This window comes from Serinus canaria, chromosome 5 (assembly GCF_022539315.1).
Source record: "Serinus canaria isolate serCan28SL12 chromosome 5, serCan2020, whole genome shotgun sequence".
NCBI lineage: Eukaryota > Metazoa > Chordata > Aves > Passeriformes > Fringillidae > Serinus > Serinus canaria.
The window spans coordinates 36,744,180-36,796,820 of NC_066319.1; the positions used below are offsets into that span (position 1 = coordinate 36,744,180).

The window sequence follows — 52,641 nt, forward strand, 5'->3', positions numbered from 1 at the left end:
AGAAGATTGCTCATGTGCTTTATGATGAAAGAGTTCTGAAAAGAAAGTAAGACTACCATGTACTTCTTATGCAAATATTAAAGCAGAAAGGAAAAAAAAAAAAAAAAAAAAAAGCAAGTGATGTTGCTAGAGTTCTCATGTTCCCAGTATCTGGTATCTGCAGGTAAAACATAGTCTTGTCATTGCATAGGATACATCACAGCTACATGGGGTCCCACAGTCAAATAAACACAGTTTAATATCAAGTGCATCACGTAAACTTATATATGCAATCTAAATTACCTAATATCGTTAAAGAATCAGCTGTTGAATAAGTATAGACCTTGGAAAATATATCAGACAAGCAAGTTATATAACTTGCAGCAGAAATCATAACAATGCTTTCCTAGACCTGGTCAAGGGTGAGAGATCAGATGATGGTAACCCTCCCTTCTGATGGTAAAACCCCACTGAAAAAGTGACCTTGCTGAAACTAATGAGAAGTCTGCTCTATATATGCACAGTCTGTAGAGTTAAATCTTGGACAAATTAGGAACAACAAAAAGTGAACCAAAAATGTAAACAAAACCAGCAGAAAAATCATTTGTCATGACTGTAAGGTTCTGCCTATGATTTTTGTATGGCATACTTTTGAGCAAATAGTGAAGATTTGTAAAGGATCAAAAGTACCTTTTCATTATGATGTTTTCTCTGTGTTACCCTGCAGCACTTGAGTTGTACTTACAGGAATCCACAGTGCACTTTAGAGAAAGCATCCATGAGAGAAGAGGGTGGGAACTGACGTTTGAGATAGGAGATATCCTTTAACTTCATCATTAAGCATCTGCAGACATTTGCCTTCTCTGTTTCTTTGCATCACAGCTCAAACATCCCCGTACACCAAAAGGGATCTGGCTCCCCATGAAAAGCAGGGACTCACACCAGCCAGACAGCTTAGCACTGATTGGCAGAGTCTGGGCAACACAGGACATGGAGCTCCACCACAGTCCTGCCTCGCATACAGCATTCCTGGCTGGCACTGTCAGGGATACACTGACTTGCATGGGTGTGAGCACAGCACAAAATTTCTAAATACACTTGGGGCCATTAAAGTTAAAATCAAGTTGCTTAAAATATGAAAATTCGTACTACCAGAAATCTTACCCTGAAAATTTTCCCAAACTTCATAAATATTAACTTCAACGTTGGCTTAGTACCAAGTTTAAAAAGAAGGATACAAAGCTCAAAAACTCTTTCCTTACTTCAAAGACATGGTGCCGAGGTGTGAATTGCCTCAAACATGCACCACTTTGGCTACGTGATGCTGCAATGAGATACAGGACTTTGTCACTTACTCATGCATTTATTTCCATCACTTAAATTCATGTTCCAATGCAGACAAGAGTTTTTTTGAAACTGAATTATACTACTACAATGTTCTAGACCTTTGCTTTGACCATGAGCACAAACCTCCCTTTCTTACAAAGACTGCAGAGGGAAAGATATCTCTCTGTAGTCAACACCTCACCCTAAAAAGTGGGAAACCTAAAGTGCCTTCTTTGAGGAGGCTGAAAATATCTTCTCCCCATCAATTTTGGTCAGGTCCGGAGGATGATAAAACATTCAAGAGAGTGATAAATAAATGAATCTGACAAAACAATTACTTGTAATTCCCTAAAAGTGTGTTGTGATACTGCTCAGTAGCACTGCTGAGTAACGATGCTGCTGCTGTTAGCAGTTTTATTAGCATCAGTAGTAATGTGGAGTACTGTAGTAAAAGTTTCACTTTTGCTATCCCCCAGTAGTGATGGTAGAGGTACAAGGCTAAGTTCAAATTACTTGCTAGATTTCCCATGCTTATGAAAGAGCACTCAGCTGGGAACGTTTGCTTCAACTTCCTTGACCCTCTCTGCTTGCTTCTACCCATTTTGGTCACTGATAGACTCATTTTTTCATTTGTGCACAAGATTCCACACTGTCAGAAGTTAGCAAAGTAGGCAATTTGGAGTCTTTAGGTTAGAATATTATTTGTCAGTTGACCTTGTAATACTATCATTTGATAACTGCATGTGACACCAACATTTAATACTCTGTCTGGGCTGACAGATAAAATTCAAGGCACAAATCAGTAACTGTCCAAGGGCCTGATCACCACATAGATGGCTTGCCTTTTCATGCCATGCCCAAAGAAATCTGCATAAGCTATCAGGAGGAGCTCATCATGGTGGGTCACTGTTTCTCAAAATTAGTTACTTTACAATTTACCACAGTGGGAACTTGGCCTTGTAAGGAGCAAGAAAGAAGCTTTTCTTTAGTTGTCTCAAACAGCTGATAAATGATGTGATGTTGTATGTCAGAAATACCATTTTCATTGATGATGTGGGTGGGTCTGGGAGCCTCAGCTCCATACTGTGAGAATATGTCCCAGACCAGGGCTCAAAAAGTGTTTGAGTGCTGATCACTAACTCAAAACAGTACCACAGCATTAAAAATAATGATAATAATGATGAGTGGTAGCACAGTCTTATTCATAATTGTTCATTACAACTGAAATCTGATTATATCCTCCAACACATCCCATCCATACACCTGACAGCCCTCTGCTGAGCTGTAAAGGTGAGGGGCACGTGCTCAGTGAAGCTGACCCATACAGTGAAATGGTTTATGAGGAATGACGATATATGATGAGAATACAAAACTTGATAATGGCTTTATTTATTGATTGCAAATAAAATTCATGAACTGTGAAGCTGGAAACTGCACCAGAGGGAATTGGTCCAAGAGGACATTATGGGGGGAATGGGAGAGGGAGAAAGAGAATGTGTTACATGTAAAATAAGTTACAGGTTGCCTAAAGGCTTCTGATTCCGCAAGCAGAGCCTCTGAGGATAGGATCTGAAAGCCTTTAATGCTACTAAGGCTTTGTCAGTAAGATATTTGCATATTTTGCCTACAACCCCAAAATGCTGTATTAATTCATTTTTATTTACCTTTCTGCCACTTCTAAAAGAAACCTTGCAGGAAGCTATTAATGACACAGCTTCATAAGAGATAATTTTCAGAGAGGCTTTGCAGGTAGTGACTGAAGGGGGGAAAAATGTGTGTCAAATTTAGGTTATTAACAATATAATCCTTAAACAGACAGTATCTCAAAGACTAATTCATCTTCAAATTTGTCTGTAAAAGCCTCATGATCCTTCACTCTGTGTGCATGCAAACTTACATTGCATGTCTTTTTTTTTCATTATGTTTACTAGAAAGGGAAGAAGGAGAGCTTTGCAGCACTGGGCTGGAGGCTGGAAAACACAATTTTGCTGTGGTACCTTCCTGCTACAGCACCCCTCCATTCAAATTCAGGTCCCTTTCTCCACAGTCCACCAGTAAAACCAACAGACAGGCAGCTTTCTCTCACAGACCATGTGCAAAGAGCACACGGGTGAGATTGATGTCTTTTGTTCTAAGTTACACAATATTTTTTGCTTAGTGCAGTGCTGGGTTCTTGCTGGACAAAGCTTTGGACAAGCTAAATGAGAAGCAATTGCTCTTAAACCCGTGGCTACAAGAAATCAGGAGTCCCATTTAATACAATTTTAACAGCACGACTTTTTTAACCACAGTATGCCAAAAGGAGTCTTCACCTTTTCCCTACTTGAACACAAAGTGCTGAAACCTTTGTGTATCTCCACACTGAGGGAAGACCTTTTTCTCATGTTAATTTACAGTATTCAGTACAAGCTTCTTTTAAACTTTCCTGTTGTTGGAGGTACATTTTTCCTCCCTCTACTCAGATCCTTTTAAGATATAATTTATTAGAGCTTTACTCTTCCTTCCTGTACTTTTCTGCTCTGGGTGTTCTATTTATAGTCTTTGTAATGTCAAAATTATCTCTGAGGAAAAACACAGAGTCATACATGTCACCAACACAAGTGGCCCCCTTCCAGTGCCCAGTCCAGAGCCTTTGTGGGTGCCCCCCAGCCCTGCTCCTCATGGCCATGGGCCAGCAGGGAGGGCAAAAGTCACCTTTGGCAGCAATGACACCCGAGTGGAAAGGGCTCTCTTTACAGCAGAGTTCTGTGTGTGATCTGAGAGGGCTTTGCACTGAAAGGCTGCAGTGAGCTGCAGTCACATTTGTTCTTCACAGGTGCTGTTTTGTTTTCCTGGGGTTTTTCCACACAAAGTGAGGAAACATTCCATCTGGAAAATTACAGGCTCTACTCATGCCAGTAGCTATTTCTGGAAGAGCAGCCCTGTGACACTATTAACACACCTAATTAGTAGCAAACCCCAAAGGTGTTCCTTAGATCATGGCACACAGAGATAGTAGAGAAAGTAAGAAAGAGAAACTTTTTCTTTGGGTGGGGGTCTTCAAAATGGGATATTCCCTAAAGAAATTCATATGAGGGAATTAGAGAAAAAAAAAATGCTCAGCAATGTAAGGATGTCCCAGAAGCACAGAATTACAGAATATGCTGAGTTGGAAGGGACCCACAAGAACCATCAAGTCCAAACCCTGGCCCTGCGCAGGAACATCCCCAAGAGTCACACATGTGCATGAGAGCATTGTCCAAATCTTCTCAAACTCTGCTAGGCTTCGTGCTGTGACCACGTCCCTGGGAGCCTGTTCCAGGGCTCAGTCACCCTCTGGGTGTAGAACCTTTTTCCTAGTATCCAACCTAACCCTCCCCTGACACAACTCAGGCCATCCCTCCTGTTCTGTCACTGTCACCACAGTCAATGTGTTCTGTTCTGTCACTGCCACCACTGTCACCACAGATCAGTGCCTGTCCCTCCTCTTCCCCTCATGAGGGAGTTATAACTGCAGTGAGCTCTCCCCTCAGTCTCCTCTTCTCCAGGCTAACAGACCAAGTGACCTCAGCCACTCCCATATGGTTTCCCCTCAAGCCCCTTCACCATCTTTGCTGCTTCCTCTAACCACAAGTGCTGGACATACCTTTGAAACCTTGCAGCAGCTGTGTGACAGCATCCTTTCCTGCTGTGTGGTACCCTGGGCACGTGGCAGGACAAGATGCCACAGTGGAGAAATCACATGTATGGAAACAGGCTTCTCCAATGTACCTGTTCATTGAGTGGGCAGGAGTAGCCTCTGGAAAGGTCTTCTGTGTTGACATTCATGCCCTGTAGTTCTAATATGACAATTAGTTTATAATAATTTAATATATTTTTACCTAATTTAAATTTCAATGCTGAAAGAAGATTAGCCATATAGCTCAATTACTTAAATGCTTAAGACTCTTCTTACACACCAAAAGGAAGGAAAGTTTAGGTATTTGAGCTTTAATGCCCCATGATAATTTCCCCCCTTCCTTCAAAAACAGCTGCAAATCAAAAAAAATTACATGAAACATTCAGGGCCAGAAACTCTCTCTCTTTGCTGTTCTTCAGAGGTCATTATCAAGGTTTAATCCTCATTTGCAGTCCAGCAAGACAAACAAACCACAGACATGGTTTAGTGGCAAACACAGCGGTGCTGGTTGAACTCAGTGACCTTAGAGGTCTTTCCAACTTAAATGGCTTTGATTCTTTGACCTCCAGATATCTGGACAGGTTAGTCTGGAAGACCACGATCCTAATTCTGTCACCATGCAAGTCAGTAGTGGCAAATGCAATCATTCACCTTCTCATCCCTGAAGGATTGAGTGCATCTGCTTCCAGATGCACACAGGATCAGCAGGACTGGGGTGGGTCCAAAGATGATCACCCTGGCCCTTGGCATGCTGCATGCCACATCTGTCACCTACTGCCTTGAAAAAAAGCAGGCCATGTCCTTGCTGTTAGTGCATTGTGTATTGTTCATTTTCATTTGGGCAAATCACCTCCAAATTTTTTGTCACCCCACTGTAGCTCTATAATATTTGGCCTACTGTTTTGATCACCAAAATATGAACACTCTGCTCAAAAAAATATACCTGTGCTTTTTAGTTTTCCTTTATTTTGTTTTGTTTCTATTTTTTTGAACAAGATACAAAGATTCACCAGAGATTTAACTGCAGTACAGGCACTGCATCTACACCATAAGCAAAAGTAGAAACAACTAGAAAGCTTCCTGGACTTTGTAAAATATTAATAAAAAGGTTCTAAACAGTTGTCTAGCTGTCAAATACCTTGCTTAAAACTACTCTTTGTTAAGGAACAGAATTATAGTTGTAAGCCATATTTGTCCAGTGACTCCTTTATGTTTCCTTTTTACATGGTTTTATGATAGTTTCTATTTATGTTTCTCTCTTCAGTAAGAGAAAGAATTCAACAGAGGGGAAAAAAAGCACATATTTTGTTTACAAACCAAGGTGTGACAGATATACCACAGCTATAGCCATGAACAAACTCTGTTTTAAGATTTGACCTCCTCCCTCTGCAAAACTTCATGGGAAAAGAAAGAAAACCAAATTTTGCTATCATATTTTCCAAAATAATTACTACATCTGCTAGTAAATTTATTATATCAAATTGTCTGCTTATTTATATCTATTAATTGTTTATTAAAGGAGCAGTAGTAAAAATAAGAAGTGGAGTAACTACATGCAATTGCAATGTCTAAAGAGGAAACATCATTGCAATTGTGATGTCTAAAGAGGAAACATCATATTGGAAAGTAATTAGCTCTTTAAAAATGATCAAGTTAAACTTAGTCTGTACAACTGACTAAAATAGAAGCCATTTTAGGCAAATGCTCCTGCTCCTGTTAAGACATATTTTTGTATAGCTAGGATCCTAGCTTTAATCCTTTCCCTCTGGGTAACAATGCTAAGTATTATTAAAGTTAACATCACCTTTTGCATTTATTTTAATTCTTTAATTTAATTTATAATGCCAAAAAATAAAATTGAAATGTACTCACACTTGTAAGAGCTTTGGAAATCATGCAGCAAGATTTTTTGAGACCTTTTCTCCTGTCAAGTTTCAACAACACACACTTACCAATTCCCTTCTAGTGGTTCCTTTCAGGAGATCAGCTGCCTTAATTTAACTCCTCTGCTGTGATTTGTAGTTATCAAACAGTACACCTGGGGATAAAAGGAGCTTGGTGACTGATTCTGCCTTCTGCTACCATTTGCTTGGTCAGATCATAATGGTGGCAACACTGACAATGTTTTAAAAAAAAATGAGGAGTACTTCAGATTTGCACTCTAAGAAACACCTGACAGAGAGAAAAATAGAGGCTGTTGAGGAAAAAAGCTGAGAAAATATGTCAGCTTTGAAAAAGCATCTTTTTTACCTTTTTTTTTTCTGTTGGGCACCTATTCCAGATGTTTGACTAAAGCAAGCAGCCAGTCCAGCACTGCACTGTTCTATATGAGGGCCCACCACAACTTTCAGTTCTCCACACTCCTGCACCTCCCTCATCTTCCACCCACCAGCAGAAAGGACCATTCAGCTGGTCAGTTTGCAGGTGCCAGAGGCCACCAGTCACAGGAAGCAGAAGGGTATGAGACCTGCAGACCCTCTGCACCCCTGGCACATGCTGGGATTGAAATATGCCTGTCCAGAGATGGGATCTGTGTGTGTATGTGCACAAGTCTCTGCATCACCCCCCCCTTGTGCTGCCTTGTGCCCCAAGTGGCTCTTGGGAGCCCTGTTCCCATGGGAGAGACATCTCTCAATAATGTGTGCCTCACAACATAAATAGAAGCACCTCAGTCTAGTTTCCAGAAAAAATTTCTTTCTTTTTTTTAATAATCTAGGATTTCTAAACAGCAGGGAAGAAAAGGACATTATTCAGCTCCTGCACAATAAAGAAAAATATGTGGCTGAAGTACAATGTACTAAATACTGTAGCTGAAAAACAAAACACTCACACAGCATCATTAAAAAATCATGTAAATCTGCACATGATTTGAAAAGTGCCCAAGTTCCTCAGGATAGGTTGCACAAGAAATGTCACAGGGAGGCTGGGAAATTCCTCAGCCAGTCTCCAAGACCTGGGGGACATATCCTACTGCAGGCTGCTCTCTCTGCTCACATGTGAGGCTGGGGAGGGAGGGCTATGCCACATCCCAACAAGACAGGGGGCTGCAGTGAAGACTGCCAGAACAGCCCCATACCTCCAGAAGGCTCTTCATGTTTGCCTCTCCACTGCCTGCAGCTCCAGAAGAAGCTGAAAGAGGCAAGTCATACATTCTGTGACTCTGTGGTGCAAGCACCATCATTTAACATCATGGGAAGTAAAACAGATCACACACTCAGAGAAAAAAAATATAGGTAAACACAGGAAAAAGGAATCTTTTTGTAAAACATCAGGGCATCTCAGACACATTGCTGTGGTCTAGAAGTTATGAGCCAGTGCCTAAAACAGTTTGTACCACTTGGTGGCAACACTTCCATGTTTGATTTATTGAGCTTTTCTCATCATCTTTTTTCTGATACTGAAAGGACAAGTGTAGGCTCTGTATGTGCAATTAATTATTGCAGAGAATTAAAATAAAAGGTTTGAATGGCTTTGGTACTACTTTCTGTTCAGGACTCATACTAATTTCTTTTCAAGATTACATTGTTCTATGTCCTGAGAAATTTCTAATAGGAAAATTTCACATTCCTCAGGCATTCCTCAGCGAGAAGCCCTGTACAGCAATTTCATCTTAAGTACTGGCAGAAGATAATTTTTTTCAATGTGCAGCCACAACCATGACAGAAAATGTTGGCCAGCTGCTTGCAGAGCACCAGGTGCTCAGGAAAGACAAGTTAGATGGCTACCACTGTGCAGGTTTCTCCACTGCAAGTATGTTTTAAGACTGCAGGTGAACAACTGAAGGACATTCAAGCTGTAGTCTTGCATGGTGCACAAGCAGCAACCATGCCATGGCTCACTCTGGCAGTTTAATTTGATCTACAAGACTCATTCTTCCAGCAAAAATGCTCAGTGTCCCCTCCTGCTCAACTGTGGGCACCCCACTAAACCTGACAATCAACATCATTAATGACAACAGTTTCTAAACTAAAGGATGTGCAAACTCACTGGCATTGGGTTCATAATCCTGCAGTGGTGGTGTCCTGTTCTGCCACCTGTCTGTATGACAACATGTCACTCTAAGGCCATCAAGGGCCAGGCAGGGTAGCTTTGGGAAAAGCAGCCCCAAGTCACTCAGTGGCCCAGGGGTGGTACTGAGAATGGGGATGCTCCTGGGCCTCTGTTCACAGTCAGGGCCATATTCTGGGTACAGATCAGTCCAGACAGCTGAAGGTGAGGCTCTTGTGCTGCAGTAGCCTGCAGGAGTGCTCACCAGCCCAGACCATGGTAGCCTCAGCAAGAACAGGGACAATGCACGTGGCTCTGTAATGGCCAGGTGACTGGCCAGGATTTAGGAATGCTGAATGTCTGCAATCACTACCAAACCAGGCAGCAGCAGCCAAGTGAATAGAGCACCCAGGCTGCTGCTGACCTCCCTGGGTCCTCTGCTGCATTTCAGTTTCCCTCCATGAGACTTGTAACTACAAGCCTCCTACAAAACATAGGATTTTGAAAGGGTTTTTAAACTAAAAGGTTTTTCCACCCACACTGAGTTCTGTAGCCCAGGTTGCACTTGCAGGAGGAGCCAGGGGTACTGATGCAGCTGTGCTGTCAGCCATGCTCCTGGCTCCACACACAGGTCCACCTCAGGAAGACAGAAGAGGCACTAGATCAGTCAGACACGTGGGGACCTGGCTCTGGCGTGTGTCCTGTCACTGCAGTCACAGCCATCAGGACAGCCCACACAGACCCAACACCCACCTGTTGATCTCCAGTGCAGACATGGCCACTGTGAAGGGAAGGTTTCTGGACTGCCCTAGCTTTCTAATTTACCCAAGTGCTAGATCAACACTGGGTATTAACTGATATTGCTGATAGCCTGAGCTGAGTAAGCATAAGCTTGAGCCCAGCTGGAACGTGCTGCAGGAGCCAGATCTGGGTGTCTGTGCAGCCAGAAGCCCACAGATAGAGCCCATGGGAACTGGGCAGCAGGGCAGGCAGGAAACAGGCAGAGGATTGCAGGCAAAGGCATCAGGTGCAGGAACATTTCAGGGTCCTGGCAAGCAATATCTTGTCAGCCTGGACTCCCCCAACCCAGAGAGCTGGGACTCACCATGGCACCAGTGCAGCCCCTGGCAAGGAAACACCTCCTGGAAGAGGCTGGCAGCTGCCTTCTGCCCTTCAACAGATGCTGAAATGGGTAAGGTCTCGCCAGACTGCTGCAATGCCAGGTCTCCAGCAAAGCCTGCCAGCATGGTGAGGGACAGACAGGTCCTGACCTGTGCCATAGCCATATTGGTGCCAAACAGCTTCCTGGCTCACAGCCAGGCACTCCCGAGCAGCGCCACGTGGCCAGGGACCTCTCAAACACAAACATGCAGTGGATGCCATGCACGTGTCTACATAGGAGGTGATCCTGATAGAGCCACATTAAAATATTTATATGGATCTGTGAAATATATACATATGGCTCTGGGATGTGTCACCCAGCCTCTTCACACCCAGGGAAACCAGCTCCACATTTCCTGCTCTTTAACATCTCCATCACTGCTACCACAACATCCTGGCTTGGGCCAGAGCTACCTGGCACAGGTAATGAAAAACACATGCTTGCAATGCTTGCAAAACTCTCCTTATCTCACATTGGGAAAGGAGCAAGGGGAAAGGCCACCCATCCCAATACCTCTCCACTGGGAGGCTGTTTCCCTGCCTATGCACTCTTAGCAAGGGCAGGCACACTGAACACCCCTCTGAAGGTCATCCTCTAGCCCAGGTGACAAGCAGGCACCCAACACTGGCAGCTCTCACAGCTACAGAGCTCATCCTGAAATTGTTTCCTAAGCTGCCTCATGAGCTCAAAGGACTCCAGCAAGGAAGATGTGTTCCTCCAGCAGCTGTGAAGCCATGGCCCACGGCGAATTCCTGTCTGCCTGCTGGATGTCCACGGAGCATTATCTCCACTGCAGCGTTCCAGGCCTGGGTGGCCACCACAAAGACACAGTCATGGGGTCATGCATCCATCACAAAGAAGGCAATGCAGGGGATCTCATTGTTCAGGGGTGCATGCCCTCCTGCATGGTGAAGGCCACATTCACAGTGCTCTGCTTGGGCAGTCAGTCCCCTCATAGTGCCCTGGCTCACTGGGATGCTGTCGAAATCAAAGGAGAGCATGCTGGCAAACTGGAAGATCCAGCTTGGGGCAGCTCTGCTGTTCCCTCCACACCTCCAGTCTCCCCTGGGTTTTGCTGCATTTTGTCCCTTCCTGTCTAAAAACTCGGGCTTGCCTTCTTGCTTGGATTTTTTTAAGGGTAGAAAATGAGACAGTATAAAGCACAACTAAAATCACACACATGGCAGGGATTGAGCCAAAAACCCTCTTTGCACATATGGATGCTACTACTTCCAGTGCAAACTGGGAGAGTGTTTAGCAAGTTAAATGTCAAGTAACATATTCTGCTTGACTTGTGTGTACTTAAGTCTGGGATAATTTGGCCCTAATGGTAAGCAAACACTTTGAGTCCCCTTGGGATGATGCCCAGTCCTGGGCTGTTTTCTCAACTGCTCCAAAGGTCTCCAAGACATACCCACTACTTTCTCCATTTGGTGCCTGCACTGTGCTTTAACTGAGATTTGTTTAAATCTCTCTGCCCTGGGAGGAAAGAGGCTGGTGCCCATGGGTTTGCTTTGTCCTTCTTCCCTAGGAGACCCATGCAGAAAGGGGGGTTCCACCTCATGCCCAGTAATTATGGTCCAGTGTCCCTAATCATTCTCTAGCTGTATTCAGCTCTATGTAAAGCCATTTATTAAACAATGGGACTCAATTTACCAAACCCATATAGACTTTCTGGGATGTGCACCAACAATTTAGTGCTTTTAATGAGAAACACAAGCTTTGGATTAATTTTTAAGCATTCCTTTGGTGTCCAGCAGCTGCTGGGGCTGGAGAGTATGGTGCTGTGCTTCCAGATGGTACCAGGATCTTGGTTCTTGGAGATATGCCCTCAAGGGAGGAGAAAAGACCAAGTAAGGCTTGAATTCAGCTCGAGAGAAGCTGGGGAGGAAGAAATCCACCTGAAGAACTTCTGATAGCATGCAGAAAATCTTAAAATCAGTTTCTATCACGAACTCACAGGTAATAACCAGGAACAAGGCATACATGGGCAGAGGAGAACCTGCAGTACCAGTGTCACACTCTGCTGAGAGTCCTGTAGAGCCATTCCCACCCCACATGGCTCATGCTTTTCTTAGATCACAGTATATTCTGAGTTGGAAGGGACCCACAAGCATCACTGAGTCCAAATCCTTTGTGAGTGGCCCATACAAGGATTGAGCCCACAGCCTTGGTGTCCATAGCATCATGCTCTGACCAACTGAGCCAATCTCAGGGCCACCAGGAAAAGCACTTTGTGAGCCTCCTCCTGAGGCAGCAAGGCCTAAGCTGTGCAGTCCCAAGGATGCTGTGGCAGATACTGCATTTTCCAGGCCTGAGCAGGACTCTCCAGTCTGTATTTCCTGAGAATGGGAGGCCATTTCCTGAGAATGTGTCTGACCCTACTTCTGCAGCCCTGCTTGGGTCCCAAAGGCACAGAGGAGACTCAGCCTGCCCCAGGAGCCCTCATAGAAACCCATCATGGTGTTGCTGCTGCAGAAGCACAGGTCTGTGTGATGAAGCAGGTGATCTTCAGAGCTGGGGTGCTTTCATCTATTCCTCAACTCTCAGGAGACAGAGCATAAATATGATAGCACAGACACCTCAAAATCAGCAGTGGACAGAGCAAATTGAGACTTTGAGTTTTAAGAAGGCAGGGGAGAAAACTCCTTTGTGCTGCTGCACAGGATGATGCTGGTCAGGGTGCTGGCATGAGTGCTCTGGCCAGCGGGGATGGTAGAGGGATCCATCCCTTCAAAATGCCAAGCCAGCTGGGGGAAGGCATGCCACCTGCAGAGGCTGGGGACTCCCCCATGTCCTCTAAAACATCTTATGGTCATGATTTGCTGACAAGGGGAATGAAAGGAAGCTGAGATTGCAACAGTTTTCATGTGTTCCTTGGGCACAGTCGCAGAGGCAAAGAAAAGGAAATATACAAACAATGAAGGGAAAATGTTTAGCTTATGATATTAACATGTTTATAGCAGCAACAATGGTATAGGTTCCAACCTTATATAAAATTTTGATGAACTGCCAGTTTTAAAGTGATAGAAAAGTTTACAAGAACTACTGATTTCATATTAATAATAAACAAATTTATGCTCAAGTACTGACATTCAAAGTCATTGAATTTGTGATCACATTAGTTAATTCGAGTCCTTTCAGATGTGTGAATTAATGAGTCAGCTGAGAATGACTTAAAATATACTTGGACAGCAACATGGGAGAAAATATTTAATGGACGTAGCAAGCATCGACTCTCAGACACATGCACATCCCTTTTAATCAGAACATGAACTTTTGAAGAGAAGGGAGGTTCCTGCCTTTAAAACCATATGCCCCCAAAGGCTAACTTCTGATATCCCACTGTGTATTTCTTCATCATTCCCTTTTTTTCCACCCCAATATTATTTCCATGAGTAGTGAATGATTGAAGATGACCTATAACACATTTCCTAGGAAAGAGAGAACCCAACCAGCTTCATGGCTTTTCTGGACAGGAGGGGAAGTTGCTTCCTTCCTACTATACCTTGAGTCTAGATACAAAGGGACACAATCACAGTCAGGATTGCAATTCTTGAATTTGAGACAGGAAAAAGAGGATGAGAGGAAAGCACAGCTTTAGGTTTGGACAATAAATAATTGTAACCTGCATGAACTGTCTTGTTCAGCAAGCGTGTTCAAAAGGAGATACTGATGCCTCATTGCTGTGGAAAATGTGGGCTCAGCTCTTTGCTGCCCAAGAAGAGGAGAGGTGCTGCTCAGCACAGAGCAGTGCCAGGCAGCAGGATCCTCCTGAGGTGCCTGCTCACCAAGCCCAACCTGCAGGGCAGTGCATGCCTGTGGCAACTGCAAGCGCATCATGACCGAAATAAAAGAGCAGGAGAACAGCTGCACGTGGCAGGGCTGGGCTGAACTTCGCCCCTGGGGAAGGGCAGCACTGGTCTAATCCTGCAACAAGGCATGGAGTGGTCTTTATAACCTTTACTGGAACAGGACAACCTCTTGCCTCTTCCTTTCTTGGGATGCCTTGACCGTGTAAGTTCCAAAATGATGCTTACACCGCCATGACAAGGAATGTGTCATTTAACCTGGCTGGTCCTTACTCATTGCTCCAAAAGAAAAAACAAAAACAAAAACAACCCTTCTACTTACATCACTCCTGGCAGACATTTCTCCAACCAAATCTTTGGTAAGGGAACTCTACAACATCTTCAGATACTCCAATGGTTCAGCATCCCAGCCATAAGAAAGCTTTTCCCAGCAAATGACTCATAACTACCTTGCTCCAATTTTATCCCATTATTTGTGTGTTATGCATCACAAGTATAGAGAACAAATACTTATAATGCTTTTACTTCCTTATAATGTTTTTACTTCCTCCTTCACTTGTCTTCCCACTCTCCTTGTCCCTGGGAGGGACAGTACCAGATCTTGTCCTCACAGTTTATAGTTTGTAGGCCTCTGATACTTATTTTTTCCAGTGGATTGATAGGTGAGCATTTTTCTCCACATCTTTCCTGAAGACAGAAGCCACAATATCTGAGTGCACACAAATTTCCTCTTGAATCAATAAAAAGATATTAATTCCCTCAGAAATGTAACAACTTAATGGGTTCAACAGAGAGGTCACACTCTTCCTTCATCACGTGGACATACTGTGTAGCCTAATACTGAGGATCTTCTCCTGTGGGATACATGAAGCCAGTCTGACTGTCCTTGGGTAAGCCTGGTGTCTGACCTTTGGCATCCTGCATCCATGCACTGACAGACAGGGATCAGAGAAGGGTAGAGAGGGCAATTCCTCTCCCTCCTGTTTTAGTCTCAGTGCTGGCTTTGACTAGGGTAGGTAATTTTCTTCACAGTGGCTATTTTTGATCTGTGCTGAACACTGGGTTGATAATACAGAGATGTTTTTGTTATCACTGAGCCATGCTCATACAGAAAAACCTTTTCTGCCTTTCCTACTGCCACAATGGCAAGGGGCTGGGGGTATGTGGGAGATTGGGAGGAGAGACAGCCAGGACAGCTGACCCCAGGTCACCAAAGGGGTACCAGACCATATGACATCATGCTCAGTATATAAACCTGGGGGAAGCAGGAGGCATTTGGAGTGATGGTGTTTGCCTTCACAAATCACTATTACACTTGATGGAGGGGGGCCTGCTCTCCTGGAGATGGCTCAACACCGGCCTGCCCAGGGAGAGCAGTGATTTAATTTATTTTGCTTTGTTAGTATGCACAGATTTTGCTTTCCCTTTCCCCATGTTTATCTCAACCCACAAATTTTCAAGCTTTTACTCTTCTGATCTTCTCCACAATCCAGCTGGTGGGGGAGTGAGCAGCTGTGTGGTACTTGGTGGCTGGCTGGGTTTAAACCAAAGCATCCACATGGGACTCAGGCCTAGAAGATTTGTGTCACAGCCCTAGGCAGCTTTTGACAAACTAGCAGGAGATCTGTTGGTGCTCTCTGCTAAAATAAATATAGATGACTGTGGTTGTACACAGGAGGTTGGGAAGCTCAAAATGCAGATCTTTGGTTTGCAGTGTAGTACTGGGTACCCATGGCCACATGGTTATTAGAGTTTAAAAAGCTGAGTTGCTTAACTGATGGTGGTTCAGGTTCCTCCATCTCCTTGGCCCTGGAAGAGACCCAAGCACTGCACAATAGCACCCAGACCACAGTACTCACTTGGGTCCATCATGTCCATCCATGCAGCACAGCGAGCTAAAAATAAAGTAATCAGCCTATCCCAAATCAAGGAAAGATAGTGCAGGTGAGAACAGAGAGTAGAAGCTAAGTAAAAGTCAAAATAAAACAGGTGAAGAAAGAAAACTCAAAACATCTTTCTGTATTGACACTTGTTTTCAAACTAAAGACATAATTATCCTGTAGCAAGCCTTGGCTACAGAGAAAAACATTTTGTTGGGAACTAATTAAAGAATTAGCCAGTGTTTAGCTTTTCGTAGATAAAGGAGCATAAGCTTTGAAACAGAAGTGTTTGCAGTATGCTTTTGAAAAGTCTCTGAAGACAGCCAAGCTTAAGTCTGTTAAGACTCTTCCTTTGACAATTAAATGTCTGTTCAGATATCTTTTTTTTTCATTCCTTGTCTTTTTTTTTTCTTCTTATAAAAGAAGCAGCTGGTACCTCCTAACAGCAGGCATTTTCTCCCTTGTTTGGAGCGTGGGGTGGTGTGTTACCATGTATCACAGTCATGAACACAGGTCATCCACTGAACCACTCTATGGGTGGGACAGGGGTCAAAGCTGGCATGAAATTCAGTGTTTAGTAAATTAGAAGCAATTGCTGGCACTTAAAAGTGTTTAGTAAATTAGAAGCAATTGCTGGCACTGCATGCCACATCAACCCCCCAAGACTAGATCCCAATCAGACCTTTCCCAGGCACAAGACAGATCAGCACCGTGTCCCTGACAGACAACCTGTGGGTGCTGCAGAAGAATGCCAAGTCCCTTTCAGGAAGCTAATCAATTTCTTGGTTCAGCAAGAGGGCACAATGACAGTAACCACTGTCTCTCATCCACAAAACAACTCAACATCCTCTGCCAGGGAAGGGATAACCCATCCTGAAGAGGATGCTCTGCTCTGCTCCCTCTACCCAGGGAGCTGTGAACCCCTGTAACCACAAGTGATTTCTCAGAGCTCTACCAGTTTGGACTACAGGGTCTTTCTTTCCATGCTTCTCACCAGCCCCACACACAGAAGGGTTTTAAGAGCCAGTTGACTCCTCTCCTGTCAAATCAGGTCTAGAGTGTTGGCTAAGATCAGGGATCACAAACCTCCTCCTCTCTAGCAGGACTGTGGGTGCCCAGCATGCTGGCACTGACTCTGTTTGCTGCCATGCAAGAACCACTGGTGACTGCCGCTGACCCAGTGAGTTTATCAGCATCTCCAGCTTTATTTAAAATAAGCACACGTGCAGATGAAATTATCCCTGCTTTCTACAAGACAGATAAAAAACTCTATGCCTTGTGGAAGATGATGGGAGTTTACCAACTCTCTGAAGTGAAGTACTCCATGGAGACAACATTATGTGGGAAAGGGGAATCAAGTTTTACTAACCTCTCTTCCACTGTCATGCTCCTTTGCAATTTTCAGTGCAACCTCCGATATCAGATGCATTCTCAAGAGTCATGAGAATTGTCAGTGCAAATATATTTAGCCATATCCCTTTGGGTAGGTGGGGGAGGAAAGAAACCCCTAAATAGCTGTAAGATAACAATTACTGCAAACATATTTGCTTAGAGAAAGTTTAGTCAGAGTTCAAAGTCCTTGGCAGCTGGATGGCCAACAGCCAGTTTCTTCTCAAGATGTCCCTAGAAACCTTTACTCTTAGAGGAGCATGCTCAGAAGAGAAACCCCTCTGCTTTCCATAGGTCTTCTCCCTATGCTCTAACAACTCCCCAGTCTAAGAGAAATGCATAAATCAATGGCAAATATTTAGACATCTCTTCCCTCTCTAACAAAAAACCCCACAAGTCAAATCCAAGCCCTCCATGATAGAAACCAGGTTTTAAATAGGAAAAGGGAAATTCTCCTCTTCATTTGATTGTAAAGGAATCAGAAAGTTCACAGCTCTACCAAATGAGTGAAAATGCCCTGGCTTTCATTCAACTGCACTGTTAGTGGGAGTGAGGAGAAGTCTCCCACACAGCCACAGGAGAAAACTGTGGGATTCAGACTGGAAAAGTAGCAGGGGGAGGATGTGAACACTGTTAAAAATAAAACTTATCAGACAACAATTGAATCATGAGAATGTTATCTGGTTCAACAGGAGTGTGAAAACAAATGGGCATTTCAAGAAGAGGGTCACTAGCAAGGTAAATAACTTCAAAATAGCAGGAAGTGACCAAGGGAACGTGCCAAGCCGAGGGCAACAAAAAAGGGCTCTCCAACAGCAGAAGACAGTCGAGGATACACATTTCAGTGTCACCCTACATGCAGCTGCATGGCACTGCACCCACCCCCTGCCTCCCTGGCCACAGTAAGACACAAGACTGAAGAGATTTGCACATGACCCAGTGTTTATTGACTCCTGTGACATTTTTTTTTAATAGCAACAGGAACACAAAATGTGATGTGTGGTAAAATTCTGCTAGGGGTTTCTACATGAATCCAATGCAAAGTGCCAGCATTGTTGACCAGCATACAACCTGACAAGAGAAGATGTAGTCATAACTCACTCTCAGATATCTGCTGGGAATACATCACAGTCAAAGTAGAACTAGTCATTTGCCTGCAAATAGACACATTTTCTTCTAGATGCAAGTGGTGTTAGAGCCAGCTATTTTGCAACAAGAAATACATATAATATATTCCAACATTTTAAAAAACACACAGGACTAAAACTGTTAAAAAATAGAAGGGGAAAAAAAGAGTGGAACTTTTTAGACACTATTTTGTAGAAGTCATTCTTCATAGACCCAAAAGAAACCTAGAGAAAAATATTTATTAGAGGCTACTTTGCTCAAAAGGCCAGTGCTCACAGGTTTAAGAATAAAAACAGTCTCTTGATTTTCAGCACTGTCTCCTGGCCTTTTTTCCTCCCTGCACAACAAAAACCTCCTGTTGAAAATTGCAGCTTAGTGGCTCTGCACATTTTTCCCATGCAGTTGAAAAGGCAACCATGTTTTTTAGAGCCATCAAAAACTTGCATGACATGACATGCATGTGCAGCATGAAACATCTTCACAGATATGAACAATAAAGGCACATTACCTAAAGATTAAAAAAAAAAAAAAACCTACCAGAATTTTTGGAGGATTCAAAGTTAAATACCTTAGAGAAAGCATTCCTTTTCACAACTGGCTGACAAGTGCTGTTTAGCTATTTGATTCAGTCTGCTATGAAGACAAAACACAAGGAAAAGGCCTCTTTGAAACACCCTCTCCATGTGTATGTCACTCATGACCAACACCCCCCTACACCCCACCCCCAATTAAACTACAGCTTCTTCAAGGAGATCATCCCACTGAAAACAGAGTAGAGATCTGAAACAGAGGACTGAGGAATTGGTTTCAAGCTCTCAGGCCCTCAATTTTTTTTGCACTTGATTACAAATGTTAATAAGGACAACACTCCCTGCCACAGAATCAAGGCTCTGTCTTCTGTATATGTAATATAGATGAAGAAGATATTCACAAAAAAGAAAATATCTATTTATTTACAATAAATGCAACTATACTGCTCCATGCTCCATTCACCACACGTATTGCTGACCACTGCAGAAACCTGATGGTACCAACAGTGATAACTAAAGTACCTTCCTTTTTCAGCCCTTACAGAAAGCTCTTCCCCTTCCACCACATTGTTTTTCCACTGTTCCAGGCTCCAGTAAGATGTATACTAACAATGCTTTCTAGTTCATTTTTAAGGTTACAGTTTCTAGATCAAAGCAGTATTTGCTCTGCTCTGATTTTCCTTCTTCTAAAATCATGGAAGAGTTTCAAATTTATGTGCCATTATTAACTTTGAAAAGGCGTATTCCATCACCTTTTCTAAATAGTAATGCTGTCTTTTCCAACACCTTTCATATTTCAAAGGATTACTCTCTCTCAAGGAAGAGCCCAAACTCTTTCAACTCCCACGTGAACATTTCAGAATGAGAATTTCAAGTTATCACTAAGTTTCCTTCAAGCCTCTGGTGGTACTTAGAAGCAATTGTAGTAGAATAATGTTTTTCTTAACATTAAAGGACATTTACCAGATTCTTTGTCTTTTTCTAGTCTTGAGTTGTAAGGATATTAATCACACATGTACCCTCATACTCCTCTCTTAGGGTGCACAGTGGTCAGGCCTATATGACCATAGCTGGATCTCTGGCAGAAGCCAGAGAGAATAAGGAGTTTCTTAGCACTGCTGTATTCATGGGCAGGCTGAAGGATGCTCAGCTTTTCTTTAAGACACAAAACTGCTTTTAAAAATACTCCATTTTCTAATATAATTTTTTATGCCATGAAAGTTACTTCTCTTCTGTCCTAGGCAGCTGTTACCTTTCTGTCACTGATATTTAATAGCTGCCATTGCCCACTACTTTTCCATTCCCCAGCTCAAGAGCAGCCCATCACAGCACAACAGTGCAGCAGAGCGGGGGGAAGCGGCGCAGGGGCCGGCGGTTCAGACACACCACCTTCACCAGCATGGACAGCTGGCACAGGAAAATATGGGACACTCAAGGGGGCATCTGTTTGGAACATTTAATAGGGTCTGACATATACACTGACAGCATGAGATAAAAATGAATGCAAGTGAGTGTATTAGGTTGAGAACAATCAGTGTGAGTGATAAATACATCCACTGCCAGATCCCAGCTTCATAAGAGCCATTCTGAACTGCATAGTAAGTGCTGGTTCTAGAAGTTTAGACAGATTGGGAACAGGTCACCAGTAACTCATTGAGTCTAGTAAGTTTAAAAAAAATAACGGAGGAAAAAAATGTGCGCTTTGCCACTGAATAACTCTGATCTCACAGCAGTAGTAGCTACCTGGCATTACAGATCAATTGAAACAGAATTGCAGTTTCATTCAAATTACATATGCATGCAAAATTAAAGTGTGTTCACTACGAATATGCAGCATAAAAATCAAGTCTAAGTTACCCATTATTTATCATATATTTGTCATACTGCCAGACATACTGCCATCTTTCAGAATCATATCTATGTCACACAGAACACAGAAGATGGAGAAGTAGCAAAGCAAACACTTCTCTACATATCCCTGGCCTTAAGGACCAATGCATTGTGTGCCATAGGCCTTTCAAGTTTACCAGATTTTTGTGAGAAAACAGCTGCTTTTCCAAACTGTGAAAATAGAAAACACACGACCCATCCTGCTCAAAACAGAAAAAAAATTGGTTTTATGAAGTGTGAACAGATGCATAACTACTTTCCCCTCGGTCCTGGGACAGAAAGGGCAGTACAGCTGCAGAGCTAGAATGTGCCTCTTGAAGAGCAAACAAAATCGAGAAAACGCAATGACTGTGCAGACAAACATCTGGGAAGTCATGTTTCTGAAGAGCTGAACCAATGCTCTGCACAGCAAAATGATGAACAATACATCAATAGGTCCATTTGGGACAGGCCATTAAATGCTCTACAAACATCCCATTTAATTTCCCATGTCAAATATCTCTCTGTGCCTGTCAGCAGTCTGCCTACTGATTTTAAACTTGCAAAGTTTCTTCCCATTTAACTAGAACTTTTTTTCCCCATAAAGTGCAAATAAGACTCAGTTTTTTACCACTAGTTCCAATGACCACTATCTTAGTTACAAGAGTGATCAAAGCTGAGCCACTACCACTAGGCTTGAGTATCACATACTCTTTTTTTTTTTTTTTAAACCCTGGTTATTTTTTCCAGCAAAAGGCAAAGAGTAAACAAGTCTTTCTTCTACCAGATGCAGCATGACAGGAGGCTCCCCTAAGTACCATCAGCATAAGATGCACGTGCTAGACACAACCAGTGCATACATGTGCATAAAAATGTTTTGCTCTTATTTGCTGGAAATTGAAGTCATCTTTGGGATCTTATTTCCTCACAAAGAGTTCATGAACAGTTGATTAGTCTTCATTAAGAGGTGCTTCTCTCTTCCTCGCATCTACATCAAGAAGAAAAAAAAGCCCAAGAAGTCGTTAAACCAGGGGGTTCTGACTGTATTCATCTTAAAACTCAGAAACAGAAAAAATTTGGTTTGTTCTCAATGGACAACACTTTCCATTTCAGAATCATGGCATGAATCCACTATGTGGACTGAACTGCTACATGATACCACGGCATGTTAACAAGGACAGTCCCACAAAGATCTTGTACATTTTTCATGTTCAAATTGAAGATGACACATGCAATATTTAAGTAGCCCAATAAACTCTGAGACCCCAGATCAGTGATACTTTTACCCTACTGCCTCTTGCCCCTTTTTCATGATCCTCTTTATGGGTGAAACCAGTATTTGCTTTGCTTACAAGCTAGAGAGATGACAACAGTCTGTTCTTAAAATCATTTGACTAATTACAACTTTGCCCAGCTGCACACATTTTTAAAAATATAAGTGCTCTCCATGCTGTATTTTGGAGAGGCAGCCCCTGAAGAACAGATCTTAAACTGCTCTGAGCAGCAACCTTTAGATCATGGTCCCAGCCAGGGTGTTGGAACACATCTGGATAACTCAGTCCTTGACTCATATGCCATTACCACAGCAGCAGTGCAAGTGTGGCTGCCACTAGAAAGCTGGGTCACCTCTTTGTAGGCTTCTGCCCTTGACTAATACAGAAGACCCTACTCATTCAGAACATTTAGAGAACACAATTATTAAACTGTCTGTGAAAGTCCAAACAGGGTACTAAACAGAATTTGGAGGAAGCAAAATGTATCTCCCAAATAACAGAAGAGTTGACTCCCTGTGATTGCAGTAGCCACCCAGGGTAGGAAAAAAAATCTCAGTCATTTGGGACTCAAATCAGAAGCTATCTCTCCCATTCTTCCCATTTTGTTCATCAGGGATTCTAGGGCCAGGCCTGAATCTCCTGTCACAACTTCTCCACTTTGCATAAAATAACTGACTAGCAATAACAGGAGAAAAAGCTTTCTAAAAATACATTACATATGCTTGTAGCTACAGAGCCACTTCTGGTCTATCTCTGACTTTAGAAATATCAAAATGCATTAAATTCCTTCTAGTGAACATGTGTAAAAAAAATCATACCAGTTAAGTTCCTGAACTTCTTTTTGGCTTCTGCTCTTTCTTCGGCATCAAAATACCACACGGTCATGGCATATCTATGAAAGAAAGAAATCTTGTATGTCTTTCCACTTTTGATATTAAAATACAGCACTGCACTTTTATGCTCATGGAGAAAGCAAAAACAAAACTGGATTAGTAGACTAAAAAAGTAGAATGAAAATGACACATCTTTATAGGCAAACACTGACAGCATTTTAGTGCATTTTAACAAGTCAGATTGAAATATAGGTGAGAATTTCTGCTGGAGGCACAAAAGAGAACACAGCCCCTGGTAACAGAGGGCAAAAGTAGCTTCCAGACCTTTGCATGTTTTTCTGTTCTGGGACGCCTGTAGGCAGCTTGGGGGCTGCCCTTTGTCACATCAGCTTTTCAGAGGCTGCTGACAGATGGTAGCCCCAACAATCCCTATAGTGTTACAAGGGCAAAAGAATAACCCAGCATCTCCCAGCTAAATAGCTATGCCCAGCTTGGAAGATTTCTCCTGTCAATGGTTAAGGGCCTTTTTTTCCAACACATGAGGAAATGTATCATTTGAGCTTGCTCCTCCTTACTTAATGAGAGAATTCCCTTTAACTCAAAGCCAGGAAATTCACTCAACATCTGTCTATTTTTTATGCACACGTATTTAAAAATGATGGCCATAATTCTGGATAAAAATACTGGTAGAAGAGATGCTCTGGGGTTTTTCCTAGCCAAAAACCAGTATTAAATATGCTACTTACCTGGTTGCATAAGAAGGCTGGACTTCATGTGGGTTCCTTCGATCTGACCAAAAAAAAAGTAATCGGTCAAAAATCGGCTCAACATCTGCTACATAGGACTTTCCCTCTGGGAATATTCGAAGAATTCCACCATGCAGCTGAAAGAAAAGGAAAGATTATTTTCTTGTACATACAAACACACATTCACATGAAAAATAACTTATTTCTCTCTCCTCCACACCTAACAAATGGGGAATAAACATCTAATGATAAACACGACACCTACGTGACAACACTGGAAAACCTCACTGTGTCTCTTGGCCACTCTGATTTTACCAGTTTGTAATGTTTCAGCTTAAGCTTCTGTCTAAAGCAAATGAACCAAGATAAAGGTAACACCAGCCCTGCAGCAAACACTGGGAAACTTCTGAGCTTCCAGTCACATTTCTAGAACCAGTAAATATCACAGAGCTGCTCCACCTGACCAGTCTGAGATCAGGCTCTCTGCCCAATAATTGTTAGATACTGCGCACAGTATTTCAGACACCATACCAGATCACTTAGGAGTTAAATTCTACACACCTCAGGAAGAGTCAAATCTGTTTTATTGTTAGATTTATAAAAATTCTCAAATGCATTATAGATCCCAGCCACCATTTTCCCTACTCATAACACAGCCTGGTTTCTCTACCATACAATTTCTGTCTTTCCACATGCTACGATTTTCAGGAAAAAGGTCTGGTGATCTGAACACACTCTAGAAACTTCAAAAGATGAAGATGAACCCTGCTTTCTCCTGCTGCTGTTAGAGTGCTCTTTGGAGACTTTAATGCTGCATCACAGAGTGCAGTGCAGCACCAACCTGATGTGGTACCTCCATGCCACATGCAGACCCCAGTGAGAAACTATTAAGCCAGGTTTAAAGCCACAGGGTTGCTTTCAAAGCCCAGAACTATTATACTCTTATATTGCATGTCCTCCAATATACACTTACATAAAATCACCATCACATCTACATAATCAGCTCCATCAGTGTCCTCCATTTCAGTTAGCTTTTCTTAGTGCTCACTTGGGTGCCTCCCCACTATTTGGATAAGGGTGCAATGCACAAAATAAACTGGATATTTCCATTTCCTCCCACATCTCCTTCATTTTATTACATTGAGATGTTTCACTGTCATATGCTTTGTAACAAGATATGCTTTTCTGCAACACTGCATTTTTCAATCACATTGCCTCTGTATCTGAACTCACTTACTGGGGTTCATAGTATTTACCTGTTTTTAAAGAGCATATTGGCCTAAAAAGAGGTTAGAGAAGCAAACAACATTGGACAATTTTCAAGTGATAACCCTCACGAATGGTTTGTGGTGCATTTACAACAACAGACTTGCAAAGAGACACCCTGCAATTTTACAAACTCTTCTTTTGCTTCTAATCTAAAGGTATGGCACATTCAAGGCTGACTTAACTGCCTTATAGTAATATAGGCAGAAACAAGAGTTCTATCCAGTCAAGAGACCCACTGGTGGAATCAAACCATGTTTGTTCCTCTTCCTAAGCTCCACTGCTTCATAAATAAGAAAAGGGAACTGCCTGAATAGCTTCTGCAGGTTAGCCTGAAGTATCAAGACTGATAAAGTCACAAATTTGGGCTCTCATTTTACTCTGCTCCCACAATTCTGTAGTGAACTGATTTCCTTTTTCTGCTGTTTCCTCTAAACAAAGTGTTAAGAGCATACAGGCCAGTGCTTACAGCTTTATCCTATAGCAACAAAACAGTATGTGTGTAGAATGGGAGAGAGGACAATAAGGAAACAGTTCACATTCTTACTTCCAATGCATTGCCAAAAACAGACAGGAAAAAAAAAAAAAAAAGAGATGAAGAATGGACCAGCAGCTCAGAAGTTCATCAGAGTTCACAGAAACAACAGACAGCTCCAAAGCTCTGTTTCCAAAGTAGTTTTTCCTTCTTTTTGTGCCTCAACCCCATGGCTTACTCACCTTGGAGTCCCAGTTCTTATTCAGGTAATAAATACAGGTGATGCAGCGCCCGTCACCATTTGGATTGTCCACATGACGAACATACCCAGTTCCATTTCCAGGATAGCAAGCAACCATAGCCTGAAATACACAGATTGTAAAACAGTTAATTCTACAAGATGCCTACCTTCAGTTTTATTTGCTAAGCATCCTCCCACCACCAGTTTGGCTCACTATTTTTCAAATGATCAATCCAAAACCTAGAGCAGACATCACCTGAAGGTATTTTTGCACAAACGTCTTTCACAGAACAGTTCAGCCAGTGTGAAACTCAAAACTGGAAAATAAATACCCTTATAATTCCCAATATATACACTAAAATAAAAGGAAAAAAAAAAGTGAAACTAGAGCACTAGTATGCTATGGTACAAGCTTGTTATAAGCTACGTGACTTTGAGGCAGTTTCAGCTGAAATTTGCTTGGGTTTCTACAGATAAGCAGTCATTACAAAACGGATTTTCCAGTCATAATGAAAGTAGAAAGCAATCCCAGGAAGCCATGCTTTACTACCACCATCCTCCTCTATTCATATCTTCTAGTTATTGTCATATACACCCTTGTGTGCAACTCAAAGTGAGTGGTCCCCAGGAGGTGTTGGTAAAACTCCATAGAGCAAAGTGTGCAAAAAGCTGCAACTCCTTTGTGCTGTGTTTGCACAGGGCAGTGCATGTTTGCTTTCATGGACTGAGCCACAGAACTAACCAAACAGCTTTCAAAGCATTTCTTTCTTTGATCATCTTCCGACTTGCTGATACAATCACTTAATTTATGGTTTAAATTTCACCTTGAATGATCAGATAAGCCTAACATGAATTACTCCAAACCACATGGCAATCAACAGGTCTTAAAAGGTTTTTATAGCAAAACCATATTAAACTTAGTTGACTTAATTAGCAGCCTAAGCAGAATGCAGACAAGAGCAGGTGAGACTGCTGGTAGAGTACTAGATCTTTGTCTCACTCACTCATCACTCTTGGGGCTACTTGGAATCGATACCAATCACCCCTAAAGCTCTTGCAATAGGAGTCTTGTTCCCACTCCCCTGACATCTCCAGATTGCTTGCCAGCAATTAGCAGCAAGAGTGATGGGAAATGATGGACTAAATTCAGCTGGAAAACTGCAGATAGTGTTCAGATGTGGTTTCCACAATTATCACTCCTCAATCTGTGTCTGTGCTCCCATAAACAAGTTGTGCAGGAAGCACACCATAGGCTCAAGTTCAGCTCACTGTCCACCAGGATGAGCTGAGGGTTACCCTGGGGAGCAGAGCTTCTGGAAGCCCCCAACCCGTACTTCTGCAAGGGGCTCTTCCTTCCCAGGGCAGGAGTCAGATCTGCCCATGTTTAATTTCATAAGGCTCCTGTTGGCCTGTTTCCCCAGTCTATCTGGTTTCCTTTTCATGCCCCCAAGGGCATCAACTGGTCCCTCTCAGTTTGGTGTCTTCTGCACACTTGAAGAGCGCACTCTGCCATCTGTTTCAGGTTACTGATAAATAAGGGTGTTAAACACAACAGGTCCCATGACAGATCCCTGTGGTGCCCCATTTGGTAGCAGCCTCCAGGTATTGGAGGTCTGATGGACCATGACCCTCCAAGTCCAACCATCCAATCAGTTTCTTTACCTACCTATTTTTCTATCCTTTCAGACAATAAAACCCTAACTTCACATAACAGTATTTTACATGCCACAGAATGAGGATATGATTATGCACCATTTGCATGACCTGCTCCAATGATCAGATATGCACAATTTATTATGTAATTGATAGCTGGAGATTGACAGTATTGCTTTACTAAGAACTTTCTATCTAGGAACCCCAGAATTCCTGTTTTCTTCATCCAAGCACATGTGAAAGGCATGCTGTTCTCATGGAACATGACCAGGTACAGTATAGCACATGCTGGTTTAATCAATAAGGAAATTTTACTGTGCCAACAAACGCCAGCACAGAAAAAAAAAGCTACTGCCAACCAGCACAGTGGATCCCTTGAACCCTCTGCTACCTAGAACAGAACCTATCCACAGGAGTCAGCCATGTATTAATTAACCTTCCTCCCCACAACAAGCACCAGAACAGTACCTGAAGGCAGCAGTAAGTCAGTGGGGCCCGCTCCCCACACCTCAGGCCAAAGGTGCCTAGAGACTACTGGCCTGCAGGGTCAGGACACTATGCTAAACAAAAGCAAGTACTTTTAATTCCAAGTAATAAGCCCTCTTCCATCACACCTAGCAGATAGGTAGATGCTTTGCTGTAGGTCCTATCTGCTCTGTTGTCATTCTTCTGTTACAAATGGCTCCAGAGCTGCACTACATTTCACTATTAGCCTGATAACAGCAGTAAGGGCCAGTCTACAGCATAGTGCCCAAAACATGTTAAGGGCGTAAGTCTGGTGGAAACCACAAGTCAGCTGTATCTGCAATGTAATAATGGTCTGAGGAAGCTGGGCCCTCACTGGTGAGGATAACCCAGTTTGTTTCCCCATCCCAGTTACTAGCACAGCACCTAATGCAGGGGCACCCTTCATGCATCCCTCATGCAGTGAGCTGCATCAGGTCTAGCAACTAAAGGAGTAACCTTTTGTAAAACAGGATCTTCATACACTGGGAAACATGACCCTGGTGCCCCTGAAGCTACTCCATCACTCCCCTCCTCAACTGAGCAGGGAAAGAAAGTGTAATGAAAGGCTCATGGGTTCATAAGGATAGGAAGAGATCACCCAACAGTAACTGTCCCAGGCAGGACAGACTAGACCTGGGGAAACTAATTTATTGCCAGTCAAATCAGAGTAAGATGGTGAGAAATAAAACCAAACCTTAAGACACCTTCCCCCAACCCGTCCCTTCCTCCCAAGCTCAACTTCAGTCCCAAGTTCTCTACTTGGCCAGCAGTGGGTCTATCTTGTAGCATTGGCTCTGTCGGAGACGGGAGAAGCCTCTCACAGCTTCTCACAAAAAACCCTGATGGCTCTCAGCTACCAAAACCTTGCCCTGCAAACCCAGCCCACCCTGAGAGCCGAGAGTTCCAAGGAGACAGGGCAGCGATTCCGACCGTGGGGCGGGGAGGAGGGCAGTGCTGGAGCTGGGTGTGGCACAGCTGTGCCAGGGCCAGGGGCACCTGCAGTGCCAGCTCAGCCCAGCCCTGCTCACCATACCAGGGGATGATTACAGGCTCTCGGACCAGCAGTACCTCGTTTTTAAGTTGATGTACAACACAAAATTATGGTGGCTTAAGTCTCTCTTCAGAGAGTAAACTTGACTCCAAGATTACTGAACTGCCTAAAAATCAGTCCAGTATTACTACTGTTTTTAATGCCACAAACAAAAAGCTACTGAGCTGCAGACTGAAGGGCAGATCCTGAAAGGGATTTAGGTGCTTTATTTACTATGGAAATCTAGGCAAAAGGCCAGAGTTTCCCCTGGCCTCCCACACATAATATGTTCTCTTAGAACATGTGCTTTGTCTCCAGCATTGATGCATAATTTATTTATTTACAGCGTGCACCTTTTGCAACTGCAACACTCCATCCCTGGAGATTAAGTGGAACAATTCCCACAGAATCCTAAAGCGTGGGCCACACTATAGCTTAATTTTCAGAAAAGCAAAGAGAAAAAAAGTTTTCTAGTAGCAGCAGCAAAAGAAGAAAAGCAGAAGTGAAATATCCTTTTTCCTGGCACAGCGAATATTTGAATGAAACCTTAAACAATGAAGGGAAATCATTCTGGTCCTCCTAGAGACTGTTGAAACGATATCAAGCTTTATCAGAGCAATGGCTGGAGCAGCTCCAGAGCAGATCAAGCTGGCCTCAGCAGGGATTCCAGCTGTTAGCAGTACTTTTGGATTCATTTAAAGCAAACAAGAAACAGGAGATGAGATGCGTGACCCAGACTTAATTTAGGTAATTTGAACACTGGTATCTGCCAGTTTAGTTCACAGTCCAGCTACAAAAGCCAGAGGCTCGATAACAATAATCAAACCATTTACCAGGTGTGCACATGTAGTGTTAGTAAAAAAACGTTTCCTACACTTTTGGCTATTGTGTCCAGAAGAGCACACTCCATTTTGGGAAACAACTACTCTCTTCATTAACGATCTCCAAACCTAAACTAATCAAACTTACTGTAGCAGGCAGTAATGAGCAGGAATGTACCTAACCTTTTCTTTTCCAATACAATCTATTACAATGGCTGTTGGTTGGCTTAACTTCCCAGTGTAAGCACTCAGAAAATTTCTGCAACACTCCCCTTTTTTAAGTTAAGAAAAAAAGAGTTTGTCTTTCTCAACAGCTGAATAGTTAAAAACTGATATCCAGATGCATGCCTCTGGAGTCACACACACCACCATATGAAGACCAATGCTCTAGTAGTCTAGTCAACAGTCATAAATTAAACCCTACAAAACTTGGAAAATGAAAAATCATCAAGACTAAAGCTCCTCCCCTCTTATTTTCAGGGATGATAGCTTTCCCAAGAGGGTGCAAATCAACCACAAGTTAAACAAGCAGCACCTACCTAACTACAAGCAGCTTTAGCAAGGACCTAGGAATCGTCAGTAAATTCCACATTGCACAGAAGCTTGCAAAAATAAGTTATCTATCATTCAGTCTAAGTATTACACTCAAGTCAGCCAGAAAATCTGCAAGTCAAACTGCAAGACACTAGTAAAGTCTGAAGGCAGATAAAAAACAACTGTTCCATTGAGAGGATTTTTCCCCACCTCCCAGTGCTTCTAGCAAGCAGAAAAACAAATTCTCTTAGCTGATGGCCAGGATCATGCTGTGAGACACAGTTTACAAAATAAGGAGTGCTAGAGCAGCCTGATACTTGTAACAACATTTTAGAAAATATCTCAGATAGAATATGCTTGTAAGTGGAAACAGTGCTTAATAGGAAGCAGTGGTGACACCAGGTCAGAAGGTCACAAATTTCAGCCCAATATGTGGTTCTCAGGTCTGAACTTGAGGGCAAACAAAAATCAGTTTTGACCAGTCCTCTAGGGTATTAGGACCACCAGGATTCACTTGATTGTCTTAGTTTCGAACGTTTATTGTACTCATCCTGATTCCAGTTTATTGTGCTCATCCTGATTCCAGTTCAGTCTTTACATCCAGAAAGGGGAAAGCACCCAGCATGCTCTACATTAAAAGAACATGAGTAGTCTGACATTTCATGATCAAAGGCAGGAGATGGCTTGCTGACATACAAACACTACGGGGTATTTCTTAAGTAATTTCTTACTGCACCCAATTGCACCCAAGTGTTTTGTGCTGCATAGTTTATAATGGTTAAGTCTAAAATATTCATGAACATTATTAGTTTGTTTGAATTTATGAAAGTTAAGATATTCAACTACTATACTGAAGCATGAACTGGGAACATTGGTCTAACTTAATATTCTATAGAGACAGGAAGGAACAGAGGGAAAAAAATTACGTTGAAACGCCAAAACAAATCAGAGACAAATCAGAGCTTAGTGCCTGTAGGAAAGGCAATCACCAGTTCCAAGATGGAGTAAAATTCTGCTCACTTCAGCCAAGCAACATATGAAATGGGCTTCAGTGGCATTTTTCTCATATTGCACGAGAAACTGGTCCCTCATTTCCTCACCATAACTTGGTTTCCAGTCTTCAATCAAAGTATTACTTGTAACTGTGTAAAAAAATCCTGTTTCCATGGATAGCACTTTCACCAGGTGATCTGGTCCTTGCTTCTTGCTTATATGCAAGACTGATCATTAGATTCAGGTCTTCCAGGAGCTGAAACCTCATCTCTCCTTTCTTACTTTTTAATCTTTTGCATGCACCACAGCTTGCTTGTTGCTTAGAGGTACATAAAAGGCCTTTTTAAAGAATTTTTTGAGAAACAACCCAAGGGTGGAAATTGTGGGAAAGACTATTCTCATCTGCAGGAAGAGGATGTCAAGACAGTGGTTTATTTTTGCTTACCAACCAAAAATCTTTTATTACCTGATAATATTCTGATTACTGTACGATGGAAAGCTGTTCCTGCTTGTTAAATTTCTTTTAAAAACTAAGGGTAGAAAAAATAGAACTACCCATGAAAGCTCTGTTCATGGATCCATGCCACACAGCTGTTGATGATTGGCATGTTATCTAGTTGTAGCTCAAGGAGCCTCTAATAAGCCCTCAAATCTTATGGAAGGTGTCTGTAAGGAAACCAGATCACAGACTGATGCTGCTTTAAAAATGAGCTGTTAAATGAATCTATGATGGAGCTTAAGAAGCTTTCCTAATGATTGGCAACAAAATTTAGTTTTTAATAGCCTATTAATATGAAGGACTGTTTCAGCCTGTGACTACTTTTTTTTTTCTTAACAGAACACACACTTAGAAATAAATCTGGATGCCCTTCAAGTTTAAGCTGGCTGCCAGAGCAGTGCCACTGTGAACTGGGAAGGCAGGACACAGCTGTGCCTCATGTGGGCAGCAGCCATCTGCAACTGCCAAGAGAAGAGGGAGCATTTGGGGACCAGCCTTTGGAGACAGCAGGGAGCTCTGCTGAGCTGTTCCCATTGCTGGATACTTCCTGGGATCCTACAGGATCCTAAAGTCAAGGGACAATTCAGAAACTCTGAAAGGATCTGACCATGGAAGAAGTTCTCCAGGTTTCCAAGGGCAAGACACTTCCAAGCATTCATCTACCACTGTATACTGTCTACATTGCTCACATTTTTTTAAAAAGCCAAGGAAACTAACACTGCTTTCAGACCACCACCCAAATTTTCTGTATTCAGCCTCTGGTCACAGCGAGGAGAAAACAGAACACCGAAAGTGAAGGAAACAAAACCGAAACTGCCATAGGATCACAACTGGTCCTTGCAATGAGCATCTTTGTCTGTTGTAGTAATTAAAAGAATTAACTTCCTTACTTGTGTGCTTAATTAATCTACATAAGCCTATGTGCATGTCAATTAACACTTTTCTCCAGTACTCCGAGTGCTTCTCTGGTCTTCTGCAAAGGCAGTATCAGACAAGATTTTTATTTTACATCCTCCTCTGACCCAAAACCACGCTTTGGTGGGTGTTGTTAGCGGCTCGCTGTGCCTCGCACGCACACAGCGGCAGCGCCGCTCCAGAGGCGATCAGCGCCGTGAAGAGCCGGCACAGCATCACGGCGGGACCCGGCATTCAAAAGGCTATTGCCAGTGAATTAGTTCAGTCAAGGATATTCAGATTAAGTCTCCAATTAGCAGCTGTAAACATGCGCAGTGCATCGATGTATCAATAAGGGCTGTTCAGTTGAGAGAGACCGCCCGCCCCTGCGCCTCGGAGGGCTGGCTGGGGGCCAGCGGGATGATGGCTTAACGACAGTGCTACGTGCGGAGCGTGAGGCCATCGGCCATCGAAGGCAAACTTCGCTCCAGAGCGCGCTTCAGACACAGCCTGCGGAGGGAACGGGGAAACCCACACGGGCTGCGAGCACACAGGCGCTCACGGCTCTTCTCGGCTCTCCTTCTGACTGGGCTGTCCCTCCCTCCTGCGCTGCAAACACAGGCACAGAGGCTTATCTCCCACACTTAAAGAAAAATGACGTCTAATTACATTTACAATTATTTTTGCCTTTCGCCGAAGCCCTCTTTCATCACCCAGAAAACTCTTTCAGTCCTTTCCTCTCCCCAAAGAGCCAAACCTGGCCAAGCTGCACTAATGAGAAAGCATCCCAAGCAATTGATGCAGATGGAGAAAGCATCCCCTGTAATGAGCCCTGGGGGACATCGTGACAAGAACCACCCCCGCAGAAAGGCAAACTCATAAATAAGTGCAAGCTCATTAAGGAAATCTGTAAGGACTGTCCCTGTATGTTCAGTTTCTCAGCGGGGAATAAAAGCCCGGTAACCAGCACACACATCCTCTGAGGAACATTCCTCATCTGTGCAGTAGAAAGAATCTCACAGTTCCTGAAATATTCCAGCCTTTCATTTTTCATCAGCAAGTCAGACCTTTTCAGTTCTGCTACTAGTCCACCCAGAGGATTACACCACCTTTTTTTTTGTTTGTCTGTTTGCAACATTTAAATAACTTCATATTTTGATGCTCTTGTGGTTGCACTAATAAAGGTCAGGAAAGACAGCCACAACATAGGCAAACTTTTGCTGCTGTTGGAGCTGCCTGAGCTGACAACATCCTTTTCTTTTTATTACCCATTTATTTTTAGCCTGTGGGCACAGGGCAAGTGAGCAACAGAGCCCACCAGACTTTTATCAGCTCACATTCGGTATGCAGCCCTTTTAACACTTCCCACGAGCTCATCAGGGGCAGCCCTGGACATGCTGGCAGGCAGAGGTGATGAGCCCTCACCTTGAAGCACGTGTGCCAAGGGAACAGGAGGTCCCAGCTGCCAAGAACAGTCCTGCCTTGAGGCCACCACCCAGGACGCCTCTTGTGACCCCACATGATCCCGCCACACCAGAGGCAGCACCACACTGGGGGAGATGTTTTCCTTTGCCCCCTCTGGCTCAGTGAAAAACGCCCTTCACTGCCAGAGAGGAACGCAGGGTTCAGAGAAGCACCACCACACTTGGCAGGTACCCCAAATATGCCTCAAGGGTCCTCCCTGTCAGAGCCATCTGGGCTCCTGAGGCTGCTAAGACATCACTGTGCTGCATAAACAGAGAGATCAACGTTCTTAAATGCTTGTTATCACAGCAGTAAAACCAAATTAATGCTAATTGATGAGACCAGTTATCTCCTATGTTCATTTTGGAAGGAAGCCATCTCACTCACTACCCACATATCTTTTCCTCACCCATACCTTTAGAGAGGATCTGCCTAGATAACAGTATCCTGCATAAGATTTTGAATGAATAATTAAGTGTAAAACCCATTAAAATTATCTATAACAAATTACCATCAGAAATCATTTCTACTATGGTTCAATAATATGTAGTCTTTACCTCGAAGGCTTTGACTGCACATTAAGTTGTACTGTTGTGTCTACACGTGCACTTTACAACAGTGTAATCTCTCAGTTAAAGAGGACAGATGTGTATTCAGTGACACACCATCCTTCCGTGCAGGAAGGGAAACAAGATATTCAGATTCAAGGGAAATTTGTAATAATAAAACTGTACACCTGTTCTAAAGCAAACCAATAAAATGTATTGGTAAAAAAAAAAAACAAATAAATCTTCTTAAGTGTTTTAGTGTCTTCCCTCTCCACCATGTACACATGGTGTCTATACCACAGTGGTACTTACACCACTATGTGTAGACAGACACTCGGCAACTCTGAGCAAAGCAAGCATGTACAGACAGACATGCACACACCAAAACTGACTGCCAGCCTTACACCTGCATGTCTCAAAGATACTCACAAAAGCTCTCATCTCCTGAACAAGGAAATCTGCTCCTTAACCCAGCTGTGGACAACATTCGATTCTGGATTTGAACACGGGCTGCTGAATTCCCACTTCCCTTTGTCCACTGGTCAAGTGTCTCCAGTGGATTTATGCTGCCACCACCTGACAGAAGAGACCAACCCTAAAGGCCCGCTGTGTTGTGGCCATTGACACAGACTTGGACTCTCCTGCTGGGGCAGTGGCCCTGCACAGGGACACATCCATGCCTGACAGGTTTCAGCCTGCTCACACCTGCTGCTCTGCTTTGCTGCAGTCCCCTCTGGAACCTTACCCAGTCATTCCCACCACCACAACTCACAGAAGCAGCACCCCACCCCTTAGGAGATTTCCCAAGGCCCACTTCAGGACTGAGTCTTAGAGCAATAATCTTCTATGGCATCTAAGGTAGTTTTTGCAGGAAGCACTGCAACTGTTGAGCACAGGAGGCAGTCTCTCTGGTGTGACTTCAGGATGTTTCCTGAGGATGCAGAAAGCCTGGAGTGTACTTTCTGGCTCACTTCCCTCCTTCTTCCTCTTCCTCTCCATAATCTTTCTTCTAGCAGCCACTGTGACAAGAGCAGTATGTACTCAGAGCCACCACAGGGGAAGCCAAGGCTGAGCCAAGCTGGAGGTTGGACAGAGGCTGCTCTCTCAGGGTGCCAGCTGCTTGGGCAGCCAGAGCCCTCATCCCTGTCTCTTCTCTGGGATGGAGATGAGAGATAGTGGCTGCACAGACATGATGGGCTGTGGTAAGAGCAGGGGTAAGAAACCACCTGGTGGGGGTCCTGCTGCTGGCTTTGCTAGAAATATGGGGTACAAATGCATCTCTGTGGTGGGAAACACAGAGGGGGAAGGCAGGACAGATACTTGAGGGGAAGGCAGAGCTATAGGGTTACATATGCCCTTTCAGTGTGAGGGTCAAATAGGTACTGTGTCTGCCTGTAGCTCTGGTCAGCATTGGCACAGCTAGTGCCTTTTCTAACTGCAGCCAAAACATTGTGCTAATACAGCTTATAACTAGCAGCAGTAGCTTCTACAGATGGTAAGTAGTGAAAGATGCTTTTAACCAAGTGCCAGCAAAGAAAAAAAATTGTTTCAGTTGCAGACATCCAAGTGTAAAGAAACAAACAAAAAAATCACGTCAACTACATTTTTACCCTTGCCAAGAAATTATCAGTGCAAATGTGAGACTGCACTGAGCCTTTACATCACCAGTTAAACATCAAGTTATGCACTCAGATATCTTGGTAAAATGCACAACTTGGAGACTTCAGTGTCTGACCATCATGAAATGCTGAATTACACCAAATTTGGCAATGAGGACCAGAGTCCACAAATCCTCTCACTGCTCCTTCATGAGGAGGAAGTCTGTAAAACAGTGAACCAGGCAGTGACCCTTCCTGTTGGCTTGCTTCAGAGACACCATGCACGTGCTCCACACAGCAGATGACAGAGGGTGAGTTAACTTACTTAGGTGGAAATATTAGTGAATTTTGTCAAGAACAGAGTTATCAATACATTCGGGGGACTCTCTCCTGTTTGTGCACATCTACTTATATGGCATGGCTTTTGTGTTAACAGCAGGACATGTTAGAGCATTTATGGTGAAGCTTCTCCTTTTTCCACTTTTCAAGCCACATCTACCAGATTTCCCGTGGGAAATCAGAAGGGGAGGGTGCATTTACAAATACAATCTTCAGCAGCAAGCACAACACCCTAGCACTGTTACCAACCCAGGCACAGATGACACTTTTTCCCCCTTCTGCCACTTCTTTAATATCTTCTCTTTCAAATTCTCCTGGTTCTTCTCTACTTTTTCTATCCACATGGTCCAGTGAGGGGCTATGCAAGAAGCTTTCTTCACTCCCTGGAGTTCCAAGGCAGTCAGGAAGCTCCATGCCAACCACAAAGCCCACTGTTCTTCCACCCCAGGCTTTTCCCATTCCACATGGCATTCCTCACCACACACTGCCTTATCACTTTGCATTACTGGAATAGGTGCTACTGTTGATGGCATTAAGACAAGTTTGCCATAAGACAATCAGTTGCAAAGATCAGATAAAAATCATAACTACTATCTGTTTCATCACTTGAGGCTCCTTGCTGCCTCCCAGGAGACCACATAAAAGATGACCGGCATTTCAAATGCAAGAAAAAAAGTTATACAAACACCAGGGATGGCACAAGATACACAACTTTTCCTGAAGTTTTCTAAACATAGTCTAGCATAGTCTAAGCCAAGCACCAGAATACATGCTTGAAGTCCCATTGATCTGAAAGTGCCTTTAAGAAATAGTAGTTAAGTGAATTGCTGAACTGGAGCCAAAATTTTAAAAACATTTATCTTATCACTTTGTATAAAAAATTACAGTGCAAGAGCACATAAGCAATGACTAATTATATTATGACTTACAGACAGGAAAAATGCAGACATATATCTTGTTTGGATTTTCAGGTCCAGAAAGAAAGTACAGAAAACAGACTATTTATTTTGACCAAAGGATTCACATGAGCTAGACAGACACAAGACTCAGAATGGGTATCTTTTTTTGCTACAAAGCAGGATACAATTTCCTGATGTTTGGCAAATGACAGGGCTACTCTGCCATTTCCAACTGCAAAGCTTTGGACAAACTGTGCTGTTTCCAGTCCGTGCAGATAGAGTGCTATGCTGTACTCCTGCCATTTAGACTACTCATTTTTATCTGGTGGCTAAACATGAACATTTATTAAGTCTCCACGGAACCACTATGGTCAGCAAAAATCTCTTTGATTACTTTATTTGTGAAAAATCAGAGCAACAAGTAGGTTGTTTAATCAACTGCTTTCTATTAAGTGCTTTTCATGTTGGCACCAAGTTTATTCACCTACTAATCTTATCAAAGCACAATGTCAAGAGAAAAATGACTGTAGGGGGAAAAGCTCCTGTCACTGAGAGATACTAGATGCAGATGTGTGAGTGATGGAGGGGAAACAGAGCTTACAGCTCTCTCCAAATCATTCACAGGAATGATCACGAGTGGTGTGCTGATGGGATGACGTGTCTGTGAACAGTTTAAACAGTAGGAGATAGATGATTTACTTGGCATGGGCCTCCTTCATGGTCTTATTTCACCTCACTGACTGAACTGAGAGACCTTCTTGCTTTTCTGACCAACTCTGTAGCATCTTTTCAAAGAAATAACAGGTCTAAACCAATTTGTTACATAGTGTTATGCAGCAGTCAAAATCTTCTGTCAAGCCCCACCAAGTTCTGCACCACTGCATCAGTTATTCACCCTGGAGCCCACCACAGCAGCCATCAGCCATAGGCACAGGAACCAGAAGCAGTTTCCAAAACACCTCTTCCAAGAGCTCCTCTGCTAATAAACATTACCAATAAAGCCTTTTCACAGAAGCTTAGGGAGATGTGTTGTTGGCAGCTTTCTAACAATGTTGTCTCAGTCTTCAGCTTTGTGACAGAAGGATCACAGTCATGACAAATCCAAGCCAAGGCTTTAAATTCCCTCAAGCTGGTATGCACACATCCTCCTTTATAGAGGTAAAACCAGTAACACTTCCTTCTAGGCTTTCCTTCCCAATCTCCTCATTCTCTCAAGCCATCCACTGCAAGATGGGTGAGTGCTATGGGGCCTGCTGGTGCCAAGGGACCACTTGCTCCCAGCCTGCTACACAATGAGAAAACTCAATCCAATTGCAAGAGGAGCAGAAAAAAGTGAATACCTCAAAGAAACAAAAAAGAAGAAAGTACCTTGGCTTAGTAAGAGTCATCTTGAAACATCTGAGAAAGTATTGATCTCTTCCAAGTGTATTGAGTTTGTTCAGGAAACATCAAAAATTCCTCTAATTAAAAATGCATACATGCTTGGATCATTGGACCTCCTCCCTCTCTCACCCCTTCCACACACAAAAGGGAAAGATCTGTAATACTGTTCCACCACCACCTCAGGAAAAAAAAAAAATCTGTGCAATATGGAAAAGGATAATTCCAGGTAATAAATCAAGCAAATTTCTCAAGAAGCAACATGCAAGATAAGTCTGTATTACATTAAGCCACCACCCAGATAAATTTGGAAGTCAGAGAAAGAACAGTTTATTGTGAAATCAAATAAAGACATTGGGATTAACACAGCTGGACTCTTTAATGCAAAGCAACAGGCCACTTTTACTGCATACCTCCTCTACTGCATCAGTGTTATAAGAATCAATGTCCATTTTAACATGCACTGCTATTAGCAATGAACTGTATGAAATGGACTGAATTATTCATTAACAATTACCTTGGGAAAAGGCACACAAATATTAATAGCAAGGATCATTAGGAAGAAATTCTTTGCAGAAAGGGTGATTTGATATTGGAATGGGCTGCCCAGGAAGGAGGTAGAGTCACTGTCCCTGGGGGCAATTGGATGTGGCACTAGTGCCATGGTCTAATTGACATGGTGGTGTTCAGTCACAGCATGGACTCAGTGACCTCAGAGGTCTTTTCCAAACTAATTGATTCTGTGATTCCATAGCCAGCTCTCCTCCCTCCCAAAATGCAAGCTCAGCAGGACAGGGCACTGAACTCTGAATCTTGTCATTTCCCCAGTGGCTTTCCCAAGGATACTGCACCTTGTGATGCCACACACACTTCCCCATGAGTACAAAGGACAAACACTCCCATACACAGAGGCCTTGATGCCACCTGTATTACAGTCACACCGGCAGTCAGTGAGCAATGGGTCCTCACAGAAAAGCCAACTGAGTGGCATGTACTTGTTTGGGGCTTGCAAGTGATCAAGCTTTCGGCCAGCACACCACTAAGGAACCTCTGCAAGTCCCTGGCATTAAGAGCTGGCATGGTAGCAGTAAGAACTGCTACTAGAGCTGCCACAGCAGTGAATAAGTTACTGCAGAAAATGCATGACCAATATATGAAAGATTGTGGAAAACTTCACTGCTTTGTCACCATTGTGTAACACCAGAGTCTAGCAAGACTCACTAAGATCTGCTGGACTGTAAAACTACGGACAACAAAAAAAAAATTTGCCCTGATGCCATAAACACATGCACAAACGCAGGATAAACAGACCATTCATATCTTTACATTGCCTGAGAGCACTGACATTTGCCTGCACTTGTAGGATTAACCACCTTCTGCCTTTCTCTGGGACTATGGCTGTAAAGCACATGGAAAGGCTCCTGGCACAGTGTGATAAAAGTCACTGAGTGGATACAGACTTTTCTGGCAAAAGGGGGAAAGGAGGACCGAGAGAAGCCACCTGGCAGCCAAAGGCCCTGGTGTCACACACACTGAAGGCAACAGGTTTTTGCCACTGCCTACCATGAAATAAGTTTGCCAGTGCACTACAGTCAGGTTTTTAAGAGTGATGCTACGTAACAGCTACTGAATTCAAGCTGCTTGCAACTTCAACGCCTGAATATTAACTCAAAACACCATTCTCTAGAGGCTTCCCATGCTTCTGAACCCACCTGCAGACACGTCCATCACTGTCTGTAAAATATTGATCCATTTCTCCAATACCCTGTCCCTGGTGAAAGGAGAATTTATCGAAACGATTCTCCAAGTGCCTCTTTCAGAGAAGTAGTTCTTTTGAAAGTTTCAAAAGTCATTGAGAATAATTTGATGAAGAACAAAAACAAGTGTTAATATGCCCAAGTTTATACTCATCTGATTGTCAAGTAAAAATTATACATTCCTGTGTATAATTAACTAGGCTAACTAATCTTGCTTGACAAACACAGATATAAACATCAGTTTTGACACTGAGCCAAAGCAACTACACTAGGATCTGTGCCAATGCTGAATTCTTTGGTCTCATATCATAAAATGACTTGTCTGTTGTATTTACAGTTCCAGTGGCTCTGGACTCTGCCGGCAGCTGGCCAGAAGAACAGATTTGAACTTGTGCATTATGGCAGAACATGTGCATTTGATTAGAAGAAAGAAATTATGCATATTTCTTCTGGATGGTGGTATTCATCAGACGTCCCATTGTAAACTAATTGTAAGGCATGTTGCTACCCAAGTATCAAAAATACTTTGTAAGTACAATAAGCCAGTATATCTCAAGGGGCAGTACTGCTCTTCAGCCTACTATAGAGTTTTCTGTTATCTCACTCTTCAAATCAGTACCTCAAATCAGAAAATTCAGCATGTCACTGTGTTTTAATTGCAAAGGATAGAATTTGAATGTTATAGAACAGCACTTTTCTTTCTTCATATATAAATGCAAAAATACCTTACCTCCTTACCGGAGTCATAAGGGACTTTGTAAAACTACTGCTGTGACATCTCATCCATTTCTTCCCTCAGGAACAGAAATCTTGGTAACAACCTGCTAGGCAGACCATATTTCAAAACCTAGCTAGGAGCACCCCATCATGTGATAGGCAGAAGAACCCACTCTGGTTTCCAGCAAACACTAGCTAGGAACTGCTACCACAAAAGACCTACTTCTACTGTGACCATTACAGAGGGTCCACCAGGGTGGGATGAACAGGGCAGTGTTATGGCAACAAGCAGAGAAAGCAAGTTTTTGAGAAGGTTCACATCCCATAATGACTTCTAAATTAACTAGTCTTACATTGAGAACACTTTTTTTTAACTTCAGGCCATAGACTTGGCACTGAATGTGAGCAGTTCTGTTCTGAGCTGAAAACATCAGTCACAGGCTTCCTTCAGCACAGAGCAGCTCTTAAGATTATGAATTATTGCTTTATTTTCAACCCAGCAGGACTCACTGGTGTCCAGCAGGTGCAAGATGGGCTCAAGGTCCCCAGTGGCAGCCCTGACATGGATTTCAGCCCTTGGTGGTACCCAAGAGGGTGTCTGTGACTCAGAGCAGGCGAGGTGCAGAGTCCACTCAGAGCACAACCCCACCAGTTCAAAGTACCTTCCAGCCTCGCCGTGAGGACCAGCGCAGCACTGGCAGCGCGTCAAGCGCTGACTCAGCTGAGGTACCCAGGGCAGCAGGCACCGATGGCATTGCTCTGCCCAGCCATGGGAGAGCTGGCTTCTCCAGCAGAGGCAAAATGAGAAAAGGGCAGTACCACAGCCTCTTAGCAGCAGATGAATTACGCAGACACCCCTCTGCAAACACAGCTTTAACATTTCCACACACCAGCCTGGTTCCTGCCATACTCTGTCCCCTACCTCCTCACATCAGGGACTTCCAAGTTCCCCCAGGCTCTGCAGAGTCTCCTAAAAAAACCCCTCCAAAGACACTCCACCCACCACCAAAACATTTCTGAAGTCTTGAAGGAGAAATTTATAGTACAGTGTTTTCCTACAGGGCACCCCCTTCAAGCCCCTGCAAATGCCAGTTAACCCCAAGAAAGAACTTTGGGACCTGGAAAGTCAGAAGCTGCAGCACATCACCCTTTCACCTGCAGTCCCTGGAGCATCACCTGATCCAGAGGGAACTCTGGGTGATTGGCCTCACAGACAAAGTTGCAGCTTTGCTTCTGACCTGAAACACCCACCAGCTTTTCTCCACCAAGTAAAGCTCCAGCAGAGTAATGACAGGTCCTCAAAAACAGAGTGACTTCTGTCCTCAGGCCAGAACATCCCTCTGAACAAGGACATCAATCTTCTCACTCTGAGAAAGACTGAACTTGGGTCAGTCATGCCTCAGTGATGTCCTTATTCATTTACTTACTAAAAAAGGGGAACCATTCCATTATCTTACTAGAAAATGGAGACCAGTTGACGAGAATGCAAAAGCCAACAAGCAGTGCATTGGGTCCATCAACCTTTAACCATGCTTTGATCATTTAACCAGCCAGTATTTTAAAATACAACTTACACCAAAGATATATTTGTATCTCTGATCTGCAAAGATGGAAGGTTACATCTCATGATCAGCCCTCAAATGTCAGCCAGCAGCTCCTATTGAATATCCAGCACCCTTGAAAATTTTACTTCTGTTCATTCTCTTTGATGCAATCTTAAGTCTCTTGAAAATCATTTGGAAACAGCACAATCCTAACTAAATTATTTCTCTCATTTAGCTGAAAGGAAAATTTCCTTTATTGGAAAAAAGTTGTTCAGGACTTATGTTTGTGTAGCTACAAAAATATGAAGCACTTCACACTAAACTGACATAATCTGACATAAATTCATTTACTAGGCAAATCTCTCACCTTCTGCCAAGACTTTGGCTGAAGACTAAAGTCATACTACTTCTTAAAAGTATAAACCTTTAAATAATGATGGGCTGATATGACATAAGTACATTTTCATGACATATTGAGTTAACATGTACCTAAAGGCTTACATTTTAAACAAACTGTTCTGAACTCTTAGTTCTGAGTAATATCTATATCCCAAAACAATAAATTACAACAGCACACGTCCCACAAAGATGTTCTGGTCCAGTTGCCCATGAACACACCGCATCCCCACAAAGGTTAAGCTGTGAGTTTTGTGGGCATTCATTTACATGCATAAACCATCAGATAAAATAAAAATACAGTGAATTTAAATTTGGGATTTGTGTGTATGCATTCATAAGACTTCAGATGATAAGCAGAATGGGAAGATTTATGATGGAAGAGAAATGTCTTAAACCGATGTGGGAACCTGCATGCACTGTAGTAATCAGTTGTTAGTCACAGGAATAATCTTCCTGCTGAAGGCATCCCACATCTCAGTTACAGACAGCAGCTGCTATTCCAGGGCCTCACACACCCATGGTACTTCTTATTATAACAAGGAGATTGGTTACTATTACCGTCTGATGAAAATTTCTGTGCATTTGGTTTTACAAACAGCATTGAGATATTGAGTCCCTTTCAGTCCTGGACTGTTGTGCAGCACGTCCACGCACTTTTTGGAGTCTGACAACTTTCACATTAAAGCACAAGAGCCAGAAGTCTTTCTTCGTTGTAAATAGCTTGCTGCCTAATTATAAAACAAGTTCTGTTCTATTTTTTATTAGTATTTGTACAAGAATGCCTTTAAATGATGCCTCATCTCTACAACCCAAAGTCACTGCCCAAAACACCAACATCCTTCATTCATCCAGCTGATTCGTTTTACAAATACCTTGTAAAAAGGCTGGACAGCCTCCTTTCACTCCATCCAACTTTTAAGTAACACCCACCCCTACAAACACCCCTTTAGCCAGAAATGCACTTTCAGTAGTAAACAGGTAAACAGAAATCATCCCGAGAAAGGATGGGGACGACCTTAAAGGTGTGCCAAGGCAGGATGGTTATTTATGCCCCCTAATACAAGGCTCTCAACAGGAATAAGTAAAATCCAGTCTACCCATATTTTAAAACATCCCTCCCCAAGCTTTAACTGAATTGATGATCAGTAATTCAATGGAGCTAAGAGTAAGGAACTTTTATTATTCCTACTACTGTGTGTAAATGTGAGGGGGTGAATGCACAGGTTTCAGTGTGTTCCCAAGCAACTGGTAAACATCACTGTTCTTTTTTCTTCATTTTTCACGAGGGAATTGCAGTACCACTCATACATGCCCTTAGTCCAGTGCAACTTAGGATCAAGAGAAATGCCTAATTTCTCCCTATTGTCATTTTTTAAATGTTTCATTGTTTTTGTTTCTGGCATATCTCTAAAAGCAGTGGACCTTATAAAAATGTATTATGTCAAGTCAGAAATTAGGATGTTTTCAGAATTAAGGACAACAAAGTAAACTTAGTTCCAAGTTAGTTCACTTTGCCGTAGCAAAACAGATAAGGAAAGAAAAGACAAGTTATCCCACACTAATGTCATTGCAAGTGCAAATAAACTTCATAGGGAAAGAAACTAATAATACAAGTGTCCCCTCCATTTCTGAGAAAGCCTAGAAAAAAAACAACTTATCTCTTTAAAACAAAAGTTTGCCGTGCTCAAACTAATAAACAACATCCCGTATTCTGTGCATACTCAATGCAGTAACGATAACCTCTTCAGCTGCAGAAAAGCGACAAGAGTTGGTACCGCGAAAACAGGATAATAAATGGGCGAAAACATCCAAACATTCAGATCGGAGCCGGGTACGTTCGCAGGGAGAGGGCGGAGAGCTTGCTCCCCCGCGAAACGTAGTCAAGGTTAGACATTTTTGGTGGGGTACGCCCCGCAGTGGTCCCCCCTGTCCTCACCTGCGGTGATCACAACCAGAAGCGGGGTGCAGCCGGCTGCAGCCCCACCGCGAGAAGCGATGCAGCATCCGGGACGGCTGCGAAGTGACGGCCGGTGTCAGACAGGTGTAAAGGCAAGGGACCGGACAGGGTCCGACAGCCGAAAAGCTCGGCGAAAACGCAGCAAGGGGAGGACAGCCTCCTTTCACTCCATCCAACTCCGCGAGGAGCCGCCCCGGAGCGCCGCTGGCACCGGCGGGGCGAGGGACCCGCAGGGGGCGGCCCGGCTTCCAGCGGGACCCCCGCACCCGGCGGCACGGGCTGGAGAGCGGCTGCTGTCACGGGAGTCCCGCAGGCAGGGACGGTGCCTCCGCCACCAGGGGCGGTGCTGCGGGACAGCCCCGGGGACTGCCCGAGCCACAGGCACCGCCGACAGGGCGGACGCGCCACGGGCGAGTGCCCGTGGAAAGTTTCGGGCAGGTCCCACCGGCAGCTGCGAGGCGGGTCGGGCCGGCTGGGAGCCGGTGTCGGCGGGCGGATAGGATGTCGGGGCCCCGCGGACCTTTACCTTGGATCGCTCTTTCACGTAGTACTTGCCGAGCCGGCTCCCGCAGTACATCACCAGCCGGTCTATCAGCGTGAGGAGAAAGTTGATAGCCTCGCAGCCCTCCTCCGTGCCTCCGATCCACTTGATCTGGTCGCCGCGGAGGTGCCGCTTGGCGACACCGCGGCTGGGGCCGGCCAGCTGCCCGTCAGCCAGCTCCCCGTCGCGGTGCATCCGCTTCACCCGCTCCAGCACGCAGTCCCCCACCACCTCCCCCAAGAAGTTGTCCAGGTAGCAGAAGCCGATGTCGTGCAAGCAGGGCACGACGTACTCCAGGGCGATTCTCTCCAGGTCCAGCCTCATGATGTGCCCCAGCGGCATGGCGCGGCGGGGACGGGCGCGCCGCTGCTCCGCCGGTGCCCGCGCTGGGAGGCGATGCCCGTGGGGCCGCCGTCCGCTCCAGGCCGAGCCGGGCAGGGGCTCCGCTGCGGCGCGAGGCCAGGAGAGGCGAGGTAAAACTTTCGCCGCTGCGGGCTCGGCTCCGCACCGCGGCCCGGCGCTGCGGGAGCGGCGGTGCTGCCGAAGCCCTGCGCTGCTGCTACTGCCACTGGCGGCGCAGCAACGTGCGGGAGCGGCCCGGGGCGTGCGGGAAGGGCGCGGGCAGCCCCCGCCCGCGGCAGGAGGGCGGCAGATGGCCCCGCGCTGATTAACGCGCCGGCTACGTGCGGGATGTGTGCTCGCGCCGCCGCACGTGGGAGGGGCCGCCCGGCGCGAGCGATCGCCCCGCCCCCTACCCGCCCGCGGCGGCCCGGGCAGCCAATCGCGGAGGGCAGGGCGGGGCCGGCCCGCGGGGAACGCGCGGCGAGGGCTCCCACACGTGCGCGGGGGGGCGTGTCCCGCGGTCCCGCGCGCCCCCGGAGTGGGCGTGGGCAGCGCCATTGAGGAATTCTCCCCCGGCATGTCGGCTGCGACCCCCGCGCCTCGCCCTGCCCTGCTCCGCCGCTCTTGGAATAGCCCGAGTGAAGTTTGCCAATGCCCCGCCGGGGCTCTCCGGCAGTCTCTTACCTCCGCCCACCGCAGCGGCGCTTTCGGCGCCAGACGGAACTGTTGCATTAAGCGGCAGATACAGTTTTTCTGGGCGAGAAATGCATCTTTTACAAAAGGTTTACATAGCAAAACAGCACCTCCCTGAATTATTTATCCCAAAGGGCCCGCCAGGTTGCTGGGCTTTGGTAGCAGGAAACACCTCCCGGACCATCGGCGGCTTCGTGCCATGACGGGACAGCTGAGGTCAAACCGTGCAAAAATTCGTTCCAAACCAAAACTCGCATTTCCCCCGCGTAGCCCTTGGCGGTAACACTGTCCTTGCCCCGGCCGGCCGCGAAGTACGGTCCCGCGGGCGCTGTTGGGTCTGTTCCGACCAAGCAGCATGCTTTCACGTAAAATGCCTCCTGAGAAGCGAGCCGCAGACAACCGCTCAGCTCCGCTCGCACACGCAACATGCCCGGGATTTGCTGAACAAACAAGAGAAGCCTCCACAGAAACCCAAAACCGAAGCAAAGTCACGTTGCGGAGAGGCGCTGCCTGCGGGCAAGCCGGGCGGGACAGGGCGGCCGTGCCTGAGTCGGTGTCTGTGAAGGTAGCGATGCCACAGAGTCCCCGCAGCCGCTGTCCGTGTGCCGAGCGATGCCCCCTGCTCGGCGGCCACCTGCGCTGGCCCCGCGGAGTCCGCGCACACCCGCACACCGTCACACCCACACACCCGCACACCGTCACACCCACACATCCACACACCGACACACCCGCACCTCTCCGCACCCCGCGGGGGCAGCGGGAGCCGAGCCCCGGCCGGAGCTCGGTGTGCCTGCCCGTGCCGGACGTGCCCCGCCGAGCCCGCTCAGCGCCCGGCACGGCACGGCACGGCACGGCACGACACGGGACTAAAATGGCTCCGGCCGAAACCCGGCACATTTCACCCCCCAAAAAGGCAAAATTTGTGCTGTTTCTTTTCTTCCCCTTCACGTCGCGAATCCTGACGGGATTACAAGCAGTCCGTGCTGCTGATGCTGCTCGAGCGGCAAACTCCAGGCCCCGGCGGCATATGCAGGAGCGGGTCACGTATTCCACGTTTGTTCTCCTTGAATCCAGTGGTGTCTACCCTCAGCGCGTAGCACTAAGCACAGGTCTAATCCTCTAAAGTTATTCCCTGAAAGCTCTGTCGAGAGCCGAGCAACATTACATTGGATAAATTCATATGTGGTGAGATATGGACTGTCAAAGGACCTTTAGGTACACACTTCACATTAAAGTGGGGTTATAATTAATAAGATTCAATTCTGAATCTTATTATTTCCTTAATGATTATCTGAGGAACCAGTCATGTGTGATAGGGTAAGAGCAGTTGCCATAATCAGCAAGGGATGCAAGATTAGTTCAACTGCAAAATCTCAGCGTTATGAAATTTGGATGCATTAGGAAATATTGTTGATGAATTATTGTACTGTTCACACATTTTTATTATATAAAAGCCATTATGTGCCAAAACCCTTTGATTTTTTTCCCCTTTTCTTGTTCAAACACACATGCAGATACACAGTCCTGTACCAAAATCAAGTATTTGTGAACGCTGAACTTCCAGCCCTTCTATCAAGTGTAATGATGCCACAAGTCAAGGGCTAAGAGAGATGCTCTTGTGTATGCAGCTGAAGTTGGTCTTTGCAGCTTTATTTCTCTCCTTTTGAAAGTTTGAAATTACAAGTAAGATTGATGCCAGGTCTCCATCAGTAAAAGTCACCTTAGAGAGTTAAAGATTTGTCTTAGAAAACTGAGTCCACAGCCCCAGTTGCAGAGTGATGTTCACAGAGTTGTAAATACTTTTATTCCTCCAGCATTGATGTCATGTCTTCCTCAGGAGGGCATTTGCTTCCCTTTGTTGGCAAATCAGGTTTTCTGGTGGACAAAGTGTTTTGTCCCTTGAAGCAAGAGGTGCTTTTCATACTAGCATTTGCAATAGCAATCAGATGCATTACTGTTCATGTGAGGATAAAACATCAGGAGGAACAAAGAGTAGTGATTCTATTTATTTTTATTTACCGGTGCTATTTTACTTCATCTCTTTGTCCCTTGATGATGATAATAATAAAGGTGTGTGACAGAGATTGTGATGGCTTATGTTAGAACTTCTCCATGCATGCAGACTGCCCCCAGAAACAGTTTTCATGCCATCATTATAGTTTGTGACCTGAGCAATCACAGCCTCTATCACACATCACCTTGATCATCACCAAGGACAAATTCCTGCCTAGCCCAGGGACACTCTTCAAGGGTCACTTTCTTTCCCCTTAGGGGTACCAAAGCTGAGTTGAGAGATGCTGGACTGCAATTGTAATAATACCCAAGCTAAGCCATGAACTTGCCAATAAAAAGGCAAAGCAGTCCTCAGTGTATGCTACAGTGCATGAGAACCACCCAGAAGAAGAAAAGAGCTGGAACAGGACCAGACATCGAACCTTCCATAGCACTTCTTGTGAGCACTCCACTGCTCTCCAAACAAAGCTCTCACAGAGCATGTACAATGTAAGTGTTGCACGGGGCACAAACAAAGGCGTGGGGGTGAGAAATCAGGCGATTCACGTCACCTGCACTTTTGGACGTGCATAAAGTTTGTTTACAGTGCTGTGCATCTCAGGCATGAAAGGTGTCACCACAATTTAATTAAAAATCCTACATCATTCAATTATAGATGAGCAATCCCTCTGCCATGTAAAGCTCTGTTTATCCTTACAATGTATATTTTTTTTTTTCACTTCTAAAATTAATTCTGTGCCTTCTTATTTTCCATTTAATCTAATTTTGAAAACTTCTGAGTCCTGCATATCTGTTGCTTTCACTGCCAGTATGGCATACATTAGAGTTCAATAGACTAAAAAAGGACATTTGCAAGCTGGCAGACTGATTTTAAGGAGATTTGTTTTAGAGGATTAGAATAATTGGTGTCAGTCAAGCCTGGATATTAGTTATACACTAATGCTATTTTTCTGACGAGAATTTACAGATGAACTGCTTCACACATTTTAGAGCAGGGAGTTTTAAACATTTTGAGTCTTGTTTTCAGATTTTCCCTGCTGGAAAGCCAGACTTCTTCAGTGCCAAGGGCTGAACTGCAAAGGCCCTAGCAAGAGAAAGGGAAGAAGAGAAGAGTATTCTTTATATCAGTGAGAAACTGTAAAACAGTACTCTTAATACCTTATAGCATGATTTGTAGAGCTGATGTCTCATGATCTAGTGAGAAAATAGCTGAAGCTCTGCCTACAGAAGGTACTTTTCTGACGATGTTGGTGTGGTTGTACAACCTCTCTGGCCAAGGGGCAGGTAGTGTTTGTACAGGGATGACACACCAGTGCTAGCACACCTTGCTATGGCTTCTTACGGGGTCACTAACCCCACCTGCCTTTCCCATCCCTCTGCTGCAGGTTTCAACACTGCAGCGCTGGCAGAAGAGAATGTGTTTCTGCCTCAGCCCCATCAAAAGTGCAAGTCCAGAGCCTTACATCCACCTTCACTGGGGGCTTAGTTTTACACAGAAATAGCTGAGGCATCAGCAGCTGTGGCATTCCTTTGCCTGCTGTGCAGTATCATGGCAGAGCAGCCGTGTTTTGGTGTGATGTGTCCTCCAACTGCAGCCACAAGACAGGACAGGGCTCCTTTGTCAGCACCCTTAATGTTATGTCACACTGAAAGCAAGAGTGAGGGCAAAGGTACCTGTCATGGCTTGAGCTGACCTAACAACTCATTCAGCACCTTTTCCCCCCACACCTCTCTTTGCACTTGCTTTGGCACACTTTGGGCTCCTTGATGGCTGATCTCTGCTAAGGTGGCAGAAAAGTAATTCTGAGAAAAAAAAAAAAAAAGAGTTGTTTGGGGAGTTGTCTTAAGTCCAGTGAGATGTCCTGCAAGGATGGGAACCATTGGGACAACCTTTTTGGGCAGGAGTGAACAATTTGATAAACAAGAAGCAACACCAGCTGCCTGGCTGAGGTGGTGACTCTGGCCCTCAGCTCTGCCCTCGTGAGACCCCACAAGGAGTGCTGGGTCCAGATCTGGAATCTTCAGCACAAGAGGTACACGGGTCTCTCAGAGCAGGCCCAGAGGAGGGGCACGAAGATGATCGGGGGCTGGAGCAGCTCTCTTATGAAGAGAGGCTGAGACAGCTGGGAAAAGACAAGGCTCTGGGGAGACCTCATTGTGGCCTTGCAGTACTTACAAGGGTTTTTAAAAGAGAGGGAGAGGAACTTTTTATATGGGCAAATAGTGATAGAACAAGGGTAAATGACTTAAACTAAAAGAGAAGGGATTTAGACTGGACGTAGGGAGGAAATTCTTTCCTGTGAAGTTGCTGAGGCTCTGGAACAGGCTGCTCAAGAAGTTGTGGATGTCCCGTCCCTGGAAGTATTCAAGGCCAGGTTGGATGGGGTTCTGAGCAATCTGCTCTGGTGGGTGACATCCCTGTCCAGGACAGGGTGTTTGGAACTAGATGATATTTAAGGTTCCTTCCAACCCATGGCAGTCTATAATAGCTCAGCTGTCATTGGTATCTTCCCTTTCTTTCCATCCATCCAGCCTGAATGAGGTTTGAGTTAGTTAATGTGTGATAAACTTTCAGGTAGGCTTTGACTAGTCTAAACATCTGCTCAAGATTGCCTTGTTTGTAGTGGGCTGAGTATCTGATGCACCAGTATCTTCCAAATCCTTGTCTTGGAAAAAAACAACACTTTAAGTGTTGTTATGGCTAGGGGAGCTCAGCTACCTGTCAGCTACAATCAGGTGTTTTATCAAGATTTTCCTAAAGCAGTTTGGGTGTAAAAATGGCTCTTTGGGAAGTGAGATTGCCAGCTTCCTGATAGGTTTAACTGCTCCTATCTTGTTCCAGCAGCTCCTGAGGAATGCCAGACCTTAAACTTGCAGATTTTACTGGCCTGTGGTGCATCTCTTGTAGAGCAATGAATGTTTGTGGCATGTTGTCAGCTGCTTGAGGAGCCCTGGGGTGTTCCAAACTGTCCTGCAGGGAGCTAGCAATTGAGCAGAGAGCAAGGAGAGCAGAGCTGTTTGGTAAATGCACTTCATGCACAGTCTGACAATATTGCACTAGGCAGTTAATTTTATGGCTATCAAGTATCATACTGTCAAGAACTTGGAATTAGGTATGGCTATGAGGGTAAAAGAGACAACTATTGAGATTTTCATTATGTAAACAGAGAAGTTCAATATGGTAAATAAATAGCACAAAGGGAAAACAATAAACTTTAAGAATATAATATTTTTCTCAAACAACATTTCAATGAATTTTAAATTGTTACATCTTTGTAGGAATCTGAGTGTACAGATATCCATATGTATATTTCCATGTTTTAGAGAGGTTTGTTTCCCCTTTTTTATTTGGATTGATCACTTAAGAACTGTATCCCATGCAAGTATTTATGTTTGAAATTAAATAGAAAATTACCATAGATCACATTATGATTAATTCAAAAGTTACTTTCTTTTTAAGTAGATATTCCTCCCCATAAACCATATTCCTTTCTCCCAAGTGTATCTCAGTGTTTCTGGAATTAAACAGTAAATCCTGATGGCAGAGAAATAAGTCTGCCCCAAATAGTGCATTGCAATAAAATAGGGGATATGTCCAGGTAAACAGTAATCCACAATCCTTTGATCAGAAGACTGGGGCCATAGATGTGTTAACTGCATTGCCAGGGATTTCAAGCCAGAGAACCATAACAGTCAGAAACATAAATTTTGACAAACAAGAAATCAAAGTTCTTAATATTAAAGAGACTTCTACTGGTAAAACCAGATCTCAAAATCTTTTCTATATCTTTTCTTTCTCAAGACATTAACTGATTATTAATATAGATGAAGAAGAATGTCAGAAATAAAGTGTTTAAAGTATCTTCCCTGCTGGTTTGCAGTCGTTGAGTTTTCACATTTCTAGTTTTCCCATAGCTTCCAAGGAAAACAAGGAATAAGGATGTGATGTAAACAAAAATCTAAA

General features: G+C 44.1%; 1 protein-coding gene across 1 annotated transcript; it reads right to left on the reverse strand.

The window, feature by feature from the left end:
* Window positions 1–18,109: 18,109 nt before the first annotated feature.
* Window positions 18,110–46,008, reverse strand: EGLN3 (egl-9 family hypoxia inducible factor 3). The gene is made up of 5 exons (XM_009101921.4): window positions 45,615–46,008; window positions 25,557–25,676; window positions 23,574–23,710; window positions 22,813–22,886; window positions 18,110–21,708 (listed from the first exon to the last, which is right to left on the reverse strand). Exons 1-5 carry the CDS (start codon window positions 45,969–45,971, stop codon window positions 21,671–21,673), a joined length of 726 nt encoding a protein of 241 aa, XP_009100169.2. The 5' UTR covers window positions 45,972–46,008; the 3' UTR covers window positions 18,110–21,670.
* Between the last annotated feature and the right edge of the window lie 6,633 nt (window positions 46,009–52,641).

Bases quoted from the DNA above. Each gene is read 5' to 3' on its own strand.
- EGLN3 (XM_009101921.4), bottom strand. From the start codon at position 45,971: ATGCCGCTGGGGCACATCATGAGGCTGGACCTGGAGAGAATCGCCCTG. The intron at 25,677-45,614 runs GTAAAGGTCCGC...TGTGTATTTCAG, and splicing joins ACGTGAAAGAGCGATCCAAG to GCTATGGTTGCTTGCTATCC. The intron at 21,709-22,812 runs GTATGATTTTTT...TTCTTGATGTAG, and splicing joins GAAGTTCAGGAACTTAACTG to ATGCGAGGAAGAGAGAAGCA.